Source organism: Lygodium microphyllum, chromosome 23 (assembly GCF_053477565.2).
Source record: "Lygodium microphyllum isolate KBCC chromosome 23, Lygodium_microphyllum_v1.1.10, whole genome shotgun sequence".
Classification (NCBI taxonomy): domain Eukaryota; kingdom Viridiplantae; phylum Streptophyta; class Polypodiopsida; order Schizaeales; family Lygodiaceae; genus Lygodium; species Lygodium microphyllum.
In genome coordinates, this window is record NC_141157.1 from 27,189,618 (window position 1) to 27,261,706 (window position 72,089).

General features: G+C 40.1%; 1 pseudogene; it reads left to right on the plus strand.

Moving 5' to 3' along the window:
• Positions 1-27,800: 27,800 nt before the first annotated feature.
• On the plus strand, positions 27,801-41,227 carry LOC148015985 (uncharacterized; annotated as a pseudogene).
• The last annotated feature ends 30,862 nt before the right edge of the window (positions 41,228-72,089 follow it).

Genomic DNA, 72,089 nt, shown 5'->3' on the forward strand with positions numbered 1-72,089 from the left:
TCATTGCCGAAATGGCTTGGCATCAGGCTCCAAGTCAATAGGATGCTGACATATTGTGGGATCAATCCCCTTTAGGTCTTTGTAGGACCACGCAAACACGTCCGAATTCTCTTTCAACAAGTTGTACAAGGTTGACAACTCCTCTTCTGGTAAGCTGCTACCCACCTTCAAATGGCGTTTAGTGCCATCTGCATCCACAAAAGTTAACTACCTTTCACCTTCTACTTCACGGATGAAGGTCCCACGGACTGCTTCTCAATACAAATCCGACTCCTTCAAGGGAGTGGTGTCCTCTTCTAATGTCCCACTAGAACCAACTTCTTCTTTTGGTGGAGACTTAGGTTGCTCCTTGAGATGTTGAAATGGGATTAGAGCCGTTTCGGGTTTGGTTTCAAGATTAGTTATCTCTTGGCTTGAAGACTCATTTTCTGATGACGCATCCAAGAACATCACATAACAGGGACCCTCTGATTTTTGTTGGGTTTGTGAGACTGGTGCTTGTTGGCATGGTGCATCATCATCATCGTTCTTTGGCAAAGGTGGGTTAGGACGGCAAGAGCCACTACTGAAAGATGGCTTGTTCTTCTTAACCCATTTCTTATAAAGATTTTGCATATGAGAAGATCCATTTACCAGACCAAATGGTACCATTGCCATTCTGTCCCACAGCACGAGTTCATCTGCTTCTGATGCTTCTGGAACTTCTTCTTCATATATAACCTCTTCGGGTGGGATAGGCTCTTCCATCTCACTTTCATAACCTTCTTTTTCCATATAATCTCCATCCTTTTCTGTCTCTGTCTCTGTCTCTATCTCTGTCTCTGTCTTTGGCTCTAGCTCTGGCTCTGGCTCTGTAGGAGCTCTATCAGAGAAGAACATGCTCTCTGTTTCATCTTTTGCCTCTATCTCTAGCTCTGGCTCTGGCTCTATAGGAGCTCTGTAAGAGAAGAACATGTTCTCTGTTTCATCTTCTGCCTCTGTCTCTGGCTCTGCTATGGCCATGTAACAGGGAGAGCAGTACATCCATGCTTCTATCTCACTGTCAGAAGTGATTTCGAAAATCGTTCCTGGTTCAGGCAGAAAGTATTCACCCATTGATAATGGCTTTGCATCTTTTGGGAGTTGGCTTACAATATCCACTGTTAAGGAACGTGCCACTGTTTTCTTGGGAAGGATCTGTTTGATAGCATCTTCGTCTGCTGATGTTCCATCTGTAGCCTCATTAGGGGAGGTAGAAGATAATTCCAAGGAGGTGTATCCATGTCCTTTTTGAGCACCCTATAGCTTCAACACCACTTTATTGGGTCCTCTACCCAAGGTCAAGGTTCCTTTGAACCAATCCGTCCATGCTCTGGCTTCAAAAAGCCATGGTCTGCCCAGTAACAGAGGGTAGGATGTACCATAAGAGTTTGGTTTCACCACCAGATAGGTTAGCCAATAATCTCTTCCAGCCACTGTAGTCTTCACATATGGGAGAATGCCCAAAGGCTTGATTCTACTCTGATCCGCCAGTCTAATGAGCCATTGGGTGGGTTGCACACCTTGTAGGCCTAGATCCTTCATTGTCACATCCGTCATAATGTTCACTAATTAACCACTATCAATCAGTGCATTTGCAAGGAAGCAACCTTCTATCCACATGCCAGTCTCTGGGGTACCCGGATCTAGGAAGGCGTTAGCCACATCCACTTCTTTGACAGGCTCTGGAGCTTTGTTGGACTTTGTTGCTGTTGAGGGAGCAATCCTTAAGCCACATCTTCTTGTCAGTATACTTTTAAACCTTTTTCCGCAACTGGGAGACAACATCAATAATTGTCGGAATGTGAGGTTTGGTTTAAAGGTATCTAGATCTCTGACCAGATCGTATTCCTTAATAGGATCCACTGGCTTCTCTAACCGGTCAGGGAATGGGGCAACACCCATTTTTATTTTCCTTCTTTCTTCCAACCAGGGTATCATGGGGACTTCTTCTGCCACTTATGGCACTTCCTCCTCTTCTATTTCCTAGACCTCTGGTCCTGTCTCTAGAACTGTCTCTGTGACTCTCTGTGGCACTGTAGTGCTCTGTGCGGCACTGTCAGGCTCTGTTCTGTTCTGTTCTTCTGGTGGAAGATTGAACTTCACTATTCTGGCAGGAGGATTATTTTCTTTCTAGATAGGTGGTTCCTTCTTCTTTGCACGTGTGATGGCAGCAACTTCCAATTCCACGAAATTGGAGGTAGGCTCTTGGGCCTTGGCTGGACTATCAGTAGCACTATTTTTCACTGGGGCTGGGCTTGGACAGTTTTTTGCAGTGTGGCCTTCTCCTTTGCATTGACTGCATAAGGGGTTGTAATCCACTGACCTTCTGGGATTTGGACAATTTGGTGAAATGTGTCACTTTTCTCCGCATCTGTAACACTCCACTTCTGATCTCTGACCACCGCCAGACTGTCTTCCTCTATAACTTTGAGAGGGAAATCTTGTGAGTTTGAAATTAGGACCAAACTCTCTAGGCTTAGGTCCAATATCCTGTGTTATCATTTTGGATTCCAGCAAGTTGAATCTTGCGTCTTCTTCCTTCCTTCTCCTATCATGCATCTCCTTCAGAGAGCAAATATTCTCTGTAAGGTTCTTCCGTAAACAATAGGAACAGAAAACTCCAGGGATGGTTGGTTTTCGTGTACATTTAGTGGCTAAATGGCCTGCTTGATGACACTTACCACACCAAGTATTTGACCGCATCACATCTCTTCCTGCTCCTGCAACGTTGGATATGCTAGCAGTATTCACTTTCAGTGTCTGTAGCTGCTCTGTAATCACATCCATCAACTCCTTTTTGATATTTGCAACTGAGTTGGATAAGTAATCCTTCAATCTTTCTCCTCCTGAGGTACTGGCAGTAGGGTTTTGAGGAGTCTCTATAATCACTGCATAAACAGGTTGGGCTGGTGCAGAGGGGTCTCTGTTCTGGTTCTGATTCAGAGCTCCGGCTTGAACTGTTGACTGTTGGCTCCAGTTGGTAGGGTTCCACTGTTGCTACTGATTTGGCATTGGGAAAATTGATTGGGACCATTGTTGTTGTGGTTGAACCATCATTTGAGGCATTGATTGTGGCCACTGTGGATTTGGTGCACTGTACTGTGATACTGGGGGCATATGTTGGTAAGGGTAGGGGACTGTTCCTGGGACTGCATTTGGTGGGTACATCATTCCTAGCATCAGAGGAGGTAGGACTCCTCTTCCTGGATTCATCGCCAATCTAGCTTCCACTTCATCGTACAGTCTTGCACCTTCTGTTGCAGCTTGCAGTGTGGCTGATCTTTGCAGCTCCACAAACTTACAGACTTTTGGTTGTAATCCTTTGAGAAACACCCCCTTCTGAATGCCATCATCTAGATTATGGTTAGTCCATCTCTTCAGGATGGATTCCATTCATGAGACATAAGCTTCTACTCTTTCTCCAGAAGACTCACTTAAGTTCATAAATTCCTCGCATCCACTCTTCAAAACCTTCACGCCTGAATTTAGTGAGGAAGGCCAACTTCAGGTCGTTCCATGTGCCAAAAGTTCCTGTTGCTTGTCTCTCATACCACTGAAACGCCGCACCCTTGAAAGTGGCAGGGAATATTGATAACCAATGCTCAGGGGTTCTGGCATTGTTAGCCACACATGCTACCATAAACTCTACTACATGAAGATCGAGGTATTCATTGTACTCTCCTTTAAAAACTGGAAACGGGACTACATTTGTTGGCCTATCATCAATATTTCCAGGACGGATCTAGCTTGGAAGTGGACCTCCAACAGGAGGAGGAAGGGCTTGATGTGCCATTGGGACTTCTGTAAATAGTTCCGCAAGGGCGTCAAAGGCGGCCTCTGCTGTGAGCTCGTTCTCAGCTTTGATTTTTGCTTTCTCTCTTCAAACATACCTTTGGACTCGTTCTAACGCTTGCCTCTTTATTGCGTCATTCATCAGGGGGTTGGCTCCACTCTGGTGTTAGTGCTCCACAGAGGGATAACAGAAGGCTTCAGTCTCTGGAGGACTCTCTTGCCAACATTTCTTCTACTTCTTCCTTTTCAACGTCTCTAAATTCTGCTTTCATGCCACTGCACAGAGGAAGGTATTCGGTCCTGCAGGTGTCAAAATGCATACGTCTGAGCATTGTAATGGTGCCATCATCATAGTAATGCCAGCTTCTGATGGTTTCAACAATGTATGTTGTGAAGAATACTCTGTCTACCAACTTCCAGTGGGTTGCCAATTGAACAAACAGAAGGTTATCAGTGCATCAAGCATCCCATGTATCTTGCTGTTGAGCATCCATGAACAAATTCCAACTCTTTTCCTTCTTGTCTTTGTGAACCTCTACAGACCAAGTTTCCTGAAGCTTCTTCACAATCTCCCACTTGATGATGTCTGGAAACTTCTCAATGAATGCCAAATCTTCCATGGATGGTCATTCTCTCTGTTTCTGCTCTTCAGTTTGTCCCCAAATAGTTTGCCACCAAGATGCAAGTTTCTGCTGCTTCAACAGGAAGAGGAAACTGTCCACTACATAGAGCATGCATCATGATGGTGATGTGTTTCCGCCATTGTGGGATGAACTTCTTGTGGAAAGTGGCTTTGATTATGAGAAATTCCAACTCTTCAGTGGAAGAAGGAATTTCACAATCATCCATTGAATTCCTCTCTTCTTGGCAATGCCATTTCCTTCATTTTCAGCCTTGTCTGGTGCTTGTTGATGGCAAGATTCCCCGGCTGCGCACCAAAAACATGGAGCCCCAAGAGGAACACCAAGGAAAAGGGAATTCTCTTGCAAGAAAATCTATCTTGTAACATCAACAAGCTTTTTTATTAGGTTTTATATTATCACAATGAAGAAAAGAACACCAGGCACAACAAATCTTCATGCAGCATCATGTAGATCTCCCACGGATTTGATAGAATCAACCATATTCTTCAATATCTTCAAAAAATCCATCCATATAACAAAGAAAGCAAAGGAATATACCATCTTTGAATGGAAATACATCACATAGCATTCATCTTCAATATCTTCATAGTCCTCTCTCTCAATCTCTCATATACAATCACTCTGTTTTAGTAGAATTGGCTATCTCTGACTCTCTCTCTCTCTCTTTCCATCAATAATACATCATCTCTTCACTACAATCTCTCAAAATCACTCACAATAATCCTTCTTAGGTCGTGGATACCCCTCCCAAGAGGTATGTCTGATATGAAGAGTCACCAGAGCCACTACAGTGTCCTTTCATAGCTCACTACTGTCATTGTCACTCCAGTCTTTACTTGAGCCTTTAGTAGCTACTTCTTTCACTTTTTTTAGCTCTTTTGCACTTTTATTCACCTCTTTCCAAGGCTAGAAAACTTTCCCAAGCTACACTCTCATCCAACAGAACACATACAGAAGCATACAGAACAAAACACAATATTAGTGAGCTTGGGAATATCCTAATTCCCATTTTTAAAATACTAAAATGGTGGCACCCGGATAACGTGCCCATAAGTTTCTCAAAACCATATGGTGTGACCTATCATTGGAAAGTGCTTGAAAAATGGAATCTATTGAGCTATAGAGCACTTGATTTGGAGTTATAGTATTCAAGTTATGATAAATCCAAAGATTTGACCATGTGTCCCAAACTTATGGGAAATTCCCATATTCCCTAATATGGTGTTACAATCACAGTACAGTACCAGAATAGCTACAGTACAGCTACAGAACAGAGACAGAAGCTCTACAGAAGACCTACAGAAGGTTATGGAAGGCCATCAAAATCTCATAACTCATACTCGAACCATTCCAAACTCTCAAAAAATATTCAATAAGATTTCACAAAATCTCAATCTTCATCAATCATCAATCCATCCCTCCTTACAGAAGACAATCAGAACAAAGCAAAACAAAACAGAAGTTATACAGAAGTTATTCAGAAGGTATACAGAACCAATTAGAACCTATCAAAACATCATAGAGCCTCACATCTCCACTAAAAATCATCCATGAACTTCCAAAACATAATCAATATTATCCAAAACACTCTCAAACCACTTCCAAACCAATCAATTATCTCATAAAATCAACCATTTAGCTCTCAAAAACAACAAAAATCAGTCAAAAATAAGTCATTTCAACACTCAACAGATCGATTCCTCGATTGTGAGTTATTTTTCCTAAGATAGCCAATGTTTTCATTCATAAAAGTGCATCTTACTTTCGTGAATTAACCATGAATAATTGCGATATTATGATGTAAATAAAAAATAGGAAGAAAACCTAGACTTGTGGTGAAATGTCCACATGGATGCTAGGAGATGATCCTTGTGCGGTTGCGCCTTGTGCCTTTTTAGGGGCCATCACATATTCGACCTTCTTGCCTTGGCCGTGGACTTATGATCTTGGCATGTCTCCCTCGCACTCGCAATTCCTTTTGAGACTCGGCTTCCTTGACCAATTTCACTGTCTTTTGGAACCAGGCTTTAGAAGGCCTTAAAGGCTGCCTCCTCGAAGTAGGGAATGGATTTAAAATACCTGAAATGGAAGGATTTTAGAAGGAAACCAGGGGTTCTAAATGAACTGGTGTGGGAATGGCATAGGAGCCTTTAGAGAACTTGTATGGGGGAAATTTTTACGGAAGGGTTTAAAAATGGCTTTGTGGAATGCAAGGGCTTAAACTCCGGGTTTGAGAAACCCGCTTTGTAGGGCCGATGGAAAAGGGGTTGTTTTGAAACTCGGGAGTGAGGATTTCCACAGGAAGGGTTGTTTTAAGCCTTAGGGCAAGGTGAGCTTATAGGGCTTTAGTGGAACCCCACAGAAAGGGAATTTAAATGGACCATGGGAAGGGTCTTTAAAACCCGGTTTAAGGTGGGTTTTTGGGGTCAAGGGGGAAAATGGCTTAAATTCCAAGGGGAAAGGGGTGTAAAGCAAGCTTGGAAAGGGCTTAAATCCCGGGGGGGGAGGGGGGGGGGGTTTTATAAAACCCACTTGGAAGGGCTTATGGAAGCCCACAAGAAGGGGGGATTCCTAAGGTGCCTTTATAAGCTTCCCAAGAAGCTTCTAAAGCTTCGGGGGGTCGTGATTTCTACATGTGGAGGAGAGGAGATGCTTTAATGGCGGCCTTGTTGGCAGATTGATGGCAACGGCGGCGTCCCCTTCTCTTCACGATCTCCTTCAGCCTCACGATGGCAATTGACGTAGTCTATAATCAAAGAGAGAGAGAGGCAGTGCTTTGCCTGACAACGGCGACTCTATTCAACGACTCCTCCCTCCTCACAGCAATACACAACTCTCTCCTTTCTCACAGCAATAAATGACTCTCTCCTTTCTCACAGCAATATACGACTCTCTTCTTTCTCTCGTCCTGGCGGCGTTATGGCCCTCCTCCTCCCCTACATTCCCATAGGTTTTTTTTAAAATAGGTAAAGGGAGGGGGACGTCCCTCCCCCACGCGGCCTAGCGCATGGCTATTTTCCTTCAATGACCTCCAACAAGGAGATTAGTCATCCGTGCCTCACTCCCTCCCCTCCAGCACGGCCTTCGGCTGGGGGAAAGAAGGCGAAATTTTAAAAAAAATTGCCATATATCCATCAATTATCCTTTTGTCCTTCTACCAAGAGGAGGTTCTTATGAAGTTATGCGGGATCTTTAGTGCTTAGACTCGATTTGCCAGTGGAGAGTGTACCAATTAAAGCCCGCACCATCCGTGACCACAAAACCGGCATTACCATTTGCACGACTTCACACAGCCTCGTAATATTTTCAGTAGAAATATTACAAAGTCAGCCACATGCATTGTTGTTTTCTCTCCTTTAAGAGAGAAAATCTATGGTGAAGGAATCATCTTGGAAGGTGTCCCCTCTAACAGTGAGGCAGAATATCAAGCTTTAATTCATGGTCTTTGTTGGTGTCTTAGTAATTCAATCGAGAGGTTGAATGCTTTTGGAGACTCCATGCTATTGGTAAGACAGATGCAAGGTATATGGGCATGTAAAAATACAAACCTCTCTAGTAAAATGAGAGAGGCCAAATCTCTTATGAGAAGATCTAGGGAGGCACAGGTACATTATGTGCCAAGAGACCAGAAGAAGGATTGCGACCATCTAGCATCATCAAGGCTGAATGAGTCAATGGTGGGAGCAGTGGCTATCAAACCCCCACTTTAGCAAGGCAAGGAAGACTTAGAAGATATTATATGTTAGATATGATCAATGCCCCACCCTCATTAGGTGCGACCAATGATCCATGGTGCTCAAAGTTGTAAGGCCCCCATTATGAGGAGAAGCCAAATGTGAGCCCGGACATTGGTTGAGTCCTGACTTGTATATCAGATGAGGTCTATGTGACCGGATGGCAAAAAGGTGACCGTTATGGGTCTAATCTTTGGGTTAGATGGAGTGGTTAAGCTGGTAGCAACTTGAGGCACATTGCATTGAGTTGTGGGGTAAGGGAGTTAAAAGGTCCCCCTATTGTGGGGTCCAGGGGCTGCGGAAGCGGCCCCTGGCTGGGGGGTCCCAAGGGGGCCAACGGCCCCCCTCGCAGGGGTCCGGGGATAGCACCCCCGGCCCGATGGTAAAGGGAATATTCCTTGGAATATTCCCTGTCCGACTAGTGGAGGCTTACATGGTAGGTCGGTCAGGCCAGCCTCACAACCTTCGTAGGCTATAAAAGCTAAACCCCTTCACAGCCATCGATCACTCATCTTTCACCCAGTCAGAGTTGTTTTTCCAGCTAGCCTTAAGCTCTTCACCTATCTTTTGTCTAGATTGCCATCTAAGCTTCACACAATGAAAGTGCACGGGTGGACAGATCCATCTTTGTATCAGTTGTTTGGAGTTAAAGAATTTACTGATTCTCCTCTTATATGTTGTGTACTCTCTATCTCTTTCTCAGATTCTGTTCGCTGCGCCGTGTAATATTTTACATTATACACCTCTTAGAGCAAGGAGAAGCTCGAAACACCTGACGAAGGGAGAAAGATAGTGGCTAGCTTGGAAGGCTACAAGATATCGCATGGTAAATGATAGTTTGTATTGTCTTCGTAAGGATGGTGTGCTTAGGAAAGTGCCTTCAAAGTGAAAATTTGAAGAAATCTTAAAAGCTTGCCATGATGATGTGTGTGGAGGTCACTTTGCACACAACATCACAAGTATAAAGGTTGTACAAGCCAGCTTTACTTGGCCCAGTCTATAGCGAGATGTCAAATGTTGGTGTCAAACATGTAAAGAATGTTAGAAATCAAGACCACGACGGCTCATAGTAGAACCCCAAACCCCAATCAAGGTCTATGGACCCTTTGAGAAGAGGGGAATTGATGCCATAGGGCTACCACACACTCCATCAAGAAAAGAGTATATTATCATGGGGGTAGATTACATGACTAGATGGGCCGAGGCTATGCCAACTAGAAGAATCACTGCTAAGGAAGTGAGTAAATTCATCTTTGACCACATTTGTTGTAGGTTTGGTACCCCTCTTGAAATACTATTAGATAGAGGACCAAGGTTTAGAGCTAATGTGGTGGGTGAACTCATGCAAAAGCTAAATATTCAACGACGACACTCTATCCCTTACTACCCTCAATACAATGGATTGGTGGAGAAGGTAAATGGAGTGATTTGTAAAATCATCAGCAAGCAGGTACATTCAAGGCCCCCGGATTGGGACAAGCACCTTAGTGGAGCTCTGTGGGCTTACAGAACCTCCTTCAAAACCATGTTAGGGTTCACATCTTTTCATCTAGTTTATGGACAAGAGGCTCTTTTACCTATTGAGGTGAAATTAGCTAGCCTTCGGGTATTAGGTGGCACAGTAGGCTCTCAAAAGGAGAAGTTACATCAAAGATTACTAGACCTAGAGAGGCTACAATTGGATCGTGAAGAAGCCATCGACCACTACTCCTAGGAAGCTAAGAAGCGTAGAGAAAAGTTCAACAAGAAGCTAATAGATAAAAACATCAAGGAGGGATCTTTAGTGCTCCGATATGACAATCGCTTTGATAAAAGAAAGGATGGCAAGTTTCTCTACCGGTGGGAGGGACCGTTTTGGGTCACAAAAAAATTCAACAATGGCTCCTACAAACTTCAAGACATTGAGGGAAAAGTGCACAAGACCAAGGTAAATGGATGACACTTAAAACCATATCACATTAGGGTGGGGTCAGCTCAAGATACCAAAGAATGTCTAGAGGCATAAATACCTCTAGCCAAGTTGGGGGGCGCTATATGATCCAAGAAAATCACAAAAAAATATTTGTCTAATACTTTGTTTATTTTTTGTACATTTGGAGGTTTGAAATAAAGAAGAGGGTGGGAACAACCTCTTGGGAAATCCACGAAATCAATGGATGGAAATATTTCATGGACTGGTTTACCAAGGGGGATGAAGAGTAAAGATCAATGGAGGAAGGTGAAGGGAAAATGTGTAATGTGAAAAGAAAAGACATGAAATGGGTTTGGAGCCATCCAAAGGGCATGTGAGGCTCATAATGTCATGGATTTGGAGCCTTATGATAATTAAACAAATGGCACCCTTCTTGGAAGCATTAGTGGAAGAAAAAGCAGACACATTATTTTGTAAGATTTATTAAAAATACTTCCACTTCAAACCAAAAAAAATTTCATCATAAAAGTTATAGCGCATGAGCTAAAGTTTTGGCTGGTATTTGTTTTTAATTTTTTGGAGCTACGAGTTGCGAGATATGGCCAAAATGGTGGACGCTAACTTTTTCCAACTGTGGTGAAGACCACCTCCCAATTTTATACACACCCACACTTTTTTCCCCACACATAACACTTCCATAAAGCATCATTCATTAGACTCCCAACCCTTTCCCCTCTCTTCTCCTCTCTCTCAAGCTAATAAACCATTAGAATTCCCCTCCTAAATCACCCTCAAATCATCCTTAATTGTAGTAGTAATGTATGAATTCTCACTACTCTCTCTCCATTATTGCTAGATATGATCTTATTTTATGAAGATTCTCTATATTTTTTTATAGAAGAGCTCTTGGACTCAAGCTATGGGGGGGAGAATGGAGACAACTCACCTATGATGGAACTTGATTAAGTACAAAATTAATCAACAAAACATCTAAATGGAGCTTCCATATTGGTGGAACCGCCTTAATGCAGCTTTGGTGGTGTTAATTCCTATTCTATCTTAACCTTCTCCCTAAATACCCTCAAGGCCTATATAAACAGGTCTTCTCCTTTGTAATTTGCAAGAGAGATCCAATAGGCCTTGTTCAGCCCTATTGAGCCTTTCCCATTCTCTCTCACGAGCTTATGCAGTTCATTCCCTTACTATAGCTTATGCATGCTCTATAGTGTAATAAGCCCATGCTATTGGTGTCCATATTGTGTATATTGGTTATGTCTTGAGGGTTCTCCATCTCTTGTGCCCTCTTAAGTTTTATTGATTCAACTATTTTTTGTAGTTCTCTCTCTCTCTCTCTTCCTCTCTTAGTTTTCCTCTCTTCTCCCTCACAAGCTCCTCTCCCTCTTACATAGCATCCTAGTCCGCTCTTCCATGACTAGGTGGTGCCCTTACCTCATTCACTTTGTGGTAGAATGGAGTTTGGCATAGTATAGAGGCTACCATACCGAATTTCCTTTGTCAGCCTAAATTGCTACCTTTTGCATTATGGGGTAACTCGACTACTCACAGTACAGTGACTGGCTATATGCCAGTTGAACTTATGCATGGACAACAACCAATTATCCCAATTGAAGAATCTATTCTCGCATGGAGTCTTCTACCTTGGGAGGAAGGCATCAATAGAGAAGAGTTGCTGACTTTGCACATATGGCAGCTAGAAAGAAGGCCTAAAGATCTTCTAGCAGTTATTGAGAAGCTAAAGACAGCAATATTAAATAACAAAAGAAGATTTGATAAGCGACATCGACTTCGGCAAAGAGCAATTCAAGAAAATGACTAGGTGCTTGTCTATGACAGCAACCTAGACAATCAATACAGTACTTCTAGAAAGATGGTAAAGCGTTGGTTTGGCCTGTATGTGGTAAAGGTCATTGATGACAATGCCACATATTCATTGGTGGCTGAATTGGATGGAACAGGCATGAAGATACCCATAGCTTGAAAAAGAATCAATCTCTTCAAACGAAGAGAAATTTCAACATATGAGTTAGAAGACTTTGATGTAATTTAAGAGCATGAAGACATAGAGGAATAAGAAGAGACAGAAGATACTTTTTCTAAAACTACAAATCCATAAGACTTTGGCGCATGCCAGAGGATGTGCATGTTAGGAAGGGGTGAATGTTGTAGCTCTACGTGCACATTGTGTAAAAAAATAAATAAAGTGTGGCTTCCTTATAGATTTAGAGAGTCAATTCCATTTTAGACATTAGTGTTAGTGTCCATGGTTCAAAAATATTAGATTCTTGGACAAGTTTTAGCCAATTTTTGATATTCTAGATATTATCTCTTATAAAAATCCATAAAACTATAGACAACTTCTAGATTAGGATGACATGTAAAAGAAAGCGTGTAGCTTTCAACCAATTGGAGAGGATTTTATATCAAAAGAGAGATTGATGAAATCATGCGGTGACACGCTGTCAAGCATTTTTCTAAAAACTGAAAATCCCTATTCAAATTGTAGTTAGGTTTGATTTTTGCTAGCTTAATTATTTGTGTGACAGTTTGTTTTGTTATTTCATAGTTGGGTTTCTTGTGTTTGTCTAGCTTAGGATTTGTTTTTGACATTTTGTTTGATTTGTTGGGTGTGAAACTTGATAGCCTTGATCGAGCTTGGTATTTTTTTGGATGGGTTGATGCTAGAGTGTGCTATTAGCTACTGAACATTGTGGAGCAAGGTTTGTTTTCTTGTTGAGACTCTTGCACAACACGAGGACTATGGGTTCACGAGCACTTCATGTTGCACTTGTTGATGCACTGCACTCAGGGGTCGTCTCCTGATTTTCTCAAGTACTTCCATTCCATGGATTGGGATAAAGCACGATTTGCACCATTGTTGAGCACTTGCATGACATGAGGTCCGTTACAGCTATATGTAGTAAATCTTAGTTGCACATACACATGAGAGAGCACCTGTCATTGAGCACACATATTTCTTGCAGGCACGATATTTGGGATATTCACCACAAAGTTAGGAACCTCTGGTTGAGTGGGTAAGGTGGTTAGGTGAGTTAGAGGGTCGGGAAGGACGCCGCCAATTATGAGATGGGTTGTTCATATCTGGTCAACATCTTGAGGACCATCATTTATCGATGATTGTGAGAATTTGGATGGATGGAGCAAAGATTTATATTTTATTGATGAGAGTTGAGAGGTGAGGATAAGGAATTTTAAATTAACAAGGAATTTTGTTTGCATTTTGCATGATGTACGATCACATGTAGATAGACTAGGCACAATTTCTTCAATGCATACATTATTTTTGTGTGTAGCATCAATTGATTGGTTGCATATCATGGATCCAACATTGCATATTTTTCCAAATCATGAATGATTGGGCATGGAGTTCATTTAAAAAACCATATTCTTGCTAGGACACACTGCATTTTAAAAAAATAGGTTCATATCTAGAGAATATTTATTTTGAAGACTCAAGGATCAAAGGAAACAATCGTAACTTTTACATCATCAGCGAGTATTTCTTGAAGAAAAAGAGGACATGTGTGCTGAAAGTGTGTGCAATTACAAGAACAATAGGCCAAGGAAGGGAATAAGTCATCCAAGATAAAAGATGGAGAAAAATGATGCAATTTACAAAAATCAATATTTCTGCCCATTTTTAATAGATTTTTGTAATTCTACCCACGTAAGTTTGTCGACCAGATGTGTTTCCATCATTTTGAGAAACCCAAATGACTATATTTGAGGTTCAAATGACGAAGTTATAATCCAAACAAGTTGCAAACATGCCTAGGGTAGAAAAAACAAAAATAGTGAAGAGCAGTAGAAAAGCAAAAGCCAAAAGCTGAAAGCAAAAAGCCTAATGTATGTGAGTGTGGATAGAAAACTATATAAGGAGATGAGAATGGAGAGTTAGGGGCCTTCCCCCTTGATTACAATTGTATTTTGTGAGAGAGGAGAGTGGAGGGTCGCATGCTAGAGTGAGCTCTTGTCATGCCAATTTAGAAGTTGACGAATTTGAATTTCTAGCGCCGAGTGTCGGCTCAAGGTTGTTAAGGTACGAGAATATATTTCACTTGGTTTTTTTTCTAATTGTTGGTATTTTCCTTGTGTTGTATTTGTGTGATGCTCTACCCGAATTTGGTTTTTAGTTGTTTTGAGCTACAAGAGGCATTGTGTATTATCTTGTTTTCATGTGTGGCTTGTGGTGTATTGTCGAATATTTGAATTTTTCAAGTTGTGTTGTGCATCCAAAAAAGTCAATTATCCCAATCGGCACTCCTTAACATCTCATTATCGGGTTGTGAGTGAGGCTTGCTCTCGATCACCGCTCGCGTAATAGCGCGATTGCTATTTTCAGGCAATGAACAACACTCCAAAGTGAAAGATGAAGGAGTGATCTGGTAGAATTCTGGCTAGGTGTCCTAGTATTTTAACCCCTTTTCGGAGCCAATGGAAGCATCAAATTGGCGATCTGAGTAGGATAGAGGAAGTTGGAAGCTCTATTAACATCTTTAAAGACTTGGCTTAAAACCTTCAACCCTTCTCTTATCTCTACCATCTCTGAAGTCTAAGCTCTTGAACCCCCATACATTCTTCTCTCTCAAACCCTCGTGATTGATCGTGAAGTACCTCTTGAACCTTCAAACATCCAGTGTAATCTACTTATCTCTTGAAGACACATCTCTATCTATCTTGTCTAGTTTTCTTGCCAAACCCCTGTGGTGACGTTCAACCCGACGTGCTGTGACAATGGGAGAGGTTGAGCCCAATGCAAGTTGAGAGAAAAGTTTTTAAGGATAAGAGAGTTAGTTATGCCTATCCTGAGAGAGGTTTACTATATTATATTTTTAGGAGAGATGAGTTGACTTATGGAGAATCAATCAAAGTCTATGAAGAGAAAAACCCCAGGGTGGTTGAAGAAAAAAATACTTGTTTGACTGCATATGCTTGGAGTGAAGAATCTAGGAGTGGGAGCTCTTATCCATTGACTATGTATAATTTCAGTCAAGTGATCACTGACTTATCTGATGAGGAGGGATCTATTGAGGTTACTTTGAAGCTTGAGGGCTATGAAGGTAAGTTTTCAATAGGAGAGAGATGAGCTGGAGATGGAGTTAAGACTTAGGGAAGATAGAAAGAGACCAAATTGTCTGAAAAGACAAGATATTTCATGTTCTTTGGGGAAAGATAAAAATCAAGAAAGTTTTGATATTTTAATAAATAAAAGAGTGATAATAGTTTTGATAATCTTGAAAGTGTTGAAGAGAGTAATGGCAACTTTGAGAGTGAGCTTGTTTGCCTTGATAGTAGTGAGGGCATAGATGGATTTGAGTGTTTGAGAGATAAAGAGAGTATTAAGGAGGATCTTTTAGATTTTTTAGAAGACCATGAGAGGGAGAGCTTAGAAATTGGAATATTTAAAATGAGTTTCTAGATTTAGATGATCAAGAGAGTATTGAGGTTAGGGGTTTTGACTCTTGTTGTGGTGGTGTTGTTGTTGTTGACTTTGATGAGTCTTGTAAGTTGGTTGAACCATTGGAGAGGCTTTTGTTTGTGTTGTTGATATTGTTTTGAGTAGGCCTAACTTCATGCTTTTTGATAGTTGTGTGGATGATTGTATGGTTGATTTACACAATAATGAAGAAAAGAAAACTTTGTTTGAAAGTCTTTCAATTTTGTTAAGTTTACTTGGAGTTTTTGATGACTTTGATTAGGGTTTTGAGGATCCTAAGAGTAACACTCATGAGAATGTGAGATAAATTTTAAATAAGGATTTGAAAAGAATTAAAAATTTGAGAGAGGAGAGTTTTAAACATAGGGAACTCAAGTAGGAAGGTGAATCTGAGGTGGTAGTTGAGGATTTTGTAGTTAGGGAGTATTTGGCCGAGGTTTATGACCTGAATTTGTGGCATTGTAAAGATGTTCTAGACATGGAAGCCTCATCAAATTTCTTGTGAGGTTTTCCATGAGATTAACTATAAGGATACTATGGAAGGTGTTTACCACTCTTTGCATGTAAGAGACTCAATGGAGTCATGTATTGTTGATGACTTAAGTGGTATGGTTGAGTGTCCTAGAGTGTACCCATGTGTTGATGTATTTAGTTATTGTGGTGTTGTGAGTCTGGAGTTGACTCTTTTTTATGTTGTGTTTGATATGGGTATTGAGGTGGGAGATCCATGCATAATATTCTTTGGAGAATTTGTTCATGATTATATAAATACATCTAAGGATAAGTTTGAGTTTGGTAATAAAGAAAGAGTTGAACCTTTCTTTAGAAACTGTAGAAATAACATGTTTTCTACTCTAAGGGTTGATGGGTGAGATTTAAAGATTTTGAAGGATGATCTATTTTCCTTGGATGGTGAGAATTTTCTCAAAACTTTTAGATTGAAAAACTTTTTTGATTTTGATGAGAATTTCATGGATAGTTTTTATTTTCATATAGATAAATTGCTTGAGAGAAATGTGCCATTGAATCTCTTTGTTTTCTATTTTCTTGAGAAGATTGTGCAAAGATTGTTGGACTCTATTTTTTATTGGCTCCTAAATGTAGCATCAATTTATGAAAGCAATTGTTGCACAAAAATCGTAGACTAGGGGGAAGGCTAAATATATTAAGCATTTTTGTGAAAATTGAAAATCCCCTAGAAAAATTTTAGGTTGCTAGGATTTTTGTAGCTTAGCTATTTATGTGATTGTTTGTTTTGTTAAATTTTAGTTGGATTTTGTATAATTGTCTAGCTTAGGAATTGTTTTTATCAATTTGTTTGGATTTTTTAGTGTGAAAACTTGATAGCCTTGTTCAAGGTTGGAGTTTTCTGGATAGGTTGGAGCTAGAGTTTGCTAGTAGCTATCAAACATCTTGGAACAAGTATATTTTCTTGCCTAGACTTTTGACATCATAGGGATTATGTATTCATGATAAGTTCACATTGTACTTATCCAATGCACTATTTTCGAGGGTTGTCTCCTTATGTTGATCAATTACTTCCATGCCATGGGTTGGATTGAAGCACCATCTGCATCATTGTTCTGCCTACTGTAGCTATATGTAGTAAATCTTAGAAGCACATGCGCTTGAGAGAGCACCTTTCATGGTGCACACATTGTTTCGTACATGCAAGAGAGCTAGGATTTCGTCAGGAACTTCTACTTGAGCAAGAAATGTGGTTGGATGATTTGGAGGGTGTGAAGGACACCATCATGTGAAATGGGTTTTTGGTCAACATCATGAGGACCATATTTATGTTGAGAGTGATTGTGAGATTATGAATGGGTGGAGCAAAGTAAAATATTTTTATTGTTGAGTTATGTGAGGTGAGATAAAGGGTTGTAATTATATCAAGGAATTATGCTTGCATTTTTGCATGACACCGGAGCACACGTAGATAGGCTAGGTACTCTATTTTCTAGTGCATCCATTTTTTTTGTGGAGCATCACTTTTTTGATTGCATAACATGGATCTCATATTGATCTCTTCTTAAATCATGTTTGATTGAGCATGGCATACAACTTCAAGGGATGTTCTTGATAGAAAACTTTGCATTGTGTTCGAGAATGTATGTAGGAAGGAAAAAATTTATTTTTGAAGGCTCAAGGATTAAAATATGGTCATATTTTCCATAGTGAAGTCATGAAATTCTTTGATCAAGTATCATTATTTATTGTGGAAAAAGTTAATATGGCAAGATTTGATGGAAAATTGAGGGCATCATCAAAATTGCAGTGCCATGGATTGAGAGAGTAAGCAAGCAACAAAAGTGAATAGCAAGATGATGGATTTCGAATAGCATGGTCTTTGAATCAAATTTTTTGAATACTTCGTTCAAGAGCACTAGTTTCCATGGAACTCTAATAGCACTTCCTTTGATATTTTCTTATCAATCACAATTATCAAGAAGGAGTTATGATTCTATTCATGGTGCTAGAGGAGTTGTAAGCTTAACTTCTACTGAATTGATATGATTGGACTTCCAACCGGACTTTGTAATGTTTCATAATGGATTAATATGATGCTATAAAGTGTAGATTCACAAAGTCTATATGTAGTAGTGGTGTCGATTTTGTGGTAACTACCAAATACTACATAGAGTATTGGTGCCAATGGATGTGTTAAGGTAATTAATTTCTCGAGATGTGTTTCAATTGTGTTTTGTGGTAGCATTGTTTATGTGTTCCAATCACCAAGGATCTAAATTATGAGTGTAAGGAACAATATTGGGTAGCCTTATGACAATGAAAAATACTCAAATGTTGCTTGAGCCTATGCTCTGGACAAAAAGGAAAGAAAATGTCATGTAAAAATCGAGAAATGAAGATAGAGAAGCTACATGCTGAGCTTGGAATCACATGCTTGCAACTCACTCCAAAGGTTGGGGAAATTGTGAGAGACTTCTACTTATGGGAAAATATGTACTACCATATAGGAACTTATGATATCCAAGTTGGAATTGTTTGCTACAAATCACAAGGAGAAATAGAAGCTGCTTTGTTTATGGAGGCAATACTATTATGAAGAGGGTGTGTTGAGTTGGACAAAAATATGAGTTTTTGGTCTTTTGAAATGGCCAAGGAATCCTCTAAGCAACTCTACTGAGGATTATCAATTTGCAGATTTTAAGCATATTATGAAGAGGGTGGCTAATCATGTTCTATAACTAGCTACCTCTGTTCTTAAAGGAAGAAGCTAGCAATATTTTCATTGGCTTAACCATAGAGGAGGTGATTTTCTTGGTTAAGTGGGTGACAATATTCCCTTGTGAGAAAATCTTGTCTTGTGAGAGAAGAGAGAGGAGGATCCCATAGAAATGTATGCTTGTTCATGAATGTTGATCAACCTTGCAAAAACATGAATGCTAAAGGCATAGTGTAATCAATTTCAAAAAGGTATGAGAATGTTATGCTATTGTGATTTCAAAGAGGCTCTAGGGCTCTAGTTGGGCCTCCTAAACTCACCTAAACAACCCCATGGCCTCACATCTAGCCAAGAGCATATAGACACTATGAACTGATCCATTAAAGGAACACACTTGTAGATACCATCTCTATATTGTAGTCCAACCTATTTCCCTTCCCGACTCCAAGCACAGGGAGTACCCAAATATATCAGTGGCTAGAACCTCGTAGCATAAACAAAGGTAGCAACCGCCCCCCCCACCCCCCCCGCTTCTTGCTATGACCCCACTATGGCTCTCCTACACCCCAAGGATCAGCCCCAAGATGCATTGTCTCAACATAAAGCACGTATGCAACATAGTCCTCTCTTTTGATAAAATTTTCCAGGAGATAACATGATTCTTACCACATAAATCCCTTAAGGAAACCATAACACTAAACCTAGAGCCTAAGGAACCTCACACTCATTCTAGATTAATCATTTGAAATCAAGTGTTATGCATCATTGAGATAATCTTCTTTATACCGCGTATCAAAATGTGGATACAAGGTGAATGACATATGTGCTCAAACAAGTAAAATTATAAATCAATCACTATGGATGTGCATAAAGAGACCTTTCATGAATGCACTCTAACATATTGCGTCATTGCTAAGGCAGCATTAAAACCATGTGTTATTGCCCTTTTTAAGACTTAAATCAAATAAATCCTATATAATATAATATTTATAAAATAAAAATTCAAAGATTTTTTAACTCCCACAATCCCCTATTGTTTAAGATTTTTCATTTAATGGGTATGTTGAAAAGGTTTTTCCTTTAAATTTCTTTATATTAAAAAGTGATAAATACGTATTAAAATATATAAAAAATAGTAAAATGTAGTCAATCCTCACGCTTTACATTTTTCATAATTTCAAAAATATGTCTCTAATTTTTCATAAATTTTCAATCACAAAATTTATTTTTTTCCTATTTTCTTTGTCCAAAATTGTATTTTCTCTTATTTTCTTTATATTAATATTATATTTTTATTTTTTTGAGCCAAGAAATTAATTCACACTCTAATCTATTATCATACTTGATTTTATCTCATATGAACATGATTTGATTCTCCGAAATTAATAAAGACGTCATATTTCTACTTAGAACATGAATTTTAGGCTTTAAAATTTTAATAACATACATATATGGACATAGATTTTGCATTTAATGATTCATAGCCCTCAAACGCATTGCAAGAAAATCCCTTAGAAAAACTCATCACATATGAACAAGATTTCCACCATGGTTTGTAAAAATGAATCTGAATGTTTATTAAAAGAGACTTATTGCCATTTTTAAGGTTTCAGGTCTCAAAAACTAAATTTTTAAACATCCCCCGAACCTGTCATTGCTCTTTGAATAGTGTTGGTCATCACTTCTTAGTGCTGGGATGATTCCACATCAATCTCATTCAAGTCGAACCACTGATCTCCATTATGGTCTTCTCCAAAGAAGACCACATGAACTATCTTCAAGTGAGGAGAGAGATGGAGGAGTGAGAAAGAATAATTTTGCAACTCCATGCTCAAGCTGCCATTTTGGGATCCATCACTAGTGATATGAAGTGAAAAATTGGAATAGTCAGTGGCTATGATTAGATTAGGGCTTTCTATTGAACCTCTATAGTCCCCCCTTCCAAAATTTGTCTACAACTAGGGATTCCCATTTCCCACACCTTATAGTAGGACATTATAGGACATATAGCTAGAGAGTCCCATTGTCCATATATATAGTAGGGAATAACTTGCTACACAACTAGGGAGTTCCATTCCCTATATTTTATACTGGGGAATTCTAAATGGCCTTATCAAGTTATATTTTGTTCGCTTGCTTTCTAGCACTATCTATGGAAAATAGTCACCACACAAAGTAGGCTTTAAACCAAGTAGTCACTTTGATGCACTTGCATTGCCAAAGAGATTAAAATGACCCTCTTTTTCAACCTTGCATAAAGGAAAAATGTCATAGAATTGGCATCAATTTACAAAATTTACCTTTATGGAAAACTTCAACACAACTAGTCACCCAAAAAAATATGTTAAGCTTACTAAAAGGTGTGGCATTCCATGTTGCTAAAATTAGACTTTTGCATTCAATCCCATACATAATTTTTTGTGGTTATTTCAAAACTTGTGTGCCTTGAGGAACTCACCTATTTGCCTTGGGACATTAATTTTTATCACATTTTCCAACCTTGGTAAGTTACAAATTGATCTTAATCATAGATGAGGAACTACAACATATATAAGCTAAAAACGACGTTTTCTTTATATATGAAAAATATCCCCATCGTTGCTATTAGCGTCGATATTAGCGTTGCTACAAAACCGTCGCTATAACGACACTAATACCGACGAAATTAGCAAGGCAAATAGCGACGGTTTTGTAGTGATGCTAATACCGACGATTGCAGAATTATTTTTTGACACTGATACCGACGGTTGTAGAAAATAATTTTTTTTTGTGGCAGAGCTACGATGTAGCCCTACCACAGTTAGAGCCACACAGGGCTAAGAGACAATTCTTGCTGTCAAAGAAGTTAGATAATCGATCCCAAATAATGACAAGATTTGCAAACAAGTACTTTCATGACATTAATTAACACAAATGTGCACTGCATTGATAAAGAAAATAACATAACTTAAATTGAGAAGTGCTACTACAACAAAGCAAATATGGAGTCATGCTACAACATAGAAGTCTGAAACATATACACTTAGCTATTACATATGGAGGATAAAGGCCATAAGGCCTTACATAATACAAGATGGGGAGTAATCCTATGTAGCCTAATCTACTCTCTACGACTCATCTGCATCAGAAAACTCCTCTCGCTATAGTGGCATATCAAAGGGAGTCTGCAACAGCAAATACATATATAATTGTGAGTACCAAATACAAACTAACATATAATGACATATTTCTCAAATTAGGAATGATATTTATTACTACTTACCGGTCCTCCACGAGCATAGAGCTTCTCGATCAAGGCAATCAAGCCATGCTTCTCCCCATATGTTACCTCTAGTGCAGTCGGGTCGCGATTCGTAAAACCTTGCTATAGCACACAAACATTGAAAAACAACGTACTTGAGATTCATGTTCGAAATACATACATCAACATAGATGTCATTAAATTAGAGTACTCTACCCTATTAATACTTACAAAATCTGCCAGGAATGTTGCATGGCCGTCGCTACCAAGGTGATGCACCGATCCTGCATCCAAGCACGCCTTTGCTGCGTCCTTATACTGCTTCCACTTTTCTGGAGTGGATGTCGCCTCATCCTGGAGATTACTCTAGTCCTTTGTATCCAGCCACTCCGGCTTTGATTTGCCCTGCTTGACTGCTTCGCGTGCATCAGAGTGCCTATGTGACTGATAGTCACGCATACGCATCATCATCCACCCTCTCAAAAATCTATCATTGCTAGAGGGCCGAGGGAACTCTCGATACAATGTATCGATTATGTACTCCTTGCTGGCATATTGAAATCTCCTTCCACTTGTTTGTAATATTGTGCCAAAATACTTGTTGGCACAACTCATGCATCTTAGAGATGACAGCTTTTCCATCATCATTCATGTATAAATGGCCAAAGGCCTTATCTATGAGATACGAGTAACCTCCAAGATTTTGCAAATGGGTACTTTCATGACATTAATACAAATGTGTCAAACACAACTTGAATTGATAAGTGCTAATGCGAAAAAGGATGTGAAAATACATACCTGGAAAAGTGGGTTTCGTGTACTTCTTGTCAGCCCTGGGAGTGATCGGTGGGGTGCGTGAAGGAGTGGGAGCAGTAGATGTCTACCCACCACCGCCAGTGAAAGACGGTATCGACTCCCTGGTGGTAGTGCGAGTGGGAGAGACTGCATCTGTATCCCCACAATAGGAGCTACCTCCTCCTTGACTACGTGAGTTTGAAGCAAAGTGAGACCTGCGATTGCGTCTACTGGAGACCGAAGCATTAGACTGTTTAGAGTCTGCCAATCATGCTGAGGTGGAACGGGAAAGCTGTGCATCGGCTCTATCTCTGACCCATGCTAGCTGCTCCGGTGAGAAACGTGCTAGCATCGCGTCAACGTCATCATCTGTAAAATCGTGACTCATCTTGCCGTCCGTGCCCAAATCCTAAACCTGCACATACAAGGAAAAATAATAATATTAGATAATGAATTGCAAGACATAATAAAACTAAGACTTAATTAGCAAGACTTCATTTTAAAATAATAATAAAAATTAGATAATACAAAACACCATACTCCAAAAACATACAAACTGTCCTAACCGATTTGCAAAAATTGGCATTGTTGTAGTGGGAGGAACGTTTTGATTGAGTCACTTTTGTTTAGGGTTCCATAATCTCATCTTGACATAGCTCAGTATACAATGGGATATCTATACAAAATTCTCCACAAAATGAGGACTCTACTTCATTTTCAAAAAACCCATCCTTTATCTCCTCTATCTCCATAGGTGAGATGTCTTGGTCCTCCAGGTGGTTCATCCTAGTTTCTTGTATGCCTTCTGTCATTGCCGCTCTTAAAGGTGTCTCTTCTACGATCGGTATGGGGGTTTTGGCAAACACGGGGATACTCCTAGATGTCATGGGAATGACATACCACCATTGAGGTTATTGCGGATTAGGGAAAAAGACAACCTGATCCATATTACGATTAGTATAAAAGTCCACTTTGAGATTGCTAAAGCGTGTCAAGTATTAGGGACTCTTACCTGCTCACAGTGATTTGGCAAAACAAATGTGTCACTGAAATGGGTCCACTTCTTCATTGAGTCAATCTCAACAAAGCCACTTGGCCCTCGCCGAACAGTTGCACTTGCTCCTTCGAGAGTAACCTTGAACCATTGCACATCAAATATGGTCACGGAGAAACTTCAATAGTCCCCTGCAAGGATACTCTGTAAACATCTGAAATACTCCATCTCTGCAACTACATGGTTTGGATTTGTGGCACATCATCGGCTTTCCTGCTTAAACATTGCCATCACTCCATAGTCCATTGTCGAGCGTAACTTGTCGATGTGCTCTACTCTCAAATGTCGTCCACGTGACCATGCTGCACTATGGACCTTATACTGGGAGAAGAACAAGTATATTAGTTGTGATTTGCAATATAGATTGTAATTTCTTGGGATTGCATCCACATGAGAAGTCCCACTCTTCTTCAGTAACTGTTTCTCCATCTTGAGATGCTTTGGTTAGGGCCTCATGTAGCCATCTAGTTGACATGAGTAGAGGCATCTCCACTAAGCCCTTCGGATATCCAATGGGCCATTGCCATATACAGATCTTGCAGACTCTCGCTCAGCTCGAGCATCCTCATACTGTTGCAGCCACTTCTCCATTGTAGCGCTATGTGGCATACAAAATCGGTTCACCTTGGACTCCGTGGATGCGTCCATCTTGTTCTCTATTCCATTTCCCACTAGGACATCTCCATTCAGACGATCATCCTCCTTAAGTGACCATATCAAGCCTTTGTCTTGGTCCACAGTTGACAACCACTCAGAAATGTACACCAAGGCCTCTGACACTAACCAACCTTCACCCATGCTACCCTCAGGACGAGCTCGTTGTCACACAAATATCTTTAAGGTCTTCATGAACTGTTCAAGGAAAAACATCCATCGATTATGCACTGGACCTACAACCTGCAATTCATCTACAATATGCACTAGAAGATGGGTTTGCATCGTGAGCATGCTAGTGGGAAGATACTTCTCCAAAAGACAAGCAGTCTCTACTGCCATGCATTTTGCGGATTCAATCGATGATGTGTGAATCTCTTTTTGGGAGACAAACTGAACCAACTTGGACAATTTGTAAATGGCTGTCCGTACCTCCGATATCAGAGACCCGCGATTGCGATTGGCAATACGAACTATGAAAACCATGTAATTAATATTGTGTATAAACAAACAGAAATTTTGAAATCTAATATGCAGAATCATGCCATACGCAGTCTCATACCGTACATACCCAACACATCTTATGCCAATCATGGGATTTGAGTCATGTCAGTTGGTCATCCTTTGTGAATGTTGTCTTGAGAGAATGCATTAGGCCAGACAGCGTGTGAAAGGACTTGATCTTTTCCTTTACTCATCGCACTTCATTGCCAGAAAAAACCCAAGGAGCGCGCGGCAATTGCACTCACCGTCGACGTCACTTACAGGCCAATATGGTTTCATCTTTCCCACTGCTTTCAAATCCATCCTTGCTCCTAGTGTGTCTCGCTGCCCAGTGAGGCGGTCCCATAGCAAGCTATCCACATTCTTAAAAATGTGCATGGGATCTAAAAGGTGGTTAATTTTTAGTTTTTTCCAATAAGTTAGCTCATAGAATATTGAGAAGTGTCGCATTCCACTGGGAAGCTAGTCTTGGTTCACCATCCTGTAATCAAACTAGCTCAGTGCGTTCATTCTCACAGGAGGGCGACCAAGAAATCCTTCTCTCATGACATGACCCTATGGCAAAAAAGCCCGATGTCCCTCAAATACCATCTTCTTCATAGATTTTGACATACGAGAATCCAACCTTGGTCCACACAGAGGACATGCATGGTAACCTGACGTGACTAGCCCTGTAGAACACACATGTACAATGAGGCATGCCATAACACAAAAATCGCTCAAAAAAAACTAGCAAAATAAGAAAACACGCCTTACTAGAGCATTCTCCATAACCTGGAAAGTCATGCATGGTCCACATAAGAATTGCCCTTATAGTTGCAGATTGCCTACCAATATGTTTGCTCATGTCCTCCACTACAATTCCCTCCCACAACTCCTTTAGCTCATCAATCAGTGGAGAGAGGTAGACATCCATATTCTTGACTTTGTATCATCCAAGCACAAGCAAGCTGAGCAAAAGGTGTCCTTTCTTGGTGGAAAGCCATGGTGGTATATTGTAGTTAACAAGGACTACGGGCCATACACTATAGGAGGTGGAACATAAACCAAAAGGATTTATCCCATCCATGGCAAGACCGAATCATAGATTCCTCGCCTCCTTTGCAAAGTTAGGGAAAGTCTCTCGTCAATGTGATGCCATGCTTTTGAGTCAGCTGGTGTACACTGTACACCATCAATGGATTGATTTTTTGCATGCCATGTAGTCAAATTTGCAAAAATCTTGGTCCGAAAAATGTGACGAACACGCGGTATCAGCGGAAAGTGCCTCAAAACCTTCTGCGGAACAGTCTATCCTTGCAAGTCATTTCGATACTTGTCCGCACCGCACTTGGGACATGTGGCCAACAATTCAAACTCTCCCCGGAAGAGAACACAATCATTGGGGCAAGCATGAATGCAATTATAATCCATGCCTAGCTTTTGCAACACTCGTCTTGCATCATCACGAGACTCAGGCATCGTGTTTTGGGTAGGCAAAATGTAAGATTTCAATGTTCTACAGATTGCAATGAAGCATGTTATTAGAGTACTACATAGCACATTTTAATGGCTTTCAATAAAGAATCATACACATCATAATATACCTGAATAGCTCACACTTGCATCACTCCATCCATAGTTTGTTTGTATGCTCAACAATGCAAGAAGTGTCTTCAAATGGGATATCCAACTCCCATCATACAATGGAATGGCAACCTCCACAATTAAAGGATCTTGGGATTCCGAGTCCGTCGGAAGCAATGATTCGATCATGTCCTCTAACTCGGGCTCCAAAAAAGCAGGAGGATTGTCCATGTCTCTAGCATTCTCACCCATAGAAGGGGGTTGAGAGTTATCACCTTCTATGAGACAGTTAGTTATCTCGGACGGCATTTGTATAGAGTGCGGACAAACCCGTCTTACTGGATGCAAGAGATCTACGGACTACAATGTATCGACATGGCCCTGACCCTGTAAAGGACGTTAAGGAGCTAACTTCTAAGATAATCCCAAACTGTTATACTTAAATCAATTACATGTCATATAGTAATGAGAGAGAACTTACCGCAATCTCGTAATTCAAGATTGCTTGGTCGATTATGTCAACTCGAAACTCTCCATACCGTTGCACGTGCTCTATGGAAAAACGATGTTTCCGACGAATGGCCAATTTGCATTGCGTGCATGGACAGGGGACATGTTGATTGAGCCAAGCCTCACGATCACCACCAAGTTGGTTGTGAGTGTTAGACATCTTGACTGTGATGTAATGGAATGATAATTTAATAACGATTCTATATTGTATATTGGGACCACTCCACTATATATATTTCAGGTCTTTTTTTAAAAATTTTTGTACCTATCTCTTTGATTTTGGCTCTAAACTTATCTATCTTTGAGGTCGGCTCTAAACTATGCTTATACACATACATTTTCGTATCTACATTGCAAAGAATAAAAACCAACACAAGAAAAATTTTGAAAACACTGGCTTCCATTTCTCTCTCTTTCAACACTTCCTAACCTACATTGCAAAGAAACACAAAGCTACACAAAGATCGAAGAGAAACCAACACTTTCTAACCTACATTGCAAAGCAAAACAAAGATTGTAAAGAAACCAAAACAAGGCATATCGTCGTGCTCTCTACTTCTTCCACGACCTCTTCGTGCGGGCGATGCTCCTCTCCTCGCATGCGGCTCGCAGCTTGCTTCCTTGCTTACCTCCCTCTCTTGCTCACCTCCCTTTCTCTTTCTCTCCGCCTTCGCGCGCTCGTTTGAAAGAAACGTTCAGGTTTTCGCGAAATGTTACCGCAGTAAGTCATCGCTATTTACGTTGCTATTTGTGTCGCTAAATAGCAATGCTGATAGCGACGCAGATAGCGATGCTAATATCGACGCCGAAAAAAAACTTCGCTACTTAGCATCGCTATATGTGTATATCCTTGTAGTGAGGTGGGCAACATGTGTTTAACTTTGACATGATTTGGATTAATCGGTCCGTTTTCTATGAGATTCAAGTATCAATAACTAATTAGCTACAAAGGCAACCTATAATTTCATTATGAGCCCACAATGTCTCTTAGCATTTGATTCTCTTTTGGGAAATATGAGAGAATTTAGAATCCTCTTTAACAACAAATATATCCTCCTTGAAGGGGACGTGAACATGGTCTTCATCGTGAACATTTGCAAGTAATAGACAATCCATCAAGTAAATCCTTATGTTTGTTCATAAAATTCCAAGTGTACTAGTCATGTCCAGTTTGAACATTCGCATAATTTTGTATCAGCTTGATGCTTCCTTTGGTTGTTTTATGTAGATCTATTGTGGGATTCGACGGGCTGAGTCACCCTATCCCATGATCGCCAATGAGAGCGGAGTTTTGTTGTCGAGAAGTGCTTAAAAATAGCTAAAAATTACGAATATTAAGGGAAAAATATTCAATGTCGAAGGCGGCGGCTTGACCTAGGACGATTTTAAGCGTCAAGTGCTCTAAAGACACCCGTGCGACACTTGCGGATTTTTAGTAATTTTTTCATGTGCCTATGCGAGTCAAAGAAGCTGTTGACCAGTCCAGAATGCCGAGGCGGATGCGCAGGATTTTTCGGAATGCGATTTGGACATCGGACGCGAGAAAGGCCGGGAAAAGGGCTAGAATCGAAGGGGTGGCCAAGGAGGGGGGGCCAAAGGGGGTGCCTTTTGGGACCCCCCCTCTTAATTTTTTAATGAGGTAGGGGGGCATGGCGTCGCGCTGATCAGCGTGACGCAAACTGACCCCCCCCAAAAAAAAAGAGATATGGTGGCTACAAAGAAGCCATGGCAATGAAGGCAGCAACAAACCACATTGATTCTCGGCCTCGTATCGCCTCCTCTCGTGCATGAAATGACTGACTGTAGAGAGAGAGAGGAAATAAGTCTTTCTCTCTCCTCCCTCTCTCTCCTCTAAGGGGTGGTGCACGCAGGAAGAAGAAGGAATGGCGGATGCTCGTCCCGGCAAGGATCAGATTGCTCTGTGGATGAAGAGGGGCTGGAGACGGCAATGCGGAGTGATGTTGAACATTGAATGAGGGTTGACACGTAGTCCCATAGCAAAACCGAGATCCCGAGACACAAAGCCTAAGCGGTAATTCAATTTTTATGAAGAAAAAATGAGTTTTTATGCTATTTGGTTGATGAAATATTGTTCCCATGGGCTGATTATGCATTATGTTGTTGTTTGCTATGAGTTTGATCAGTTTATGCTAAAAAATCAGAAAATCATAAGTGTTATGAAATTAATGGTATAAAACCCGTAAAACACGCGTTTAAGAGGCAAAATAGGGGTTTTTTGCAAAATAAAGGGAAAACATGAGATATAACATCAATAAAACCTCAAATTTTGCTGTCAAAGAACCTAAGGGTCATAGCCCATAATCAAACTCAATTTTTAGTCATTTTTTATTGAAGATAGCAGAGGAAAAATACTAAAAAATGATGAAAAATGGGTTTTAAATGGGAGAAAATTAGGAAACGATAAAAGGAAAATTCTAGAAAATCACATAAGTATTTGTGCAATGTATAATGAAGGTAGAGCACGAGGTTAGCCTCGGTTTACCCTCATTTCTATGTTTTGTCCGTATTTATTGCTTTCTCTACAAAGAAATACAAATAAAACGACTCTTACACCTATCAACGATTGCAAAACATTAAACGGTAGGGTGAGAGGGGAGTTTGAGCGTTAAAGTACAATCTTAAATTTGATTTATGTGTTGCATCATGGCTAATGGACGTGTTTTAAAATAAAGGAAAAGGCAGCATGAGCGTAAGGCTCGGTGTCTCTCCTCGTTTCAATACATAAACGTTAGCATGGAAATCATGAAAAGATTGGTTTCGCACGATACACAATGCTGATTTTCTATTGTTTGTGCACTAAACCATTCACATTATGCACTATGCATGGTTCATGCTATCGAAGGAAAATCTCTTGGACTGCATTGCAATTGTCTTCTTAGGACTTTGACCCACGATTGAGAGTATGAGGTTATCCCTTGCCGTAGGGTAGAGGGTCGGTTTCCTAAGGGACTGTGAAGTGAGGAAGCATGGTATACCTCCTGGAAATACGAGAAATATAAGAGAGAGGAGTTTGTGCTCGTTTGTGTTATATGTTTAGTAACGCATCAAAGGGCCAATCCCTGCGATGTAGGAGAGCTGCAGTGAGGCTTCGACTATTAGTCATGGAGTGCCTCCTATATGTGTGTGACGAGGCTTTATGCCTAAGTACTTTGGGATCTCCCTTTGAGGAGTTTAAGGGAAACGTTGGACTATAAACTATAAACGCATAAATTAAGCTTTAGGGCAGTTTGTCCTTCAGCATTAGATTGACGCTCCTGGTCCGCGAGGCCGTGAGGGTGTTTGTGTGTCATGAGCATGAGGTTTGGCTAGTGCCATAGCCAGTGCTGGCCCATTTCAGGTCCCATCAGCCTATTTGTCAACCTCTTAAGTGTGACTAAAGTTCCTATCATTTCAATGGACAGTAGAGTTTGGTAGAAAGTATGATGTTGCATTGTTGTTTGTATTTTGAGAGACTCAAAAATGATGAGGTGCAAACTTTGAACATTTTGTCTTTTTCTTACAGGATTCCATGGAATGGTAAACAAAAAAATCTTATCAATAGGTTTGAATATGTTTATTGTACATATAGCTACTTTTTTTGCTATGTGAAAGATTTTATGGTAGAGCTATCTTTGATTTCATTTTTGAGAATGATGGGAGATATCGTGCCCCAAGAGAAAAAATAGAGGAGGAATAACTAGAGGAACTTGTGAATCTTGAACGTTATTGAGATTTGATTAAACACAAATGGCATGGATGTCTATAATCTCTTATATCTTAATAATAACAATGATATAGTCACGTCCTTTATTGCAAGTACATTTATGTTTTTGAAATTTGATAAGGTCAAGTTTTGGTCTACACGTGTTTATATTTATGTTGTATGTTTTTTTGTTCAATCAAATATGAACAAGGTTTGGAGGATGTTGAACACGAATTGGAGGCAATGGATGTATCACCTTTTGTATGAGATAGGTGAGATGCCTCCATTTACATGTTTGCTTTATTTTATTAAGTATAACATGTTTTTCTTGGTAAGGATGAATGCTTCAATTAAGAGAGGGATTATACTTTTTGTAGGCAACGGGTTTCACACACTATCCAACTAGGTATAGGTACATATGCATAGGTGGGCTTTGCATATGATGGCAAGAGTCAAAAAGACTATGCACTCTCTAAAAGTGATGGGTTTGAAGAGGATGAAGATGAAGAGGAAAGTAGAATTGAGGACAGTGAAGATGAAGAAATAGAGACAGTTGTTTGCCAAACATTATGGAGTCAAAAAGTTCAATTGGCTCCTATATATGGAGAGAAAGGCAAAAAAAGAAGAGAAAAAGTAGAAAAAGAGGTTGTTAAAGGTGATGCTACCATGGTGAGAGTAAGATCAATCATTTATCAATTTTCTTATTTGTTTTTCTTCCATTGCATAAGGTTTTGGATGTTGTGTGTTTATATACATCACATTTGTCTCACTACAAGATATAGACCTTATAGCGACGTTTAAAGCGATGAAAATACAAACAACAAAATTTGCTCTTGTCATCGCAAAAAGTGTCGTAATTGACAACGCCATAGAATCGTCGCTATTTGCGTCGCTATGTGCGTCGCTATATGCATCACAAATGCGACGCATATAGCGACACACATAGCGACGGTTGCAGAGAATTTGCGATGCTCATAGCGACGCGAGCAGTAAATTTGCGATGCAAATAGCGACGGTAACAGAGAAATTTTTTTTTTGTGGCGGATATAGCACTGTGTGCTGTATGAGAGCCATACAAAATAGTTTCTGCACTGCTGCATACAAAGCGTTTGCAAACGAAAGGCTAATTTTAGGTGGTTAAATAATTGTGCATCTGCTGGCGCGTCTATATTAGCGTCTATTTGCGCGGATATATAGACGCAAAATTTGCATCTATTTACACGCACGTTTACACGCACTTATAGACGCTCTGATAGACGCGCCCGACATTGTGCGTCTATGCCTCGTTTCTGTTGTAGTGACTAATCATCTAGTAGACAAAGAGAGCATCGTAATGGTGGATTTTTGTTCGCAAGAGTATTGATTGTCCTACTACTAAGGACGCCTTTCAAAAGAAAACTTTGCGAAATTTTCTTCCACCTCAATTCCATGAAAAAGTAATCAAACAGTGGGATCTTCTGCAACAAAGAGATCATGAATCCATTCCACGATACAGTGAGCATTTCTACAGTGCCTTACTACAACTTCGAATGCTTGAATATGTTCTTGAGGCGATCCACAAGTGCAAGTATACTGAAATCATAAAAGTGATACATGAAATAAATACATGATCGCAAAAAATGCGATTGATACAATCATGAAACGATATCACTAATACATAGAAAATGTCTACATAGATCAGGCGACTAAAAACTAAAGGTGTGTGAGCTCTAAGGATCCAAGGGCGAGCTACAAATCCTCGTCCCCCGAAAGCTCGTCCCACTACAAAGGAGCATGAAACGGATTTTGCAGAAAAAGAAACAACATATCAATCCATCATACAATAATGCATTCAAATATCTCATGGTAACTATGGACAAGAAAGATGAGTGACTTACAGGGCCGCCGCGTCTATACAATCGGTCGATCAATGCCCTGAGACCGTGCCTCTCTGCATATCGAGTCTTAAGGCCTTGCGGATCGCGATTTGTAATGGAGTGCTGCAAAGAAAACAAAATGCTAATTGTTAGAAACATTATTGTCAGTACAAAGAATATCTCAAAAAAACAAATAAGCAAAACAAAAGAGAAACTTACAAAGTCCTCCAAATATGTCCTGTGGCCGCCACTCCCAAGATGATGCATAGCCTCCTCCCTCAGTCAGTGCCAATCATCTGCATCTAACCACTCGGGCTTTGGACCCCCACTCTTGATTGCCTTGCGTGCATCGGATCGTCTATGTGACATGTATGCACGCATGCAATCCATCATCCAGCCCATAGAGAATCTATCTACTATGGCTGGCACCGGGCACTCCTCGTGCAAGGATGCTACTATGTAGTCCTTGCTCCCCTCCGGTATGTTCCTCCAATGATCCAGGACGTTGTGCCGAAAAAGTTGTTGGCACAACTCCCTCATGCGAGCCATCACCCTCCTCTCCTCATCATTCATGATGATGGCTCCTGACCTACTATCCACTAGGTATCCATAGCCCCTAGGAGTCTACCTAAGATGGGCCCTCTCCCATCTCCGTCCACGCTCCTAGGCATATCCAGGAGACCCCTGTACATCCGGTGTACCGACGGGGGTACCCTCTCCCGGAGTGCCACTCAAAGGGGTTCCACCAAAAGGAGTGCCACCAAAAGGCGTGCCATCTGCCGACGGCTACGCAAAATCCGGAGTAACTGGAGTGGACGTCCCCACAGGTGTGACAAATCCTGGAGGTGACGCAGCTCCAGCTGAACGACGAGACGGAGACACCACGTCCGTGTCTCCACAGCAGCACCCCCTGATCCTCCTGCAGTTGCAGTCCCTCCCTCTGGCCCAAGTCGCGACTGTCGAGATCGTCTGCTCGAAGCTGAAGCATCTGATCGTGCTGAAGCTGATCTAGCAGAGCGCCCTGACAAAGAACGAGACATCTCCTAATCTGCCATCTCTTTGAATCTCGCGAGCTGATCTGGAGACATGCGTGCCATCATGTCGTGAAACTCCTCATCGCTCATCCCTCGACTCATCCTGAAAATGTCGATACCTGCACAGATCAAAAATGATGTTAGAATAATCATTTTAAACTATACAAAGCACATTAATATAAATCATTTTTGAAAAATCCCTCTTAAAATGCATATCTTATCTACCTTCTATGGTTCCATGTTAATCTCCTGACACAACTCTGCATACACTGGAAGGTCGATAGACATGTCACCACAAAAGAATGAGTTTGCCTCGTTCTCAAAAAATTCTACGACTTCTGTATTTCCATCATTGTTAGCCGATGTGGGCTCCAAGCTTGCAGTGGCCTCCACCCCTTGTAATATCGATCCCTCTATTTGCATATTTTCTTCATCTATGCCTGGAACATCGCTTTGATCATATACTCTTACACCTCGAGGAGTTGAAGGTATAACATACCACCATCGAGGTTGTCGGGGGTTTGGATAGAAGATTACCTGTTCACAAACACTTACAAAGCGAGTTCAAACCATTGTGACATAAACCATGTCGTATTACAATTAGCAAGCAAATGACTATTTGTACATGTTCACAATGGGCCGGCAACACAAAGGTGTCATGTAAATCCGTCCATTTTTTTCGGAATCTATTTCAAGAAATCCAAATGGACATCATCGAACTGTTGCTCCAGCTCCTCCAAGTACCACTTTGAATCACTGCACATCGAATAGTATCATGGAGAAGCTACAGTAATCCACCGTAATAATACTTTGCAAGTTCCCAAAATACTCCATCTCATCCACAACCGTGTTCGGATCCGTTGCTCGTCACCGGCTCTCTTGCTCAAACCTTGCCATGACACCACAGTCCATTGTGGAGCGCATTTTGTCAATAAGCTCCACCCGAAAATGCCGTCCGCGCGACCACGCTGCACTATATATTTTGTACTGCACATTGAAACACTCAAATTAGATATAGCAAGCAAATTTAGATACGACACATTCTAAACCCCTCATTACCTTTGGACTACATCCCCTCGAGAACTCCCACTCCTCCATTGAGACCTCTGTCCCTTCGCTGGATGCTGCGGTCAAGGCTCCATGCAACCATCGTGTTGACATAAACCGTGGTATCTCCTCCATGCCTTCGAGATATCGAATCGGTCGTTGATGCGTACTGCGTCGGAATTCAGCTCGCGCTTTCTCTCGATCTTGCCTTGCAATCTGGTACTTGGCGAGACACGTCTCCATGGAGACATGGTGCAACATACAAAAGCGATTCACCTTCTCTTCCATTGAGGCATCCATTCTTTTTTCTACCCCATTTCCAACCACCACATCTCTAGTCAGCCTATCATCGTCCTTCAGCATCCATAGCATTTCATTGTCTGGTTCCACCGTTGGTAGCCATTGTGAGATATGCACTAATGCCTTTGACACCAACCAACCTTCTGCCATGCTACCTTTTGGATGAGCTCGTTGTCATACAAAGCCTTTCAGGGTTTTCATGAAGCGCTCCAGGAAGAACATCCATCGCGTATGGACAGGTCCAGCAATCTCCACTTCGTCCACAAGATGCACAAGAAGGTGAACTTGTATCGTGAGCATGCTAGTAGGCAGGTATTTCTCAAAAAGACAGACCGTCTCAACTGCTCCCCGCCTTGCGGGTTCAATAGAGGATGTCTTAATCTCTTTCTGTGAGATCCATTGCACCAAACTCGACAACTTGTAAATGGCCTCGTGAATTTCTGGAGTAAGGCATCCCCCGATCACGATCGGTAGGACAAACTGCCACAAATGAGAAAGCATTATGAAATATGGTCACTTTTCAAATTTCAAAATGTCCACGCTAATTAAAATCCATTCTGTTCACAAACCTGACATATCTTATGCCAATCATGGGATTTTAGCCCAGACATTTGGTCATCTTTAGAAAATGCGGACCTGAGAGAACGCATCATACCCGTCGGAGTGCGGGTAGACTTGATTACTTGCTTCACAATGCGCTCTTCTTTGGTAGACAAAATCCAGGGAGCGCGAGGAAGCTGCACTCCCCCTTCAGCACTCGACTGCGGCCAAAGCGCCTCCATCTTACCTACCTCCTTTAAATCCATTCGTGACCCTATAGTGTCTCTCTTTCCTGTGATGTGGTCCCATAGCAAGCTGCCCACATTTTTGAAAATATGCATGGGATCCAACAAGTGGTTGACTTGTAAGTGGGTCCAATATGGCAACTCGTAGAAAATTGAGAACCGTCGCATTCCATTTGGATGTGATTCCGGGTTTACCATTTTCAGCTCATACCAGCTTGCAGCGTTCATGCGTACTGGAGGTCGTCCAAGAAAACCTTCCCTGAGTTCATGATCCTCCGGCAAGAAAGCGGCATGTCCTTGATATACCATCTTCTTCATGGTTCGTGACCTTCGGGAGTCTAGCTGTGGCCCACACAATGGACATGCATGATAACCTGAGGTAACTAGACCTGTAAGGCGATCCACGACCTAGTGAATACTTGATTGAATGAAATAAAATATAGATATTACCAGTGAGAACAAAGGTCTGCTCACCTGAGCACTCTCCCAATCCCGGAAAGTCATGCATCGTCCACATGAGAATGGCTTGAATGTTGGCTGACCGTCGACTATTGCGCCTGCTCATATCTTGCACCGTGACCCCCTCCTCCCACAAAATCTTAAGCTCATCGACTAATGGATGAAGATACACGTCCATATTTTTTACTTTGTAGCGGCCCAGGACGAGCAAGCTAAGGATGAGATGTCCTTTCTTCGTAGAAAGCCATGGAGGGATGTTGTAGTTGACAAGCACTATAGGTCACACACTGTAAGAAGTCGAGCGCAGACCGAATGGGCTCACACCATCCATGGCGAGACCTAACCGAAGATTCCTTGGCTCTCGCACAAAGCCTGGGAAGGTAGAGTCAATGTGGCTCCATGCGCACTAATCCGCTGATATTCATTGAACTCCATCCGTGGACCTATTCTGCACATGCCACGTTGTCAAGCTTGCCATGGCAGACGTGCGAAACATGTGGTTTATGCGGGGGATGAGCGGAAAGTGTATGAGAACTTTTTGAGGGATGGTTTGCCCTTGCAAGTCCTGTCGATACCTGTGAGCACCACACTTTGGACATGTCTCCATAGTCTCGTATTCATCTCGAAACAATATGCAGTCGTTGATACATGCATATATATTATTGTAGTCCATGCCAAGCTTCCGTAAAACATGTCGTGCATCATCACGAGACTCAAGCATGGTATTTGCAGGTGGCAATATATGATATTTCAATAACCTGAAAAAAATCATAAAACACCTTGAAAAAACACAAATGTTTGCAATAATACTGTCAATAAAAAAATCAATGAAGCCTGTGTGCAAGGTACCTGAATAACTCAGTCACACTCGTATTGTTCCAACCGTATTTTGCTTGCACACTTAAGAGTGCAAGCAATGTCTTCAACCGAGATACTCGGCACCCATCATATAATGGTATGGATGCTTCCTCTCTAAGCGGGTCAGATGTCTCAACATCCATGGGAATCAATGCATCGATCATTGCCTCCATCTCAGGCTCCAAGATTGTAGGCAGGTTGGAAAGATTGTCTGTCTCCTCTGGCATTGATAGTATAGATGGGCCTTGCGAGTGGTCGATTGGCTCTTGCAATCCATCCATCGCACGTCCACGAACTCTTCTAATTGGCCGCAAAGGGTGCACTCCCCCTTGGGTCGAGACATCACCCCCCTGGATAGAAAATTTGCCAACAAGACCCAATCTTATTGTGTATGGTTTTCAATTAGCTTGAGAGTACAATGCATGATTAATATTAACTTCAAATTACCGTTTGCTGAAAATCCGCAATCGCCTGATCAATGATCTCAGATTGAAACTCGCCAAATCGTCGTACGTGTTCTATAGACAATCGGTGTTTTCGTCTAATTGACAACTTGCATTGAGAGCAAGGACATGGGACACGCTGATTAAGATACGTCTCGCGGTCTTGAACAATAAGACCTTTTTCATTTTCCATCTTATCTACATTACAACAAACGAGGCTTAAATGGATAGCTTTATGGAGATGTACGTCAAGTTGCAAGTTGACCATAAATCTTGCATTGTATATAGTAGTTGAGAGATTTTCTGATGTTATATCTCGGCCTTGTATCATGCTCAAGGATTTGTTTGTCCCGGTAGATAATTATTTGTTATATCTCGGCTTTGAGTATAAGTAATCCATTTTAAAATTAATGCGCACCATCTATGAAATTTAATAATTATAGTAATAAAATTTATTTCAATCAATTCTACTCATAGTCATAAGACCTGAGAGAAATTATCCTATACTCAATTTAAGGGTTTCTTATTCTATAACAATACTTTTGGGTTCATTTTGATGAAGTACCTTAATGACCATTAGCTAGGGTATCATTTTCTTTTAGTCCTTCCGCTGACTAGTTGGCATGATTTCTAATTTGGCATGCCTATAAAGTTAATACAAAAACAATGAATTATGCTATCACAATTAGATCCCCTACTTGGACATTATGAAGGAATTGACCATTTTTAAGCCATCTTAAAGAGTTACCAATGTACGTGGCCCATGGCAAAGCACATTGCATACCATTATCAATAAGTCTATTATCTTAAATTTCCTTCCCCTCCCTCTCCTTCTCTTTCTCTCCCTCTCTCTCCCTCTCCCTCTCTTTCTCTCTTTCTCTCACCCTCTCCCTCTCCCTCTCGTTCTCTTTCTCTCCCTCTCTCATTTCCTTCCCCTCCCTCTCCCTCTCCCTCTCTATCTCTCTTTCTCTCTCATTTCCCAAACAAGCAAAAAATAAAGTGATTTAAACATCCTCCAAGCAAAAGGGAGAGGGAGAGATACAATGCACTCTCCCTCTCTTTCTCTTTCTATCCCTCTCTCATTTCCTTCCCCTCCCTCTCCCTCTTGCTCTCTTTCTCTCTCATTTCCTCTCCTAAACAAGCAAAAAATAAAGTGATTTAAACATTAAACAAGCAAAAGGGAGAGGGAGAGAGAGAATGCACTCTCTCTCCTTCTCCCTCTCTTTCTCTCCTAAACAAGCAAAAAAGAAAGTGATTCAAACAACAAACAACCAAACCCGTCGTGAGAGAGTGAATGCACACTCTCTCTCTCACCCTCTCCCTCTCCCTCTCGTTCTCTTTCTCTCCCTCTCTCATTTCCTTCCCCTCCCTCTCCCTCTCCCTCTCCCTCTCTTTCTCTTTTTCTCCCTCTCCCTCTCTATCTCTCTTTCTCTCTCATTTCCTAAACAAGCAAAAAATAAAGTGATTTAAACATGCTCCAAGCAAAGGGAGAGGGAGAGATACAATGCACTCTCCCTCTCTTTCTCTTTCTATCCCTCTCTCATTTCCTTCCCCTCCCTCTCCCTCTCACTCTCTTTCTGTCTCATTTCCTCTCCTAAACAAGCAAAAAATAAAGTGATTTAAACATTAAACAAGCAAAAGGGAGAGAGAGAGAGAGAATGCACTCTCCCTCCTTCTCCCTCTCTTTCTCTTTCTCTCCCTCTCCCTCTCCCTCTCCCTCTCCCTCTCTTTCTCTCTTACTCTCTCGTTTCCTCTCCTAAACAAGCAAAAAAGAAAGTGATTTAAACATTAAACAAGCAAAAGGGAGAGAGAGAGAGAGAGAATACACTCTCCCTCCTTCTCCCTCTCTTTCTCTTTCTCTCTCTCTCTCATTTCCTCCCCCTCCCTCTCCCTCTCCCTCTCCCTCTCCCTCTCTTTCTCTTTCTCTTTCTCTTTCTCTCCCTCTCCCTCTCCCTCTCCCTCTCCCTCTCCCTCTCCCTCTCTTTCTCTCTTACTCTCTTGTTTTCTCTCCTAAACAAGTAAAAAAGAAAGTGATTTAAACATTAAACAAGCAAAAGGGAAAGAGAGAGAGAGAGAGAATGCACTCTCCCTCCCTTTCTCTTTCTCTCCCTCTCCGTCTCCCTCTCTTTCTCTCCCTCTCTCTCCCTCTCTCTCTTCTTCTCTTTCATTTCCTCTCCTAAACAAGCAAAAGAGAATGATTCAAACCTTCAACAAGCAAAAGAAAGAGAGAGGGAGACTCACCAATGAGATATGGCGAGCGTGGGGCGGCTTCTCTTTGCAATGAGGGCTCCTCCTCTCCTTCGCGAACAACGGTAGCGGCGGCGGCGGCGGCAGCAAGACTTCTTCCTCTTCTTCTCTCACAAAGCCTTCGCTCTCTCCCTCGCTCTCGCTCTCAAAAGTCGAAGCAAAACAAATGAAAATGGCGCTCGGGTTTCAGCCGTGTTTTTTTCCCTGCGGCGTCGCTATTGGCGTCACTATTTGCGTCGCAAATGCGACGCCAATAGCGATGCCGATATCCGTCATCGCTTATCGGCGTCGCTAATTGCCCAATTCCTTGTAGTGTCTTCTTTAAAGGAAGTTTGAATGCTTGTGTGCATGAGATTATTGCCATGTGAGTGATTTATGTTGAGGATGTGTTGATAATTGTTTTTTATTTTTCCTAGAAAAAACTGTCATTAAGACTTTTTTGATTGTACATTCATGAGATAGCACACTACAATTTTTGAGTGAATCTCTCATATTGGCAAGTTTTCTATTTTTACATAATTGTAAGGAAATGATGGTTTCACTAAAAGCACACACGTGTGTGTGTGCATCTGTGTCCTCTATTTGGGCCAAGTTTTCTAGAATAAGATTCGTATCTAACAAAAACTTGCAAAAGAACATTTGTTCTTACATGTTGCCAAGTATACACATAAGAAACTTTTGCTATATAAAGAGAAAGTTGAACCTTAAGGAGAGGCACAAAGCTTCTCAACAAGAAAGAGAGAGAGAAAAAGAAGCTATATTCTTAGATGGGAGGCAAAATTTTCATACCATGATCCATATAGGTTTGCTGGTAGATCTTGCAATATTTTGTATTTTGTGTTAGTGGGTGGCTACATTGAAACATGACACTTGGGATATTCACATTGGAATAGAGTTTCTTTTCACTAATTCAAGGTGGTTATTGATGTAGGGAGCCAAGAGGAAGTCCAACATATGAAGCTTACTCAAGATCAAGGAGGTGCTTATTTGATTGCTTTTGCATTGTTTCTAGGATGCTTTTCTTGTGGAATGGGTTCATGTGGTTGGATCTTGATATTCTTGGGTATTGCACAATGGTGGAAGGTCTAGATCTTATCCCCAGTCTCCAAGATCAATGAGACATAGTCAACAAGGTTCTCTTGAAATGAGTCAAGATTTTGAGGGCTCTCACAAGTCATCAAGAACAAGAGAATCAAGCACAAAGATTGAATATATCACTGAATTTGACTGCACTATAGAGAAGCCACACTTTACCACAATGATCACTTTACCACCATCACCTCCTTCCCAAGTTGACTCAACTAAAGAGTCGAAGCATTGGACCTTTAAGACATGCAATAATCATAATTTGGCCTCACTCTTTCTATTACTACAAGTGCTTTTGTTGGCTCACCTGGCCCCCTAAGGTAGGAGTTTGGATGGTTTTAAGGTACGTTCGGCTTAGGCTCATGACCCAATTGTCAAAATGTTGTTCTTCTTGCAAGTTAGCAATAATACCAAACCTTTTTCTAATGTCTGAGCTTATGGAAGTAGTCATTCATAAGAGATTTTGTTGCTTTTGGAAGTCTCATGGACATGATGTAGAGGTTGCATTGCATGACACAATTTCTTACATTGAATATGAACTTTGTAAAATTGTGTAAACTACTATTGCAAGCTTACAGGTGGATGAACCCTTGAGGCTTTACACATGGATCCCACTACATCTCTAGCAACTCTAGTTGAAAAAGAGCAGGTTTCTAGGGAATAGAGAGGAACTACCAAGTGAGTTTTTAAATGTTGCAATTCTCAAAAATTGATCAAGCTTCTTTTTGGCTAAAATCTTTCATGTATTTTCCATGTATGCTATTTTATACATGTTTGTTGTTGATTATGTAAGCTTGCTAGAAATGGCAAAATACTTGAAGAGATTATGCTTGGTATTTTTGTGGAATATACATGTGTTTACATCAGTCCTAAAGCATTTTGATATCTTATAAGTGTTGGTTATTAGTCACAATCTCATTATGTTGGTAGAATAAAAAATTACTAAAGAAGCATAAAAAAGCATCAAAGAAATTAATAGAGATATTTTGATGACATCATGGAGAAGATATACCATGCATATCAATGTGATTGAAATTCTAAATTGGTCCTAGCTTTCAATAATTACAAATCAAAATTGGAGGTTGCATGTTTATCATGAGTGGGATGCCCCATATTCATCTCAAGGCATGAGCATCTCAATATATAGTTGTGAGGATAAGTATAGTTGTTGATAGTTTGTCTAATAGGTCTAGTCCATCTCAGATTCTATCTATCATAAGCTATGCATATCCTGCTTTAGATGGTGATATTGTTCCTCTTAGTCAATACAAATCATCAAATTATTATGCTTTTTTTTTCTTGATGGAATAAATACATCATTTAGTACTTGCTTGATGTCTACAATATTAAAAGTTTGGCTACACATACATGTATCATGTTGCTAGTGATGAATCCTCTTATGTATATTATATCATGGTTTAGATAGTGATATTGGTCTTGTTTGTTAGTACTAATAATCAAATTATTATGCTTTTTCTCTCAGCTCACTTGAATCAATACATCATTTAGCACTTGCTTGTAGGTCTACAATTTTAAAAGTTATTTGTTACAAGTAGGTTTCGCATGTTGCTACTAGTAAACCTTCCTATGTATGCTAATGTTTGAAGCTTTAGTATGATTGCAACATTTCAAAATCAGAGGCCTTTTTAGTGTTCACTAGGCTTATATTTTTTGAGTATTGTTAAGTTTCTCATGCTTTAAGTGGTGAAAAATTATAATTTCTTTTAGTAAATGAAGCTTTAGATTTGTCTTATTAGTGAAAAAATATAGGTCTTGAGGCATTAAGAGTATTATAGTAGGTCTACTATAACAACTATAGATAGATTTCTCTCTTGATCCATGGAATTTCCTATAATAGCTATAGATAGATTGCTCCAGCTTCTGTTGCCAATGCTAGCCCTTATAGCTATACTCAAGGATCTTTTTATCATTTCCTATATAGGAAGAAAAAAAGAAATTCCCTATCAATTTCCTAGTTAAGAATACACATCACTAGGAAAAGTAAATGATAGGAAAAATGGAACATTTCCTAGTTAGAGAAAATTTCAACATAGAGAGAATTCCCTCTGTTTGAAAATTCCTTCATAGGAAAATTTCCTATGTATGGAATTTCCTACATAGGAAAATTCCCTATTTATGAAATTTCCTACATAGGAAAATTCCCCTATGCAAGAAATTTCCTATGTGATTCTCTAATTTCTCTAACTAGGAAATGTTCCATTTTTCCCATCATTTACTTTCCCTACATATGTGTATTTTCAACTAGGGAATTCCTTGGTTTCCCTATGTAGGAAATGATTACAAGTTCATTTTCAGATCCCACGTCTAGCATATAATCTTTGATCCATAAAATTTTTCCTGCCCATCTTGAGATCTCGTAGAGTATGAGACTTGTACACCTCATTTTTCAACACCTAAAAAATTATTAAAATTTTGAGACTATTGAAAGGTCCATCTTCCATGAGTGCTTAAAATTTTTAATATGTATTGGTCTCTTTCATCGAGCTTTAATTTTTACTTCAAATTGAAAACATTTAGCACATTTCTGGCGTTCTTCAAGTTCTAAAATTTTGCTCTTAAAGGGAAACAAAGAAAGGGAAAGAGAGAAAAAGGGGCTGGGAGAGAAATGTAGAGAAAGGAGAGATAAAAATAGAGAGGGGGAGAAAAGAAACATAGAGAAATAGAGAGATAGAGGGAGGGAGTAGAGAAGGAGAAGAGATAAAATTAGAGAGGGGGAGTGAGAAGGAAGGAAGAGATAGGGAGCTTCATAAAAATTAGAGAGAGGGAGAGGGAGAGAGAAAGGAAGAGATGGAGGGACCTTCATGAAAAGTAAAGAGAGGGAAAGGAAAAAGGAAATAGAGAGATGGAGGGAGGGAGAGAGAGGGGGGAGAGATAAAAAAAGATAGAGAAAGAGAGGGAAATGAGAGAGAGAGAGAGAGAGAGAGAGAGAGAGAGAGAGAGAGAGAGAGAGAGAGAGAGAGAGAGAGAGAGAGAGAGAGAGAGAGAGAGAGAGAGAGAGAGAGAGAGAGGGGAGGGAAGAGTGTTATAGAGATATGGAAGGAGATAGAAAGAGAGTGATGGAGGAAAAAAGAAAATAGAGAGACTGATAAAGAGAGAGAGAGAGAGAGAGGGAGGGAGGGGGAGGGATAGAGTGATGGGAGAAAGAGCAAGATAAAGAGAGGGAGGGAGACATTGCTTTCCATTTCTTTCCTTTTAAAGTTTATTATTTTCTTTCTCTGTTTACTTTTATTTGTAGAGACATGGATGGGAAAGAAATAGAGAGGAGAGGGACACAAATAGAGAGATGGAGGGAAAAATAAGAATAGAGAGAGAGAGAGAGAGATGATAGAAGAGAAACTATGAGAAAATAAAAGCATATTGTCAGCTCTAACTTAGAAAAAATATACAATGATGATGGCCTTAGAATTCAAGATTGTGAGGTGTATCTCAATCAGCATGTCCTATGCCTTGCACTTAGTACAAGTTAAAAAAACAGTGAAAGGATTACTTATCAATAGACTAGGTGTGATGCTTTAGTGAGTTTTAATCCAAAATCATTGACCAAGAAATATTGGACTCTGAGCTAATGGTAAGAAAAGTGTGTACTAATCATGCTTTAAATTTTTAAAGTAATTAAATATCACATACAAAAATATTAGACATGCCCTAGAAATTTACACAGAGAGGTGATGCTTTATCCCAATGAATGCATCTTGTGGCCTGTCAAAAGAGTTTGTCAGCATGCAATGGATGGAATGCCTGAGCCGATACACCAATTGTAGGGTATACCGCAAAATACACCCTCAATACTAGAGGAGATCGTGGACCTTTCGGACCTTTCTCCAATCTTAAAGCCTGAGATGGAGGCAATGATTGATGCATTTCTACCCATGGATGCCGAGTCATTTGATCCACTGAGAGAGGAGGCATCCATACCATCATATGATGGGTGTCGGATATCTCGCTTAAATACACAACTTGCACTCCTAAGTATACATGCATAGTACGAATGGAACGATGCGAGTTTCATTGAGTTGTTTAGGTATATACTATGCTCCTTTGTCTTTGATTCCATTACAAAAATGGTTTTTATGCTCTTCAAATATGCTTGGTTTTTTTTAATGTTGCTAAAATATCACATACTTCCACTTGGAAACGTGATGCTTGAGTCTTGTGATGGTACACAACTAGTGTTACAAAAGCTTAACATGGACTACAATAGCATTCATACATATATCAATGATTGTGTGTTGCTTTGAGGAGACAATGACACTATGGAGACATGTCCAAAGTGGGTGCTCCATAGATATTAACATGACTTACAAGAGTAAAAGTTGTCTTGCAAAAGATTTTTAAACACTTTCTATGTATACTGCATATACATCACATATTTTGCATATTAGGCATGGAAAGCTTAACAATGTGGTATTTGAAAAATAGATCCATAGATGGAATCCAACGAATACTAGAAAATTTGCATCTATGGAGTCACATTGACTCCATCTTTTCAACCTTTACACTAGAGCTAAGAAGTCTTCAGCTCATTCTTGCTACAGATGGTGTGAATCCATTCAATCTCCACTCAACTTGTTATAGTGTATGGCCTATATTACTTGTAAATTAAAACATCCCACCATAGTTTTCTATGAAGAGGGGACACCTAATCCTTAGCTTGCTCATTCCTAGACACTAGAAAGTCAAAAACATGGATTTCTATCTCCCTCCATTAGTTGATGAGCTCAAGATTTTTTGGGAGAAGGGAGTGATTGTGGAAGACATGGGCAAGCATGTTGATTTTCATTCCTCTAATATACGAGCTATTTCTTATGTCGACCATGCACGACATTTTGGGATTTGGGGAGTGATTAGGTAAATGAGTTTACATTCTTGTTGCCGATATGATCTAACATGGCTCGTTTGTTTTTGTATTGACTAGAAAATGATATTTTGACAAGTTTGGTTACCTAAAGCTATCATGCATATCAATTGTGTAGACCATAGTTAGATTCTCAAGGTCAAAGACCATGAAAAAGATGGTATATCAAAGACATATTGCTTTCTTGTTGAAGGGCCATGAATTGAGGGCAGGTTTTCTTGGATGACCTCCAACATGAATAAATGCCCAAAGTTAGTAGGAGTTGAAAATGATCCATGAGGAGTCACTTCCAAGTGAAATGCAACTATTCTTAGTTTTCTTTGAGTTGCCATATTGGACCCACTTTATAGATAAACCATTTGTTGAATTCCATACACATTTTTTAGAATATGGGCAACTTATTGTGGGACCATATCATATGAAAGAGAGACACTATAGGGGCACATATTTTTTTGGAGGTAGGAAAGATGGAGGCACTTTGGCTACAATCAAGCACTAATGGTGGTCGCTTATGCAACTGTTTTGTGCTCCTTAGGTCCTATCCACCAAAGAAAACACATGGTGAAGCAAATTATCAAGTCCATCTGCATCTAGATGGGTATAATATGCTCCCTCAAGTCTACTTTTTCTAAAGATAACAAACTAATAGCACTAAAATTCCATGATTGGCATAAGATATACCTAGTTTGTCTTGACCTTGATAGCAAGTATAATAAGTATTTCACTATTTTGTCTTGATTTTAGGTTTATAATGCTTTGAATTTCTAACAGTTGTACTACCAATTGCAATTGTAGGGTGTCTCACTCTAGAAAGACGTTTTGATGATTTATAATTGTTGAGTTTAGTGCAATGGATCTCACAGAAGGAGATCAAGAAATCATCTATTGAATCCACAAGGTGGGGAGCAGTGGAGACTATTTGTCTCTTTGAAAAGTAGTTGCTCATGAGTACACTCACGATACAAACTCACATGCTAGTGGAGATTACATGACCCATCCATACCCGATGGATGCTCTTCCTACAGTGCTTTATGAAAATCTTGAAGAGCTTTGTGCGACAATGAGCTCATCTAGAGGGCATCATGGCTGATGGTTAGCTAGTGTCAAAGGTATTAGTGCATATTTTGGATTGATTACCGACGATGGATTCAAGCAATAGTATCCTATGGACATTAAAGGATAATGATAGACTGATAGGAGATATGGTGGTTGGAAATGGGGTAGAAAAAAGGATGATGGTTCCATGGAGAAGAAAGTGAAATTTTTTTGTATGTTGCATCATATATCCATGGAGAAGTAGTTAGTAGATATGAGCAAGCCAGAAAATAATGGGAGGGAGTGTAATCAGAATTTTGGCATAACACATGCCATAAACTAATTTGATATTCTGAGGGCATGGAGGAGATGCTGTAGTTCATGCCTATGAGGTGATTGCATAAAGCTTTGACCAAAACTTTATGCAAAGGGCTAAAGTCTCTAGGGAGGAGTGGAAATTCTCAAGGTGATATAGTTTAAAGGTGACTGCATGCTTTCTTTATTGTCATATCTAGATTTTATATATAACAACTAACCTAGCCATTTCGATGTACAATACAAAATCTATAATGTGGTGTGGTCATGTGGGTGACCTTTTCGAGTTGAGCACATTAAAAAAAAAACATTACAATAGAGTATGATGTCATGACAAAGTTCGAGAATGAGAGTCAACGATGGGCCATGGATCCAAATACTATAGTAGATGAGATAGAGTATTTTTAAAACTTGCAAACTGTTAGCTCTGTGGATTATCATAGCTTTTGCATCATCAAATTTTACGTGCAGTGGTTTAAAGTGGTATTTGAAGGAGCTAGGACAACCATTGAGCGAGGTCCATTTGGATTTATGAAGGTAGTTTTTGAGAAAAGATAGAATGATCTACATGACACATTTGTCTTTCCAGATCATTGTGAACATGTATATGACCTTTCTTATTAAATATCTCGCGATACAAAACAGTCACAAATGTTGATTTACTCTTTGCAACATACTTATATGTGATATTGAATATGTCATCTACTATCCAAATTCCCTATAACCTTGTTGGTGGTATGTTGTGCCATCAACACATCAAAGCACTCGAGTGTATGATGAAAAGCAATGTCCCCAATGTGGATGAGAAGACTATGTATATAGAGAGGTTGATGTTGTGGGGGGTGGAGGGTAAGGAGGGCTTAGAGCTTGTGGAGGAGACAAACATGAGTAATATAGATGAAGAGACAAGAGACCAAGAATTTTTTGAGAATGAAGTGGACTCCTCCTTCTGTCCAGACCTTCCAATACATATCAAGCTATGCCAAGAGCTTGACATGGATCCATAGGGCCAAGCATATTTACATTTCCTTACTTAATTCATTGATAATTTGCTTTTAAGGATACTTTAGTATATGCATTTTCATAGTATCATTTTTTGTAAAGTTATGTTATCATGCTTTACCTAAATCCTTATATTGATTATGCTAACATCATTTTTTAATTGTGTAGGTTATCTTTCATGATATACAGATAGCAGAATGAGTTGAGGAATGAAAGATAAGGAGCTATAGGAGATCATCATGCCTACATCTCTAGATCCAATGGTCCACTTTAGAGATATAGCAGACTAGGATTTGTCTTAATCATTGTTTAGCCATTTTGCATAGTCTACCTCACTACACTACTCAAATTCTTCAACCTTTAGTAGATAGAGTCAATGCTCTAGACTAGCCTCATAGGGAGGCTCAAGGATAGGTCACTGACTAGCAAAAAGGGTGGTTGTGCAGGCTATTGTGGAGATGTAGATGTTGTAACCCCAGAGTCCATTGCTACTCCTCGCTCTTATATTGATTCTAGAGAGTGTGGCTTCAAGTTGGTATTATGGAGATACTGATGCAGTGCTTCCATCTCCTTTTCCTAGAAGACACTTATCATCTGTAAGAATTTTTACACATGTAGGGACATCTACTCCCGTGACTCCACATTTTTCTCAGTTGTCTGTTAGTAGGTGGCATCCCTATGGGTATCACTTTGAGAGATACCACCCTTGTAGGTATACTAGATGGACATGGGTCTCTTATTTATATGCAAGAGTATGGTTGTATATAAACGAGGGCGTACCTAGGATGTATCCCAATAGGGTACAAATATCTCGTAGATGAGAAACTAGATTCCATGATCATGAATGATGAGGGGAGGATGGTGATGGCACACATGAGAGAGTTGTGCCAATAAGAATTGAGGCACAATGTGTTGGACCATTGACGAAATATACTAGAGGAGAGTAAGAACAATGTAGTAGGGTCCTTACGCGAGTACTTTTTGGTACCTATGGTGGTAGAGAGGTTTTCCATAAGATGGATGATGGATTGTATACATGTATACATGTCACATAGATTATCAAATGCATGTAAGGAAATGAAGAGTGGAGTTTCAAAGCTCAAGGGGTTGGATATAGAGGACTGGTGGAGACTCAAGAAGAAGGCCACAAACTCTCCAGGAACCACGGTGCCAACAAAGGGACGAAGCGAGGGGACAATTGGAGGTAGGGGACGTTCATCATCTAGGGAGTGGCAGCCATAGAACTTATTTAAAGGATTTTGTAAATTTTCTTTTGGTTATTGTCACTTTCTTATTTGGAATACCGCTTGTACTAATAACCTTATTTCTAACAATGCTACTTTTTTTTCTTTGTAGTACTCCATCACAAACCATGATCCTACATGTTTGAAGACTCAATATGCAAAGGAGAGACATGGTTTCACTACACTCACCGTCGATAGATTGTATGCATGTGACGGCCCAGTTAGTCATGCCTCTTTCTTGTTTTTACTAATTGATTTTTTATGATACATTATGTATTGTGGATTAATATCTGATTGTTTATAGTGTAGAGTTCATTCAACACTCCATTGCATCCCAATGAGTTGAGTAATCACTTGGATTTATGGAGTGCACATTCTTTTCTTTTTTGACTGTATGATCCATGCATGCAAGCTCATTTTATGTAGCATTCCTTGTATATATTTCTCATTCTTGTATGGACTTGTATTTTGTGATATCTATAGATACATTTTCCTATTTGTTTTGAACTCTCCCCTCTATCATTCCATGTATTTTTATGACTTGTCATCATATGTATTGTAATTATTTGAATATTGAATCAATGACTCTCTTTTTTTCAGCATGTCATGATGCAAGTGTCTCGAATGCTATTGTATACTCAATGTATAATTTATTTATGGAACATTTTTCAACACATGGTGTTGGAAGGTGGTAGGCTACCTTACCACTTTTTTTTCTTTCTATGTAACTATCACTATTAGTGTCGCTAATGTACTACATGCATCGTTATTAAGGTCAAGACATACATCACAAAGCATTGCTAAATAGCAATGAAAATAGTGATACTAATAGTGATAGATATGTAGAGATTTATATATACTGACACCTTTAGCAATAATGGGGGTAAAATTCTTAATGAATATTTTCATCTCTTTAGACATTGGTATATGGCCTATATCTTGTAGTGCATGCAATCCCTTGATATATTTTTTGTGAAACCAATGTGAAAAAGCAAAGGTGAGAATTTAGCATCATGCGAGACACTTATTCAAATGCAAGCTTTATATATATGATGAGAAGAACTAAGGCAGATTATACAAACACATGAGGTGTAGCAACAAAAGGAACTATTGACAAATGTATGCTAGTCAATATTATATATAAGATAAAGAGATTTGAAGGATGAGATATATATAAATGTTGAGAGTTTATCGACAAAAATTGGAACTTATTGGACTTTAGTCTCAAGGATTTGGTCATGTGTAGTAAGAGATATTCTAGTAGATCATGGATCAACCTAGGATAATCTTAAAAAAGAGATCAAGGATGAGTTATTCATGGAAGATGTGGGATAGGTGACAGAAAGGCCTTTCTTGCATTAGGTTACTACACCCAATAAGGGGTTTTGAATGTTAGAATCGTTGCCAAAACTTGAGTGTAGATATATGTAATTGTTGAGAACATAACAATTAACTCTTGAGATGGAGAAAATTAGATTGTTTCTTAATGCAATGGATTCTTCACTATAGTTAAGTATTGAGGAGCTTTTGGAAGATCAAAGTACAAAGTAGGGACAAAAACTTGATTGCATCATTAAAAGACATAGATGAAGAGACAATATCATTACTATAATAATTGCTCTAGTTCCAAGTAAGATAGAGTAAGTGAGCAAACAATCAACTGTCACTATATCTCCAAATAAGGATGACATGATAGAGGAATCAGTAAAATAAGGATGAGAAGGGTTGTTTGTTAATGGATTTGGTGTGACAGCATATAACGTGCCTAAAAAGAGATGGATTACTACTTGGTACTAGTTTTAGGAAAGGAGGTATGACAATGCTAATGGAAGACATGTCTATAAGACATTCATTTGTTGTTATTTAAGATATAGTTTGTGGCCTTTGAATTGAAAATGTCACAAGGAGGATTTTGCAAAAAAGAAGTTGGGGACAATCACTCATGATCTTCCTCTTTGTGATGATTTTTTGTGAAACTATAGTAAACATGCTTGTCTTCTTCATGATATCATTGTGATGCTAGCTCCTAAAGATCTAGGGAAGGCCTTGTCTTTACCATTTGGTGGTGAGGCTATTTAGATAGCTCATGAATTAATTCCTTCTAAAATTAGCATGAGAATTTTATAGAGATACACTTATGAATCTTTGATCATAAAAATATCATCACTACTTCTAGCATCTCAGTTTCAATGATTTCAGATCTCCTTTGGAAACAATGGTATCACTTCTTTCAGGATGCCTCTCAATATCTATAGAAACTATTTATCCAATGAAGTATTCACTATCTCGTACATATCATTCAAGGTTCATGCCTCTCAATATATGTAGAAACTATTTATCCATTGAACTATTCACAATCTCATGCATGTTAAAAGTCCATGTGAGTGATTAGAGTGCATATATTTACTCCAAAATGGACTAGCATTTTATAAAAGTGAATGAAGGGAGTATTATTAATGTCACTTGCGGTTCATATTTATATGTCTTTCTTACTTTCTCAACTCCTTGGGAAGGTCTACTTGTCCCAATCGCTACTCCTTCTACAATAGCTCTTGAGCTTTTTGATCCTATTATAGTGGATGTTGATATTGATTTTCCACCACTTTTAGTGATTTCATGCATGAAACGTTTATAATTACCCTTTCATTTAGCACCTACTATAGTTTCTCATGATTTTGTACTTGACATATCAAGCAGTTGTCTTCTTACCTTTATTAACTATCCAAATTGGTTTTTAGTGTAGCATAAGAATACAAACCACGTGAGACCTCCCACCCTCCATCGCCTTGGCAGGATATTCTATTCCATTTCTATGTAGGGATATTTAATATTCTATTATGATGATAGTGACAATGTGTCTTCATAGTAGTTATACTCTTACATTTATGATGAAATGCAACATTTGAATGATGAACTTTCTATTGATCTAAATAATGCTTTGACTCAATTCCACTTAGGAGATTGTGAATGTGTTAGTTGCCAAATGAAAGAGTTAAGTAAATTGTTGGAACCTTAGAAGCTAAACTTAGGTTCTTTACAACAAATTTGCTACAAGAAAGACTCAATTAGCATATGTGATTGCTAGATGTGATATCCTTGCTCAAGAGATTTAAACTTTAAAGTCTCAAATGACTGCTTAAAAGGCTGGGTGACAATCTTCCAAAGCCACTATTGGTAATCAAACTATGAAGATTCAAAAATTATGACAACATTTAGCTTTATCTCATTTAGTTCCTTTTAAAAAATCCTAGTGTTTTGGTGGCTCCCCTTCTTCTATGGACTTTGCTACTCTTCAACTTAACACTTATTTATGTCTCCTCTTTCAAGCAAAGGTTGAAATATTGTAGGCGCACATAAATATTATTCTTGGTACTTTTAAGCAGTTTGTGGATTTTCTTTCCCTTGATCACTCTTTCTAGCTCCACTATTAACAATAAATGCCATCATTTTATATTAACTTGTTTACTATGGATCTTGCTCCCCTAGAGAATGGATGGACTTATGCTTTGGTCATCTTCGTTTCTTATTGAGGTTGTCAAAACAATTGAAGATTCTTTTACACATGAAATTATGTCCTTTATATACATTAGGGGAGATTGGACTATTTCTTTTAGTTAACTTTCTTAGCATCCTCCAATGGATGGATATTTTCTCTCATCTTTCCCAACATCACCTGTTTGATTCTAGTTTCTTTGAGGCATTTTTTCATTGTTCTTCTCTAGGTTTGTTGTTCCTTCTTTGATAATCTATTAGTAATTTTCTTACCATTATGAGTATTAACTTTCTTTAATTCAAACTCAACTCAAATTATTTCATCATTACTATTTTATCCATCCCTTGAATCCCACATACCTACTTTTAAACATTGTTTTTATATTGTTGATCATGTCTTTTCCCCTACTCCTAGTCTTCCACCTATTTCCCTTGTTCTATCTACATTTCTTTCTTATGCATTAATATCATTTGTTTTCAAATCCATTTCCATATATTTGTCTTCATTGTTAAAGGCTCTTCCAAAAGGTCTAAGTCGAAGTGGTCATAGCTTTTAGCAAGTGACAAGAAGGTGGCATCTAAGCGTCTAAGGCAAGAAACCAAGTCATCCTCCATGTTCTTGGCGAAGTCTGCGGCCAAGGTTAGAATTTAACTCCACTCATAAGAGGATCTAAGGCCTGTAGGTGGTTGGGATTTGATTGAACTAGAGAGTTCATCAGCTGATTGTTGGGGCTCTAGTTGCTTCTGAGGTTGTGGCTTGGCCTCTTGTTCAATAGACTGGGCTGGTAATGGGGCTTCTGAGGCTTGAGAAGCACTAGTAGGCCTAGGTTGAGACAATTTGTTAGTAGCGGGCTATGGTTTTGGCCTATAGATTGTTTTAGATTCTGTATGCCTATACTTTAGAGGTTATATGGATTTAGCATCCCGAGTCTCTTGGGGCCTGAGTGCCTTATTTGTCTTGATGTTTCATGTGTTCTAGCTTGAGGGCCAAGTTTGAGTAGGGCCTTTGGTTGTTTTGGCTTTAGGTACCCAAATCTAGGTGTTACCCACGTAGTAGTTTTTCACTTGCAATAAGGTCTCGGGAACCCATAGCGGCTTGACCATACATCGATGTCTATAGTTTCATCTTGGCCTCTTAGATTTTGAGTGTGGATCCTTAGCCTTGCGAGGCCATGGATGTGTACTCTTAGGTGGTGGGCCTTGATGTTTAGGTATCCATTGAAGCCTTGGTTCAGGGGTCTTAGTTTTGGTGTTAGCGATTCACAGGTCTCTAGGTTTGCTAGGTGGTAGCAAGTCACGACCCTCCTCCTTAGACTTGATGGTGGGTTTTTCTACAGATGGCTTTGCGGACATTGAAGGGGTCATGCAACCCTTGCTAAAAAAAGTGACTATACGTACATTGCCTATGGCGAGGTGAATATGATGGGACTCATAGTTGACATTACAATGAGCTTGATTTTTAAATGTGTCTTCTAACAGTGATTCAGTACTTTCATCTTTGGTGTTTGGCAACTCAAAGAAGATCATTGATATTCTTTCATACTCGATAGAGATTGCAACCTTACACTTTTCCAAGAGTGCATATGATCAGTCCCCCCCCCCCCCCCTTGATATGGGCTAAGTCTGACGTTGGTGGACTACAACTGCAGTCTACCAATGTGAGTCCAATGATTGTGAGTTAAGACAATAAAGTCCACTCCCTCATTGATCAATGCATTGAAGGTGTGTGTCTGGCACTCATTGTTATGCTTAGGTAGACTGGTTCTATTGCTTCCTCATCCTCATCGTCAATCTCTATGATAGTGACCACTTGCACATTGACAGGGGATTCTAATATTGGCAGCTCATGTAGTGGGTGCATGGGAGGGTAGTACTTTATGTGGTTGCCATTGAAGAAGACTATGTCCTCACCCTCTAGGGTTTCGAGTTCTACATTGCCAGTTTGACTGATGGTGCAAACTCTAAAATGCCCTAGCCCTCTAAATTCATCTTCTACTTATGTCCTTGATTGAGTATAGTAGTACCAATTCTCCCTGTTTGAAATTGTAGTACTTGATGTGCTTGTCAAACTAGCTTTTGTGTCTTTCCTTCTTGCATATTAGCATATGGGTGGCTAGAAGTCAAGTTTTCGATTGGTGTTCTAGCTTAACTAGGTTCTTTGTCCATGCCTCCTTTCCATCCCATCTCTCTTGATGAGCAATTTTCAGGCTAGGAAGGAAGAACTCTACTGGTAGAATTGCTTCAGTCCTGTAGGTCAACCTGAAGGGGGTTTGTCCCATAGCCATTTTACAAGCTGTGTGTGGTAGGCTCACAAGCTTGCCATGATTTTGTTATCCTAGTTGTTGCAGAAAGAAAAGATTATCTTGGTCAGGACATTTACTATAATTTTATTTGTAGAATCAACCTAGCCATTAGCTTGAGGATAGTACAGTGAGGATTTTTGTTGGATGATTAGAAAGATGGATAGAAGATGAGGGATTACTTCATTGATGAAGTGTGTGCCTTGGTCACTACAATGAGTTTGATGGGATAGCCAAATCTTGAGATTACCTACTCCCAAAGGAACTTGGCAGTGGTCCTAGCATCATTCTTTCTCATAGCTCATGCTTCTGTCAACTTCATGAGATGGTCAATGGCAACAACGATGTATTTCGCTTGTGATAATTGTGAAGCGAGATTGATTGGCTCAATGAAGTCAATTCCCAATTTCGCAAATGGTTTCCTTTTACAATGATTGGACTGGAGTCCATTTTTTCCTTGCAAACTAGCACCTTGGTCCTTTGGCACTCATCATAGTGCTTTACGAATTGTGTTGAAACTCAAAAAAGAGTAGGCCACCGTAGCTAATACTGTAGCACCTTGCAGATTGTTGTGTCTCCGTTGAAATTCCCTCTTGTTATTCTGTCATATGCCTCTGTAAGTGCATCGTGCATTTCATGCTCACACAAATATCTACGCAGCAATCCATCTTTCCCTAATAGAGTTGGCTTGCTGCTATCAACTAATAAGGTTGGACTTTGAGAATGAGTCACCTAAGTTGGGCTTTTTCTATTGGTCATTCAAGGAGTTCGTGTTGATTAAGTACTTGGACTATGTCATCTACGTAATAGGGCATCAAATCAACTCTAAACAAATCTCTTTCACTGGATAGGCTGAATACATGGGCATCAGGTGGTTTGTTTGCAATGCCTTGTCTAGTGGCTTCTCTTGTGGGGATACAAGACATATAGCTAGCAAAAATAAAGCTACTTTCCTTTACCTAAAACCAAGGAGAAGTCAAATTCTAAAAGCATATGTAACCACCAAGCTATGCATCCTCCTGTAGTAGCGCACTGTTTATTAACAAGGTTAAGCAAGGCTTGATGGCCAACAAAGAAGGTAAAGGGTGTAGCCAAAAGATAATGCTAAAATTTCTTTACAGCAAACACCATGGCTAAATGCTCTCTCTCCATTGTCAAGTAATTCATTTCTGTATCTATGAGTTATCTACTAGCAAAGCTCACAAGATAGTCCAAGTTGTGTTACCCCGGCTGGCACAACATAGCTCCTACAGTGAATTTAGAAGCATCAATGTGAACATGAAAAGTGTTTGTCCAGTTTGGGGCTTGTAGAATTGGTGTAGTGGTTAGAGACTTTTTCAACTCCTCATATGTGCATTCCTCGGTGCACTCAAATATAATTAGCAACTTGTATAGAGGTCTAGCAATGAATGTATAGTTCAACACAAATTGCTAGTAATACTTTATATGGCCTAGGAAGCACTGAACTCCCTTGTAATAACCCTGACTTTCGAGAAGTCAGTGGCAATGCCATTCTTTGACACCATGTGTTCTAGAATGCATCCGTGATTCACTCAAAACTGGCACTTTAAGGGGTCCAACAAGAGACGATATAATCGACACCATTTAAAGATCGCTTGGAGTTTGTCTAAGTGTTCCTTCCAAGTACATGTTGAGATGGCAAGCTCAACACGTGCGGACATTGATGATGGACCGCCTGGCTAGATGAGTCCGCACATCTACACTTAGCATGTTGGTGGTCATTATGATACTCACATGGCCACTGAGTTATCACTTATTATATTTAGTTTATTACACCTACCTATAGCTAGAAAGATATAACACTAGTGGATAAGTGTAGTCCGTTATGCATTGTTTGACTTATAAGGCCACTTTCCTTTATGATGTATCTTATCTGTACTTTGTGTACATTGTATAGTGTGTGCAAGAAGAAGAAGAAACCAGCAAGAAAACGTTTTGGCCTCCATCTCTCTTCTTGTGTTCTTGAGTGAGCTTCCTCTTATGTATACAGTGTGTGTTTGGCGCAGCAGCTTAAGCAAGTCCCCCCACCATGTGATTCTTGATATGGTATCAAAGCTACGCCACTGAGAGAGGTTGATTTCAAAGGCTGAAGTGAAGGAGAAGAGGCAAGGTTTGAGCAAGCAAGTAATGGGTAAGAAGCTCTCCCATTCTTCCACTCTTCTCCTGGATAGTGGCCTGGAGGCACCGGAAGTAGGGTCGAGCAAAAATCTTAGATTGCTGTGAGATTTCATGTGCAAGACAATCACTGTATATTTTGCAAATAAGCCCTTTAAGGCTTACCCCAATTATTTTGGGCGTCTGAGGCCGTTTCACGTCCCGTTTTAGAGCCGCAAGGTTGCAGATAGCAATTTCAGGGTACATTGTGATTCCGGTTGTATTGTTCGAAAGTGGGTGCGCACGTTACAGATTGCAAATCTGTAATTTTTGAGGTGTTTGCAGGAAGCAAATATAAGGTTTATCTGCAAACATGTTGCAGATTACATGTACTATTGAGTAATAGTGAAAAAGGTTGCTTAGTGTATTATTGTGCACGTGTTGTGAAAGTTTGCAGAAGACTAGCTTGTTGTGTTATATCCTTGTTTGTGATAATGGCAGAGAATAGTGGAAATCCCATTATTGAGAAGCTCAATAAGAACAACTACCCTTCATGGAAGTTCCGTGTGACGAACTTCATCATTGGAAAGGGCTTGTATGAGTTTGTCTCAGGTGAAGAAAAGGAGCCAGAGCTGGGTATCACTTCGACTACAGATGAGTTAAAAGCATGGAAAGAGTGGAATGCGAAAGACAAAAAGTTGATGTACTGGCTATTTGCAGTCATTGATAATACTATTCAAGAATGCAGAAACTTCACATGCAGCTTGGACAATTTTTGAGAGCATGTTTTCGGTAAATACAAAGACACAAAAGATTCAACTCAAGCAAGAGTTGAATGCCTTGAAAAAAGGAAAAATGTCTGTCAATAAGTATGTGTGAAGGTGAGGAGCATTGCAGATGCTTTAGCAGTGATTGATGCGATGCCGGATGATGATGATTTGGTTTCATCCACTCTGAGTGGCCTTAACAATGAGAAGGCATGGAAATAATTTGTTACTTTAGTATATGTATGGAAGCCATTTCCAGATTTTTGATGAGCTAATCTCTCTCATGATTACTGAAGAGATCAATATGCAGGGTGATTCATCTGAAAGAAATGGTGAATATATCCAAGCATTTTACTCAAGTTCAGGAAGGGGACGTTGTAGATCCTCTTCGAGAGGCCATGGTATGGGACGTGCTGGCGATAACCAGCAAAATAGGTTCAATCAATAGTTTGGTGAAATGCAAGTTTCTGGAGGTAGAGGAAACTTTAGAGGCAGGGGGAGCTCTAGAGGAAGAGGTGGATGGCAGAATAGAGGTTCTGGAAATTCTGCTATTATTTGCCATTATTGTGGCAAGAAATGCCATATTGCAGCTCATTGCTATGCAAAGAAGGATGATATTCGCAGTGGTAAATTGCAGCAAGGAAACTATGCATTGTCTTCACGATAGAATGAAGACAAAAATGAGTGTATGTTTGTTATGCAACATATGATGAATGCAGTTACAGGAAAGAGGACACATGATGATGTATGGTATGTTGATTTAGGTTCATCTAATCATATGACTAGTCATGTTGAATTGTTTGGAGAGATGTAGGACTTACAGAACCAAGGTTATGTGCAAATGGGTGATGATTCATGCCAGTCAATTTCACACATTGGAAAGGTTCCCTTTTCCTTGTATGATGGCCAAACAAAGATTTTGATAGATGTATTGCATGTGCCATCAATTACAAAGAATCTAGTATTTGTTGGCCAAATGGTAGAGTACGGGTTGCAGGTCCGATTCAATGCAAAAGGTTGTTTTGTAGAAGACTTTAATGATAAGTGCAGGTTGGTCATTAAAGGAAGTAGAGTTGTCCGAATGTTCACTTTAGATGCTAGAATTCCTGCAATGGATATTACTATGTATGCTAAAGAAAAGGAGTAGATGCAGATATGGAAATATGGCATAAACGTATTGGACATGCAAATGTGCAAAGACTAAAATTAATGCAGTTCATGTTGGAAACTGCAAGGAAGACGAGAGACAAAAGGAAGAGAGGAGAGAAGAGAGATATGAGACACCAGAAGTGGAACCCCAAAAGTGTGTCAACTGAGCACACATGATAGGAATATATAGAGGGGACATGGGGCGTTATATATAGACAGACTATATATAGCTAACAATCTGCTCAAATATAGGTCCCTTACTATGGATGCAAAATCCCTTGGGGGCTCAAGGGAAAAACCCACAGCTCTATATAGGCCTACTGTTATATTAATATTCAAATATAAAATTACAAAATTGAACTTACAAGAGCCTATTCATAGGTGTCAAAGGAGCTACATCACTCGTGAATTACAACATCAACAGAGAATGAGCTACATCACTCTTGAATTACAACTTATTTAGAGGCATCAAAAGAGCTTTATCAATCCTAAATATACAACATGTAAAATAAGGATAAGCGAAATCACTGCAAAAGATAAAATCTCCAAGAAATCCCTTCAACTGAACTTGGGATGTAAGTAGTATATCTGTCACATCAAAACTTAAAGAAAAAACGTTACAGTGACATTAGAACAACACAAGGTCTATAGAGACGGTTCGCGACGCCACCCTATAGACAACATAACACATGTGGGGCCCCATGAACAGAATATAAATAAAACAATTTGTCATCGACACTCATCAACTGGAAAGAATATAAACAAAATAATGTGTCATCAGCTGGAATTTAGATGCTCATTATGAAAGAATATAAATGAAACAATTTGTCATCAGCTGGAATATAGACCCTCATTAGTTGGAAAGAATATAAACGAAACAATGTATCATCAGCTAGAATATAGACGCTCATCAATGGAATAACGAACGAGGACGAGCATCATGAAGCATTGCAATACCAACATACGAAAGCATTGAATGAAATAGTAATTGAATAACATTGATTGAATGAAAAATATAAAATATAAGCTATGAAACTTATGAAACAATGACATGACAAAGAATCCATAACATAAGACATGACATTGCTTTTGTTGGTTCTTTTTGTAATGTCGATGCTATTGATACTGAAGCTAATTAACAATAATCTGGATATAATCACATTATCACCTAACAAGGAGTATCCTTTCGAATCTAGGTAGTTTATACATAGAAAGACAAAACCATAATTATAATCACTTTGGTGATGCACTGATGTAAAGCTTTGGATAAAGCTTTTGAGAATAAATTTGCATTGTATCCAGGAATAGCGTGCATTCTTTTCCATGAAACACTAATTAGAGAGGAAAGAATCGTGTCCTCTCCACCTCCCATGTCTAGTTTATCCAGCACCCTCTTTGTGTCTCTCTCTCTTGCGTAATGCCCGGCTTATCTGCAACTTGTGCCCACCGTCGGGTACCTTCTCTGATGGGTCTCACTCCCGTTGCCTCTCGCCCCTCTAGCTTTTATTTATTTGCTCTTCAATGCATTCCTATCTCCTCCTCCTCCTCTCCTATCAAGCCTGTCGTTCCCCTCCCCTCTAGCATGCAGCATGCCATGCTTGCCGGTCGGCATGCCCACAGGCATGGTACAGTTTCTGGACAGGTCAAGATGTGTGCCAAACAGCAAGGAGGTTGATCTCCACCCCCCTCATGCAATTTTTGTACAGGCCACAATGTGTGTCAAAAAGCCAGCAGCTTGGTCCTGCTTTCCTTGGTGCAATTTTTGCAGCCCACAGGCATGATGTAATTTTTGGATATGTAACGATGCCCAAGAACCCAGTGTGCTATAGAGCAATGAGATTGATCTCTATTCATTGTTGGAATTCATAAAGGCCAGAGTTACTGTATGGTTTCGGATTCTCTAGATGTCTTTCCTTCAGGCCCTTTAGGAGTCACAACAGCAAGCCATTCATCCTAGTTAGCTTGGTAAGGAAGTGAGTAGTGGAGTAGCTGAATTAGTTTCTTGAGAGTCCAAGCACTGGTTTGGAGAACGTGCATGAAGACAAGAGGTAGTCTGCTTTGCTCTCTTCTATGTATGACTGCAGAATTGAGTGGCTGGTCTAGCTCTGAGAATTCAGGCAGAGATGGTTGGCTGGGGAGAATCTGTAGAGAGGGCCTCCTTTCCAAACCTACAAACATCCTTCTCCCACATCCTTCTCTTCCCCTCTCTTCTCTTCTCACATCCTTCTCCCACATGTCACTCACTTTCTCACACGCGCGTTCTCACATCCTTCTCCCACCTGCATCAGCTCATCAATCGAGCCAGTACTGGCAACATAACTCAAGCTTCATAACTTATAACAAAAGATGAAAAACTATTACCTCAGCTTGAAAACAATTACCATGATCAAAAGTGGCACGACCCATCAACGAAATTGACAAAATGTCATGAAATAGAGGTCTTCTAATGAGCAAAGAAATAAAACAATAAAGAAAACTTATCTTTGTGATGTTGTAGAACCTCGCTGTGATACCATGTTGGAAACTGCAAGGAAGACGAGAGACGAAAGGAAGAGAGGAGTGAAGAGAGATATGAGACACCAAAAGTGGAACCCCAGAAGTGTGTCAAGTGAGCACACATGATAGGAATATATAGAGGGGACCTGGGGCACTATATATAGACAAACTATATATAGCTAACAGTCCAGAGGATTCGTTACAGGTTTGCCTTCTTTTAGAGTTGCAAAATTGCATGAAGTCTGTGAATCATGTTAGTTTGGTAAGCAGGCGAGACAACCCTTCTCGCATGATAGAGAAAAAATATATTTGATGTAGTACATGCAGATGTTTGGGGGGCCTACATAGAATGCATCTCTTGGTGGCAGCAAATACTTTGTCACATTTATTGATGATTGTTCAAGGAAGTTATGGGTATACTTCATGAAGGAAAAGAGTGATGTGTTTGAGCACTTCAAAGCTTTTAAGGTACCTGTTAAAACAGAAACAGGCTTAAAAGTAAAGTGCTTGAGATCAGGTGGAGGGGGAGAGTACCTCTCTAATGAGTTCATTGGCTTCTTGAGGACTCATGGGATAAAGATGAAATTTACTTGCACGTACACCCCACAGCAAAATGGTGTTGTAGAAAGAAAAAAAATGCATATTGCAGAAGTTGCACATGCACTAATGGCTGAAAAGAATATGCCCAAACATTTTTGGTCTGAGACTATCCATACTATTGTTTACATTATGAATAGAACTCCCACAGTTGCAGTTCATAGGATGACTCCTGAAGAATGCTTTACTGGCAAGAAGCCTGATGTATCGCACTTGAAGGTATTTGGCTGTGTTGCATACATTCATGTGCCAGATGAGATCTGGAAGAAGCTTCTGGAAGAAGCTTGATCCAAAGGCAGAAAAATGTGTTTTTATTGGATACTGTTTAGAGTAGAAAGGGTATCGCTATTATAACCCTATCACAGGTGAGATCGGAGTAAGCAAGGATGTTATCTTTGATGAGATGGGAAGTTGGTATACATCGGCATACGCGAATGAAGACCATGTCTCCTTCCTCGAAGGTTCTATCTTGACGTTTCAAATCTGTGTATGCCTTCTATCAATCCTTGGCGGCTTGGATGTCTTGTCTTATTGACTTCATTTGGTCATCCATATCTTCCAGCATCTGCCTTGAAGCTTCAACTCTTAGGGTTGGGTCTAAGAAGTTTAAAGGACTTCGACAGTCATGCCCATACAATGCTTGAAAAGGGGTCATTTGAATGTTTTGTTGGTAAGAGGCATTGTACGCAAACTCAACCAATGGTAAGTATTGAATCTACCTTTTTGGTTCACGGTAGTAGTGTGTCCTTATTATATCCTCGATGACTTGGTTGACTCACTCTGTTTGACCATCGGTTTGGGGATGGTCAGATGTACTAAAACAGAGTTGAGTCCCAATGGCTTCGAAGATAGCTCTCCAGAAGTGTGATGTGAAGAGAGAATCACGATCACTAATGATTCTTCTGGGCAACCCATGCAGTTTGAATATCTCCTTGATAAATAATCTTACAATGTCATAGGCTTTATAGTTTGTCTTAATAGGAATAAGATGTGCAACCTTGGTGAGCATATCCACCACAACCATAATGGAGTTGTATCCTCCCTGAACGTGGGGTAGGCCAACAACAAAGTCCATACTGATGAATTCCCATTTCATTTGGGGAATGTCCAGTGGTTGCAACTTTCCTGGCATTTTGACATGTTCGGCTTTAATATGTTGACAAGACAAACACTCAGTGACATATTTGAGAACGTCACCCTTAAGCCTCTGCAAATAGTAGCTCTTCCTGATTGCATTGAGAGTCTTGGAATAGCCAGGATGTCCTAAGAAAGGGGAATCATGAGCTTCCCAAAGTATCTTTTACTTGAGTGACTGGCTTGCCGGTATACATAATCTCATTCTATAGTAAACAAGTCCACTATTGATAGAGAATTCTTGATACTTAGCATGTATCTTTTGGTCATTATCCTTGATAGGGATCTCCCTTAGCATCTTCTAATAGGTTGGATCATGGCATGCTTCTTCTCTAGCTAGCTCAAATATTGGATTGTTTGGCATGGATACCTTTGTTGCTAGAGATCTAGTTGTTGATGGATCCTACAAGATTAGAGAATTAAGGAATGCCTTGCGACTGAGTGCATCGGCAACTACATTCTCCTTTCTAGGCAGGTATTTGATTTCAAAATCATACTCCTCTGACACTTCCATCCACCGATGTTGCCTCATATTGAGCTCATTCTGGGTAAAGATCCACTTGAGACTTTTATGATCCGTCACTAGGGTAAACTTGTTACCCAGCAGGTAATGTCTCCAAAGCCTTAGAGCATGGATGATAGCTAACAACTCTAGATCATGGATAGCATAATTTTTCTCATGGCTCTTCAATTTTCTTGAAGAGTATGCTCCAGGATGACCTTCTTGCACAAGCACACATCCTAAGGCAAGTGTGCTAGCATCAGTTACTACTTCGAACTCACTGAGGTCCGGAAGTTTCAGGATAGGTGCTGATACCAAACTTTTCTTTAATCTATCAAAGCTAGAGTTGACCATGCAATCAATGTTTGCTTCTTTAGTAGATCGGTCAGAGGTGCTGCACTCAAAGCATAGTTCTTGATAAAGACCCTCTACCATCCTATCAATCCAAGAAAATTGTGTATTTCTTTGACAGTTTTTGGTATTGGCCACTTTAGAACATCTCTGACTTTGGCCAGATCCACTGAGATTCTTTCTGCTGATATGATGAATCCTAGATACTCAATTTGTCACTTGAAGAATGCACACTTCTTCATTTTGGCATAAAGCTTGTGTGCCCTCATTGTCTCAAGGACAATCCGAAGCTGGGGTTCATGATCTTCTTCCTGTTTGGAGTAGACTAAGGTATCGTCGAAGAAGACGAGTATGAATTCATCAAGATATGACCTAAAGATATCCTGCATTAACCTGTTGAAGGTGGCAGGTGCATTTGTCAGTTCGAATGACATGATTAGGAACTCAAAGTGTCCATATCTTGTGTTGAATGTTGTCTTTGGGATATCTTCTTCCTTGATCCTTATCTGATAGTATCCATCTTGGAGAAGATCTTCGCACCTTGAAGATGATCAAGAAGTTCATCTATTCTAGGAATAGGGTACTTGTTCTTAATGGTTGATTGATTCAACCCTCTGTAATCAATACACAGCCGAATCGTTCCATCCTTCTTCTTCTGGAACAACATTGGAGCTCCCCATGGTAAACTGCTAGGACGGATGTAGCCCTGATCTAACAGTTGCTTGAGTTGCTCCTTCAACTCAATCGCTTATGGGATGGACATCCTATATGGCCTCTTTGCGATTGGTACAGTTCTTGGCACTAGCTTAATTTCATGATCAACTTCCCTTTGAGACGGAAGTTCTGTCAGCTCTTTAGGGAATATGTCCGCGTACTCCTGTAGCCATGAAGGTGCTTCACTAGACTCCTGATTCTGATTTAGCTTATTGAGTTTAATCAAATAGATAGGTAGTCCCTTCCTAACTCCCTTTATTATTCGAGATGCTTTGGCCAATTGAATTTTTGGCTTTCCAGCCTCTCCTTGAGTTGTGACCAATTCCCCTTTGGAGTTCCGAAAGGAAACTTGACCCTTTCCATAATGAATGTGGGCATCATTAGGTTTAAGCCAATGCATTCCAAGCAAACACTCATGGATACCTAGGTTCATGACCCTGAATTTGACCGAAGTCGACTTTCCTCCCAGAAAGAATTCCACCTTAGTAGTTTGCCTGGTACAAGGGACCTCACGACCATTTGCTAATTCCACAAGCAAGGTAGGTGCTTCTATTGTGGCTATTCCTAATCTTCTTTCACAAGCTAGTGAGATAAAGGAATGCGTACTGCCACAATCAATCAAGGTTTTGAAGTCTTTACCTCGATAATTCGATGGTGTCTAAATCACTGAAAACTGGCGATTCAGGCCTCTCTTGTGAAGGGTGGCATGGACTGTTGCCCTCTCAAAGTCTGCTTCCATGGTCGGGTCTTCTTCTTCGCACATCTCCCTGTTGGCAACACAGGTAGTTCTTCCTCTACCCCGGGTGGCAGCTCCTTGGCCACGGGCAGTTCCTTGGAATGATCCTTGACGTTATCCTCCGCCAAGTTTGGGACATTGCCTTTTGAAATGATCGGGCTCGTTGCAATGGAAGCAATGGAGATTGTGGTCATTACCTTGGGTAGGAACAAAGTTATTGGCATTGTTGGTCCTTGCTTTCTTCCTTTGTCCCCGGTTTTCACCTTGAACTCTCTTTGCTTGGAACCTATATACTCCTTTGTTCTGATCATTATAAGACCAAGTCTTGTTATTTCTTGGCTTGGTCTACACCTTCTGAATTATGGGCGCAGCTCGAATGAGTGTGTCGTGAGGTCTGTTGGGCACATTGATTCGAGGCAGGTATTTACAGGTGGGTTTAATCTGGCAAAAAATTTTGACACTTATTGTGTCATATCCATTTGTGGCGCATACTTCAAAAGAGAGACAAACTTTGAGTAGTGTGCATCAAGAGTCAGACCCAGCTCTTTCAGCTCATAGAACTCATTGATTTTCTGTGTGTGATACGCAGGTGGTAAGTATCTTCCTTGCACAGCTTTTTTTAGCTTTTCCTAGGTAACGGACCCTTTCCAGATCCCTTGGTCTCTACACCATTGCTTCCACCAAAGTCTGGCTTCGCCGATGAGCTTCAGCTTGGCGTGCCTGGTTGGCGAGTGTAGTACTGGCCACTTCAAAGTAATCTTCCATGGACTTGATCCAAATCTTAGCATCAGCTTGGACAGTCCTTCCTTTCCTGTCAAATTTTGGCGACTTGATCTGCTTGAGAAGAAACTTCTTCTCCTGAATCACGACTGTACTTGGTGTAGGAGTCGGACTAGGAATCTGTACCTGGGATTGTGCCTGAGTAAGAGATTCTTAACGTTAACAACTCGCTAATCGTTACTTACATTACATTTCATACCTAATTCAACTTTCAGCCAAGAGACCCAATCACTTAGCTTTTTATCAATACTCATAGTCAAGACAATCATTGATAAGAAGAAGTCTTATTTCATTCATATGGGCATAGCCCTTTCAGAGTAAAATATTTCTTGGGATGGTAGAGTAAGCTGATATATTAATTTGGGGAGAATATGGTTGTGTTACATTCAGCTACAGGAACTAGGTAATAGTATGGATTTGGGTCATGGATCTTCAGGAATTGGTAAGTCATAGGAAGATTGGGGTATCCTTTCCTTTGGTACCCATTCTTCTCATAGCATCCCAACACCTTGACCTTGTTGGCGGGGATTATGTGGGTCACTTCCTCGTATACATACGTGTTTAGCTTGACCTTCTAACCTCTGACATATAAAGTTGCGTTCATGTGAGCCTCAACAAAGATGAACAGCTTCACAATCTTCGGGTCCTCCAACCACTTGATTCTCTTTAGGTTGGTTCAAAGGTACGCAAATCAGTAGGCAGCTATGTAATAGATTCTTGAATCACCCGTCCATCTCCGTTCCACGTACAGAGGCGATGGATTGTAAATGCGGTCTAGGATGTTCATTATATCGATCCTTCACCGAGGCATGCATCGCAGTCATAAACATGACCTGGAACACCAAGAATCTGTTCCGAGCTTCATGACTCTGCAAGATAGCAATGATAAGTAAGGAAATGTTTTTAACAACAACATTTGCTTTACTTCGTCTTATTAAGTTTTCTTATGAAGATAGATCCTTCATTGGGTCGCTCTGATACCAACTGTAATGTATCCACCTATTCGTTTACAGGACACGTCCTAGCAGCTCATCAGAAAGAGGGTCTACAAAGCTCTGCCCGGCACTTCCATGGAATGCTACAAGGTTTGTGATCTAGGTCTTTTCATGTCTGCCATGTAGTGGAAGTATTCCGACTGTTCCCACTTAGGACCGACCTAAATCAGGGTTTTCCTAGTGGTCAAACTCCTAGAATGGCAGTTAGTGTCGAACCCAGGCTAACTACTTTACGTAGAAACGTCACGATCGAAGCAGATTCATGCTGCACTTGGTTCAAGGAGAATGGGAAACGAGAGGGAGGCAAATCTCGACCTCTCTGACCATAAGGCATAGACCCACTCCGTGTCCCTAAAACAACATAAATCGAAGTTTTAGTAACCTAGACTCTAGGTCAACGTTCCTTGCTGTTTAGCTTCTTCAAGAAAAAAATTATTTGCTGTCGATCTCGTTTGAGAAAAGTTCCCGTCCAACCGGGACCACCCATCTGTAGGACGGATTCATGGCCACATCCACCGCACTTTCCTCAGGGTTTCTTTAGTTGTCTAATTACCTACCACATTTAGTTGGACACGCATCAAGCAGCTTCCTTAATTAGGTAGTTAGATACTAGTTCCTTCACATAATCTTAGCACTTGACATAGAAAAACAATGCCAAACAAGTTCCTTTTCAACGGGTTATCTTAGTTATCTTTGGAATACATCCATAAAATCCAGCCCGTAGGCTAATCCATAATCCGCCGAAGGCTATCCACCAATCCACATGGATTACTAATCCAAGATTCTACCCATAGACTAGTATGCGGGCCTTGAGATCTAATCTCGAGTCACATTGGCCTCTTGTGCAGGGCTTGGAAGGCAAGGGATTTACGGCCAGAGCCCTCCGTGGCACCCAAGCATCCTCCTGCTCCAAGTAGTGCCCACTGAAGAGACCTCTCGTGGCAGGTTCGGTCCACGTTCCCTGCACGGCTAATAACCCCCTTGGTTAGGGTTAGGCAAACAGTCGGGGGTAATTGATGCTGCCTCTCCCTTCAGGCCTTCAACCTGAAGCATTAATTATCTTTCTATCTTTAGTTCCTTGAGCAAACAATGTAAACAGTGTTCCTAAACTGCTACAAGCACAATCAATCCAGAGGTCGTTTATTTGGCCAATTGCTAAGGAGTGAATCTTTCTCTCCGAATGTATCCAACATTCAATCTAGGATCAATTGCAACTTGGCAAGATCCCCCAAGGGTTTGTTTGTTTACCCTTTTGTCCTTGGGTTAGGGTCATACCCTGTTAACCCAACTTAATCAACACCTTAGGTTTCATAAATACCACATTTCATGCAAGTATACGATTTGTTACATCTATATTCTATAGGGTATGCAGTAACCCTTTACTTTCCTTACTAAAGTCACGACGAATGATAACTTGCATGAAACCTATTACATCAAAGAATCATGCCTACAACCCTTTTGTCAAATTTAGAATTTCATGCTTTGATAAGCCATGCGATCTTTTCTAAATGCAACTCGATGAAATGAAATTTATGAATATGTAACATGCGACCCTTAGATACAACATCATAAATGAAGTTCATGTGACATGCAACCTTTAATCCGTTCAACAAACATCTTTGCATGCAACGTGCAATGTCCATTGTTTCATCTTTATGCCGTGCAACGGACATTAACAATCTTTTCCATGTGAGTCATAACAAGAAAGTTATTGACTAAATGCAAGATACTCTTTTCCTTCGCGGCCAATGCACTTAACAATTTCCTCTTTAACCCTAGGCAATATGTGTTTTAGACTTCAACTTTGAAAATGCACGATAAGGAAATTTGCAACTAAGTTCATAGGGCAAGTAAGAGATTTACATTCATAACTTTGGAGATGCAAACGATCCAATTGCATGATATGCACCAGTCCTTATCCATCGTTTATAGAGATACTTTCTCAAATGTACTTTTATCACTACTACATGAATTAATGATAAGCGTAAAATGCATTCTCCCAATGGAGTTAAGCATGTTCAAAGAATTTCTTATATGTGGGATTAAATTTGAAAAACCTAGGCTTGTGGATCCGTGGTGATGTCCACGTGTAAGTTTGGGAAAGAACCTCCCGTGGGTGCGCCTTGCGACTTCTTGGGAGCCATCGTTGATGACTTGAACTCCACAGTCCCTTATTCGATCTCCGAATTTCCTCCGCTTTGGCAAAATGGTCTCCAAGCCTGCCTGCTTTCTCCTTGCACAAGAATTGGGGCTTTACGAACCCGGTTTTAAAATTGGGGAGGGCACATAAGAACAAGGCCTAAGGGCCTTATCCTTTAGAAGCTTCTAAGAAGCTTCTGATTCTTTTGAACAGGGTTGACGTGGTCACAATGATTGGGAGGAGGAAAAGATTGTTGATGATGTAATATGTCAAACGTTGAAAAATGTATGGAAAAAATTTTTAAATTCACCGTCGAACGGTCATGCTGGAGGACAGAGAGGGAATTAGTAGGCCACCAAGCTCCTTGCTAGAGCTTGCTCGGCCTCATGGCTATGCAAGGAGACACAAGGAGAGGGAGGATTTCCTTCCCTCTCCTTATAAAAAAAAACCCCCACTTTTGAAGAGAAAGGAAGGAGGGACGGCTGAACGCTGCAATTACGGACAGAGGGCCAGAGGCTTTGGGGAAGAAACGCCATATGCCATAGTTGCAAAGAGGGAGAGAGTGAGCCTCTCCCCTAAACTCATGTGGGTGCGATACCCGCTGCCAGACCTCCTAGCACCGTCGCCTCCAGCCGCAGGCCTTGCTACCTCACAGAAGTGCCGCCAGTCCACTGTCGCCAACAAAGCGCTGAATCTTCCCCCCTTGCCACGTAAGAAGCTGTGGAAGCTTCTAAGGGGGGGGCTAGTTAAGCCCCCTTTCACCCCCCGGGGTTTTAAAACCCCTTAAGCCCCCTTTCACCCCCTTGTTGTTGCCTTTCAAAACCCCCCCCCTCAGGTTTTAAAACCCCTTAAGCTCCCTTTCACCCCCCCCCCCCCCCCGGTTTTTAACCCCTATAACCTCTTTCCATGGTATTTTGGAACCCCCCTCCTAGTGTTCTTAATTTTCCTTTAGCCCTTACGTTTGGTTTCGGCATCATCCCCCCCCCCCCCCCCCCCCCCCCCCCCGTGCTTTAACCACTTATAACCCTTTTTTTTGGGCTTTACAAGACCCTTTTCCCCCCCAAAAAGTACTAAGGCTTTGAAAAGGTCTTACTACCCCCCTCCTTGTGGTTAAACCCCTTAGAAGTTCCTTGCGCTTTCAAACTACCCTTGGGACTTTGGTTTTTCCCCTACTCGAAAAAAAAAAAGAAGAGTATTGAAGTGCAAGGGAGTGACGGTGGAATTTCAAAAAGGAGTGTAGAGCTACTTCCACGTCTGAAGGACTACAATTGCGATGCCTCCTAAGAAACTCCAAGGCGTAGCCGCGGGAGGATCATCTCCGGGCATCCACGTGGATATCTCACCCCAAACCCAGGTTTTCCTTTCTAAATTATTATTCGATATTGTTGTAATTCAATCTTACAAGGTTAAATGTTAGAAATAGGATATATTTTTCGTCCTAGTTGTTCACATCAAAGGAACTTAGTCATCAATACTTTTAATGGAACATGCCAATTAAAGAAAGTATAAACACATTCCTACCAAATAGCTTTATGCATTGAAATAAATTATAAGCTAGATTATTACCCATTGAAATAGCATACTTCGATTAAACCTAGAAGTATAAACTGCATCTCGTATTATTAATCCATATCCTCTTTGCAATGAATCATCATGGAAGGTGCAAGCATGAAATGATTCTTACGATGCATAAAATCTAGGAAAATATCGTTTATCAACAACATAAATTATCAAGAAAAAGGTTACTTGTTTAGCATGAATGTTGTTCGCAAAAGTATAGGAAGATTATTTGGAATTAACCTAACCTCAAATCGATAAAGTTTGGGATTGAAAAATCAATTTACACATAGATAACAAATCATGTGGAAGTAATCTCGAAATTATCTTCTAGAGTTAACCAAATTGATGTAAACTTAAAAATACCTATGCTGCGAAATATTCATTGGGAATAAGTTAAATTCCAAGAAACGCCTATACCTTAAATACTTGCCCACATTCCCTGAATGTAGGGACAGTGAATTGTAATCGTAAAAGGAACTAGGATTTGTCCTTGAAAATCTTACAAAGATGAAACTTGGAAACCCTAGGTCTAACAACGTCAGTCTAAAAGAACCTGAAACAGATTGTTTCATGACTCCATTGTCACATAGAACAATGCAACACTTGTATAGCAAGTACGGAGTCATATGGTCTTGTGATTGGATCACAAAAAAAAGGTCAAATTCTCGCAACGAGGACGGCGGATCCTTATGCAAGTTATCTTGCAAGAGGATGAATACTTTGGTATCCTTCTTGAGTAATGAAGATTAATTGGAAATTAAAGACCAGAAACTGAAGTACCCAATGAACTTTAAGGTTTGACCAAGCTGGGTTAATAGTGTACGCCCTAACCCAGAATATAGAGGGATTTTGCCAAGTTGCAAGTCATCCCGAATCGAGTG